General features: G+C 54.5%; 3 protein-coding genes and 2 long non-coding RNA genes across 9 annotated transcripts in view; 2 read left to right on the top strand and 3 right to left on the bottom strand.

The window, feature by feature from the left end:
* Positions 1-4297, top strand: part of LOC123386360 — a 5984-nt gene extending 1687 nt beyond the window's left edge. Inside the window, exons 3-4 of the long non-coding RNA XR_006600148.1 lie at positions 3298-3498; positions 4085-4297. This is a non-coding gene — a long non-coding RNA (uncharacterized LOC123386360). The remainder of the gene's footprint in view (positions 1-3297; positions 3499-4084) is intronic.
* An 8416-nt stretch (positions 4298-12713) lies between these two features.
* On the bottom strand, positions 12714-24800 carry SERPINA3 (serpin family A member 3). 4 transcript variants are annotated; one of them, XM_045060470.1, is made up of 5 exons: positions 24475-24800; positions 19408-20061; positions 17226-17499; positions 14919-15069; positions 12714-13129 (listed from the first exon to the last, which is right to left on the bottom strand). In XM_045060470.1, the coding sequence occupies exons 2-5, from the start codon at positions 20042-20044 to the stop codon at positions 12926-12928; spliced, it is 1266 nt and encodes a 421-aa protein (XP_044916405.1). In that variant the 5' UTR covers positions 20045-20061; positions 24475-24800; the 3' UTR covers positions 12714-12925. The 4 variants fall into 4 exon arrangements, with proteins under 4 accessions (XP_044916405.1, XP_044916403.1, XP_044916404.1 ...); XM_045060468.1 differs by lacking the exon at positions 24475-24800 and adding an exon at positions 22202-22548; XM_045060469.1 differs by lacking the exon at positions 24475-24800 and adding an exon at positions 21160-21775.
* A 6707-nt stretch (positions 24801-31507) lies between these two features.
* On the bottom strand, positions 31508-42103 carry SERPINA5 (serpin family A member 5). Of its 2 annotated transcripts, XM_006933079.4 has the most exons (6): positions 41961-42084; positions 37279-37377; positions 35245-35877; positions 33642-33912; positions 33133-33280; positions 31508-32602 (listed from the first exon to the last, which is right to left on the bottom strand). In XM_006933079.4, the coding sequence occupies exons 1-6, from the start codon at positions 41968-41970 to the stop codon at positions 32414-32416; spliced, it is 1350 nt and encodes a 449-aa protein (XP_006933141.1). In that variant the 5' UTR covers positions 41971-42084; the 3' UTR covers positions 31508-32413. The 2 variants fall into 2 exon arrangements, with proteins under 2 accessions (XP_006933141.1, XP_003987999.2); XM_003987950.5 differs by lacking the exon at positions 37279-37377 and having other exon boundaries at positions 41961-42103.
* A 60-nt stretch (positions 42104-42163) lies between these two features.
* On the top strand, positions 42164-43591 carry LOC109501202. Its single transcript, XR_002159161.3, has 2 exons — positions 42164-42430; positions 43414-43591. It is a non-coding gene; the product is annotated as an uncharacterized LOC109501202 (long non-coding RNA).
* A 5104-nt stretch (positions 43592-48695) lies between these two features.
* On the bottom strand, positions 48696-58699 carry SERPINA4 (serpin family A member 4). The gene is made up of 5 exons (XM_006933078.3): positions 58543-58699; positions 55837-56502; positions 50993-51266; positions 49996-50155; positions 48696-49228 (listed from the first exon to the last, which is right to left on the bottom strand). The coding sequence occupies exons 1-5, from the start codon at positions 58601-58603 to the stop codon at positions 49028-49030; spliced, it is 1362 nt and encodes a 453-aa protein (XP_006933140.2). The 5' UTR covers positions 58604-58699; the 3' UTR covers positions 48696-49027.
* Between the last annotated feature and the right edge of the window lie 9693 nt (positions 58700-68392).

The following is a 68392-nucleotide window of genomic DNA, read 5'->3' as shown; positions in this document are numbered from 1 at the left end:
GTAAAATCTGCTCAAACAATTATGAACCGGGGTGCTGTGATTTTAAGCTGCTTTGTAGCTGCCACTTCTTCTCTCTGGGGACAGTCACATGTTTGTCTGGAGACTTCACAGGCCAGGGCTGGGTTTTAACCAGAGCTCCCGAGACTGGCTCCTTATCCTAGGGTCCAGCCTTGGGGCTCCTGTAGACTGCCTTCCATGCTGCCTGCCCCTGTTGGGGATGATGAAGAAGCTGGTGACGTTCCTGGCATGGTCCATCTGGGGGGCACGGAGGAAGGGGTGGAGGGACTTCTGTTTCATCGTGGGGACCCGCACAGCTCTGTGCTCATCCACAAGAAAGTCCCTTGGGCTCACGGCATGTGGGTCAAAGGGTTGCATCCACCCGGCTGAGGGGAAGAGAAATACTGGTTCGCTCTTGGAAAGAGCCAAGAATGGGCTCAGGGGTCACCTTCTGGAAGCCCTTGTGAATGGGAATCCACACTCTGGACGCCAAGCCCAGCTTCGTAGCTCACTCCTGGCCTGTCCTTTAATACCCATGTGATGCTGGGGGTGCAGAGCCCTTGGTGGCCCTGAGCGGCTGTCTCCTTGCTTGTAAAATGCAGATACGTCTAATACAGCAGCATAATAGTTTCATGCTAGTATAATCCTACTGCTGGCATACTGTTGCCTCTCTGGTCTCCTCGACCTCTCTCAGAGGTGGTTAATATTTTTATTTATTTTTTAATGTTTATTTATTTTTGAGAGAGAGAGAGAGACATAGGGGAGGGGCAGAGAGAGAGGGAGACCCAGAATCGGAAGCAGGCTCCAGGCTCCGAGCCGTCAGCCCAGCGCCCAATGCGGGGCTCGAACTCAAGAACCGGGAGATCGTGACCTGAGCTGAAGTTGGACGCTCAACCGACTGAGCCGCCCAGGCGCCCCAGAAGTGGTTAATTTTTAAGAGAAAAGACATCGCTGTGATACACGCTGCTGGGAATGCCAGTGTGGCTCTCCTGCCTGGCTTTGAGATGCCAGGCGGGTTGCCTAACTTCCCACAGTTCTTCAAGTTTCTCATCTCTGAAGTGGACATAATGTCTACCTTGTCGGGCTGTGAAGAGAATTCCACGCAAATGACACATGCACTGGGCCTGGCATATACTTAGGGGTTTCATGCCTGGTGTGTGTGTGTGTGCGTGGGTGTGTGTGTGTGTGTGTGTAAACACGCTTACATATAACGTATGATAACTATGCCCAGATGTGTGTTTGAGTAATGCTTTATTGGATCAGGAAAATAACCTTTCTTCTTCTTCTTCTTCTTTTTTTTTTTAAATATAATTTATCGTCAAGTTGGCTAACATACAGTGTTATGTGTCCTCTTGGCTTCGGGCGTAGATTCCCGTGGTTCATCGCTTACATACAACAACCCAGTGCTCATCCCAACTGTGCTCCTCAGTGCCCATCACCCGTTTTCCCCTCTCCCCCGTCCCCCCATCAATCCTCAGTTTGTTCTCTGTATTTAAGAGTCTTTTATGGTTTGCCTTCCTCCCTCTCTGTTTGAAACTATGTTTTCTCCTCTCCCTCCCCCATGGTCTTCTGTTAAGTTTCTCAAGTTCCACATACGAGTGAAAACAGATGATATCTGTTTTTCTCTGCCTGACTTATTTCACTCAGCATAATACCCTCGAGTTCCATCCACGTTGTTGCAAATAGCAGGATTTCGCTCTTTCTCCTTGCCAAGTAGTATTCCGTGGTATGTATAAACCATATCTTCTTTATCCATTCATCAGTTGACGGACATTTGGGCTCTCTCCCTAATTTGGCTATTTTTTTTAATGTTTATTTATTTTTGAGAGACAGAGAGAGAGAGCATGAGCAGGGAAGGGGCAGAGAGAAAAAGAGGCACACATACACAGAATCTGAAGCAGGCTCCAGGCTCTGAGCCGTCAGCGCAGAACCCAACGCAGGACTTGAACTCATCAGCTGTGAGATCACGACCTGAGCTCAAGTCAGACACTTAACCGATGGAGCCACCCAGGAGCCGCTAATCTGGCTATTGTCGATAGCACTGCTATAAACACTGGGGTACATGTGCCCCTATGAACCAGCACTCCTGTATCCTTTGGATAAATCCTTAGTAGTGCGATTGCTGGGTCGTAGGGTAGGTCTATTTTTAATTTCTTGAGGAACCTCCACACTGTTTTCCAGAGCGGCTGCACCAGCTTGCATTCCCACCAACAATGCAAAAGGGCTCCTCTTTCTCCGCATCCTCGCCAACATCTGTTGTTGCCTGAGTTGCTCATGTTAGCCATTCTGACAGGTGTGAGGGGTATCTCATTGTGGTTTTGATTTGTATTTCGCTGATGATGAGTGATGCGGAGCATCTTTTCATGTGTCTTTTGGCCATCTGGATGTCTTCGGAAAAGGGTCTATTCATGTCTTCTGCCCGTTTCTTCACTGGATTATTTGTTTTTTGGGTGTTGAGTTTGATCAGTTCTTTACAGATTTTGGATACTAATCCTTTATCTGATATGTCATTTGCAAACATCTCCTCCCATTCTGTCGGTTGCTTTTTAGTTTTGTTGATGGTTTCTGTTGCCATGCAGAAGCTGATCTTGATGCGGTCCCAATAGTTCATTTTTGCTTTTATTTCCCTCGCCTTTAGAGACGTGTCGAGTAAGAAGTTGCTGCGGCCAAGGTCAAAGAGGTGGCTGCCTGTGTTCTCCTCTAGGGTTTTGATGGTTTCTTGTCTCACATTTAGGTCCTTCATCCATTTTGAGTTTATTTTTGTGAATGGTGTAAGCCAAGTGGTCCAGGTTCATTCTTCCGCATGTTGCTGTCCAGTTCTCCCAGCGCCAATTGTGAAAGAGACTGTCTTTTTTCCATTGGATATTCTTTCCTGCTTTGTCAAAGATGAGTTGGCCATACATTTGTGGGTCCAGTTCTGGGTCTCCATTCTATTCTATTGAGCTGTGTGTCTGCTTTTATGCCAATACTAGACTGTCTTGATGATTACAGATTTAACCTTTCTTCTTTAAAAAAAAAAAATACGCCTTGGGGCCCCTAAGTGGCTCAGTTGATTAAGCGTTCAACTGTAGATTTCAGCTCAGGTCATGATCTCGTGGTTTGTGAGTTCAAGCACCACGTTGGGCTCTGTGCTGGCAGTGTAGAGCCTGCTTGGGATTCTCTCTCTCTCTCTCTCTCTCTCTCTCTCTCTCTCTTCCCTTCTCCTGCTCTCTCTCTCTTTCAAAGTAAATAAAAATTTAAAAAAATCTGTCTTATCTGTAAAATGGGAATTTTAATCTCAGTCTTGTCTGCCTCCTCCAGGTGAGAAGTCAAGCGAGATCCTGGGAGGCAAGATCCCTCGAGACCCACAAAGCCCTGTACAGACATGAGGCGCTCTGGATTAACTTGCTGAATGAAGGGGTGTGATTGAGGAATGAGGCATACAATCCTCTTGGCTCTTTTGCAGAACATTAAGGACCTTCCTGCCCTGAGATTCTTCCTGCTCTAAGCCACTTGCCCAAGGTCAAGGAGCTAGTAAATGGTGGAGTCAGGAATTGAACCCAGAGCCTGGGGGTGGGGGGGGTGGAGTCAGGAGGAGATGAGAGGAACACCCAAGCAAACATCTGCCCCTGAGGCAATGATCCTGCTCCCCCCACGCTCACCCCTGGGTCCCGGAGGCGCCACAGATCTCAAGTCAGCTGAGTCTTCTCCAGCCGCTTCCTGTGGGTTGGGAGGGGGCCCCCTTGACCTTTGAGGGGGACCCTTTTGTCCCCTCCATCCCAACCCTCCTGCTTCCCGCTCACACACAGAGATTGGGTCTCATCCAACAGCTCAGAGCACTTCCTCCAGGTGACCCTTTTCAAATCCTGGTTCCACCATCTCCTGGAGTGTGACCCTGGGTGACTCACTTAGCCTGTCTGAGCCCCATTGCTCATCCCTGGTCTTGGACTAGCAGAACGCTCCTGAGGAGAGCAGGTGCAGGAAGCACCTCACGGTGCCGGGAGACAACCTGGCAACCCAGGCTGGGCTCAGGCTCTGCTTCTGTGTGGGAGAGAGCAACCTTGGTCAAGTCACTTTACCCCTTGGGGCCTCTGTCTGCTCTCTGCAGGGTGGAATTAAGAATCTCCTCGTCACAGCGCAATAGGAATTCGACGTGATTTTGCACCACACCGACCCAGCCCAGGACCCGGCACGGGGAGGGCCCCCAGAAGACTTGAGGCCTCCCTTCCTGCCAGACACTGTGCCCAGCACAGGAGCACAGATGCCCGAGTCTTAGTTCCTGCCTGCGGGGAGCTTGGGTTATAAAGTGCAGGGAGCTGAACTTTGTAGTGTTGTTTTTGGGTTTTGTTTTTTTTTTTTAATCGTAATAACCAGTTCTCCAGGAAAGCCAATAGAACGTTCCACTTTAACGCAGCACGAACAGAAACAATATATACTCAGCAGAAAGCGTATTTAATGACACTATTGCAACTCAAATGCCTTGTCCTTCCTGAGCTGCCTTGGTGGCAGGGATGGTTTATAAAGGTAGCCCGCCCACTGAGTGCAGAGACAGGGTTTACATGGGTTAAGATGTGTGAGCCAGGCTTAATTCTCCCCCAGATTTATTATTCCTTTACTTTTCCTGTGCTCATCCACTGCCTGGACATAAACACCCACACAGTCCCTTTTTATTGATTTCTTGGGGTCTTCAATTATTCTTCTTGATGTGCATTCAAGGGAAGATACAGCAGGGGTCTGGCATGAGGTTCGTCGCATTCATTCATTCATTCGTTCCGTTTTGAAGAATAAGTCACAGTCCTGCCCTCAGGGATTCTTTTGTTGCAGATTTTTGTCGCGGAAGAATTCAAACAAATACAAAAGGTCGAGAGAACGACATAAGGAAACTCACATACCTGTAGCAGCTTCAATTACGAGGCATATGAAGCCAGTATCATTTTTTCCTCACCCCCCAATCCCTTTTCTCCCTTGGATTGTTTCGAAGCAAATCCTATCCATCATTTCGTTTCACTTGTGAGATTAAAAAAAAAAAAAAAATCACAGCCACAGCAGTGTATCACACCTTTAAAAAAAAAAAAGGTGCTTACTTCCTTCACATCAAGCCATTGTTTCCCCTAACTGGTTCCTCAATATTTTCTTCTTCTTTTTTTTTTTTTTTTTTTTTTTTTTACAGTTGATGTGTTTGAATTCAGATCTCACACAGCCTTTAGTTAACGTGTCTCCAAGCCTCCTCTGTGTCTGGGGAGGTGAAACTCACATAACATGAAATTAACCATTGTAAAGCATACAATTCAGCCTCAGGTCCATCCACAATGCTGTGCATCCACCTTTTGCCGTCTAGTTGCAAACTATTTCAAGCACCCCCAACAGAGACCCCATACCTGTTAAGCAGTGCTCCTCCTTCTCCCCCGTCCCCAGCTCCCCAGCACCTGGCAACCACTCATCTGCTCTCCGTATCTATGCACTTGCCTAGGCTGGACGTTTTGTACAAATGCAATTACGTAATTCGTGACCTTCTGTGTCTGGCGTCTTTCACTTAGCATAATGTTTCCAAGGTTCCTCAGTGCTTTGGCACCCCACGTATGCCATTCCTCTTTGGGGCTGAGGTCCTGTTCCAGAGTGTCACCTCTATTTCACCGTCCCTCCCTTCCGTGAGTAATTGATCACTCAGTCCTATCAGTGATATTTCCAAAGTGTGTCTGACAATGTCCCTTTTCCTCCGTCACACACCCATCTCCTGCTCGGTCTACTGCCGCCTTTCACCTCACTTCCTTCTATCGCCTCCTCGCCGTGGAGGCAGAGAGCAGTGTAGAATTGTGCAAAGGAAGTATTTGCTCCAAGGAAGGGAGTGTATTGAAGCCAGAGGTCTCAGCGCCGATCACATCTCTGGCTCCCACATTTTCCCAGAGCTTCACACACAGATCGTGGAGGTTCGCGGAGCACTAGCCAGCCTCCCTGGATCACTCCGCACTCCAGAACTCAGTAGGGCTTAGGGACGAGGCCAGTCGTGAGCGGTTTTAGCTTTGGGACCCATGAGTCTGTGCAGTTACTCCTAAAACAGCTGGCTGGGTCCTTGTCTTGGAACACATGGGTGTGAACAGGCGGCTGTAATACACTCTGGGCGAGGAGAGTGTGTGCTGTGGGTCACGGCTGGGTGCGGCGTACCTGCTTTGCAAGTCCCAGGACATTTTGCTTTGCAAATTGCAATTGCAATGGCATTGCTTACTGGGGTTGACAACTCTGTCCGGAAGAAGCGTGCTCTGGGTGGCTGGGGGATTGATGGCCACCAGGAAGGGCCTGTTGGAACCCACCGTGGTCCACCGGGTCCTCCCTCCAGAGAACAAGCGACTCTTTTATTTTTAATTAATTAATCCTTTGAAAGAGTGAGCGAGCAGGGGAGAGGAGCAGGGGGAGAGAGAGAGAGAGAGAGAGAGAGAGAGAGAGAATCCTAAGCAGGCTCCACGCTCAGCCCGACCCGGAGCTCGATACCACGGCCCTGGGATCATGACCTGAGCCGAAATCAAGAGTCGGATGCTCAACCGACTGAGCCCCCAGGCGCCCTGAGGACGAGGGACTCTCGGTGCCCATGGCTGTAGCTGCTGCAGTGCCCTCCTCGGCCAGCTCAACCACAGCCTCGTGCATCTCCCTGGGGGCTGTGGAACATCCCACACCTGGGTGTCAGAGCGGGCTTCTGGTGGACAGTGGGGTGGCCGGGGAAGCCAGCCTGTGACCTGCGGGGGGTAGGGGAAGTGGCAGTAAGAGTCAGAGTGGTGGCAATAGCAGTCACTGATGGTCTCGTAGAGTAGATGCCCCCCCATCAGTTAGGTGCAGAGGCGGCGACAGTGACGTCGGGTAACGTGGCCCAGGCTGTGTGACTCTGAAGCGTCAATCCAAGAGTTGAGCTGACTCTGAAGCCAGCCTGGATAGCTGCGTGGTGGGAGGGAAGGTCCGAGAAGCTTGAGGGAGGAGAACAAGATGCGTGGAATCTGTAGGCATCCTCCCTCCACTCCCCCCCATTTCCCCATCCTTCCTCCTCCCCCACATTTCCCCAGTCCCCCATTTCCCCATCCTTCCCCCTCCCCCACATTTCCCATTCCCCCCATTTCCCCATCCTCCCCTCCCCCATTTCCCCCTCCCCCTCCCCCATTTCCCCATCCTCCCCCCTCCCCCACATTTCCCCATTCTCCCCATTTCCCCATACTCCCCTTCCCCCATTTCCCCCTCCTCCTCCCCCCATTTCCCCATCCTCCCCCTTCCCCCACAGTTCCCCATCTTCCCCTCTTCCCCACATTTCCCCGCCTCCTCCACATTTCCCCATCCTCCCCCCTCCCCCACATTTCCCCATCTTCCCTCTCCCCCACATTTCCCCATTCCCCCCATTTCCCCATCCTCCCCCCTCCTCCATTTCCCCATCCTCCCTTCCCCATATCCCCATCCTCCCCCCTCCCCCACATTTCCCTACTCCCCCCATTTCCCCATCCTCCCCTCCCCCATTTCCCCCTCCCCCTCCCCATTTCCCCATCCTTCCCCCTCCCGCACATTTCCCCATTCTCCCCATTTCCCCATCCTCCCCCTCCCCCATTTCCCCCTCCCCCTTTCCCCATCCTCCCCCCTCCCCCCATTTCCCCATCCTTCCCTCTCCCCCACATTTCCCCATTCCCCCCATTTCCCCATCCTCCCCACTCCCCCCATTTTCCCATCCTCCCCCTTCCCCCACAGTTCCCCATCTTCCCTTCTTCCCCACATTTCCCCGCCTCCTTCACATTTCCCCATCCTCCCCCCTCCCCCACATTTCCCCATCTTCCCTCTCCCCCACATTTCCCCATTCCCCCCCTTCCCCATCCTCCCCCCTCCCCCACATTTCCCCACTCCCCCCATTTCCCCATCCTCCCCCTTCCCCCACAGTTCCCCATCTTCCCCTCTTCCCCACATTTCCCCGCTTCCTCCACATTTCCCCATCCTCCCCCTTCCCCCACATTTCCCCATCTTCCCCTCTTCCCCACATTTCCCCGCTTCCTCCACATTTCCCCATCTTCCCCTCTTCCCCACATTTCCCCACTTCCTCCACATTTCCCCATCCTCCCCCTCCCCCACATTTCTCCACCCATAGATCTGTATAAAATGCTGGGCAAGCGTAAGCCTTTCACCAGTAGACAGATCATCCCACGTGCACGACTTCGCTGGACCATCGCCTCTTCAAACTCCAAGCACCATCTCGTTTCCAGACACCCCTTCTTTCCCCATCAGCCTCCCTGTCATTACTTCCTGTTCCTGCAGCTTGGAGGACAACAATCCTATCATACCAACGACTCTGGGTCATTATTTTCACATGGAATCACTTTGCCCGTGGTTCCCCCATCCCTGTAGGCAGGGCAGACTTTGACTCTGGTAGGATCCCGCAGTCCACCCCCTTTCGTCTGTGTCTGGACTCCCGAGATTCCCGGCAACCATGCACCTGCACAGGTCAGTGACGTGGGACCCAAGCCACCCTAATCACACCTACCAGAACCTGGAGATTCCCTGATGTCTCCTTGTCTCCCCCTCCCCAGACCTCTGGTTCATTTGCTTCCCCAAGATGGATTCAGTAGGGAACATTCCTCTCTGCAGCACAGGGGGAAGTAGGAGCCGTTTGAGGGGCGCTCCCTCACCTTTCCGCCAAGGTGCTTAGAGTCATGCTTTTGCCCTCTGTGTCTTCTCCCTAGAATGGCGTGCCACCCGTGGGTCCCAGGGCTCCCCCTCTTGTGCTTGGTGTCCCATCCAGCCCCCATTTCACCACGCACGACTAACTTCTTCTATTTTCTGTCTTCAAACTCGCATTCGGAATTTTCTTATTAAAACATGCTCAAGGAGCACCTGAGTGGCTCAGTTGACTGGACATCCAACTCTCGATTTCGGCTCAGGTCATGATCCCAGGATCCCAGGATCATGGGATCGAGCCCTGCCTTGAGCTCCAAGCTGACCATGGAGTCCTGTGTAAGTCTCTCTCCCTCTCTCCCTCTGCCCCTCACCCCTGCATTTGCTCTAATTAAAAAAAAAAAAACTTTTTTTTAAATTTTTTTTCAACGTTTATTTATTTTGGGGACAGAGAGAGACAGAGCATGAACGGGGGAGGGGCAGAGAGAGAGGGAGACACAGAATCGGAAACAGGTTCCAGGCTCTGAGCCATCAGCCCAGAGCCTGACGCGGGGCTCGAACTCACGGACCGCGAGATCATGACCTGGCTGAAGTCGGACGCTTAACCGACTGTGCCACCCAGGCGCCCCCCAAAAAAACTTTTAAAAAGGAAAAATAAGCATGCTCAAGACTCTCATTATTTAAAAAATGGAAAGACAATCCTCACGTTTTCTAAATGACTCTCAAGGTCCCCTCTTCCTTGCCTTTCGATGCCAAACAGCGGCGGAGCGATGTTGACGGTGTAGACTTCCCCCCCCCTCCCCCGACTGCTCGTCTGCCCAGCCCCCACCGCCACTTCCTGGTCTCACCCTCCCCCGTGGTTGTTCCTGCCAAAGTCGCCCGCGGACCAGTGTTGGGACGGTTCTAGAGGACGCTCTTCGCCCTGGGACTGCTCGGCCCGTTCCGTGCTGGCCATCCGTCTCTGCTGTGGCACCTTTATCCTTGGGCCTTCACGAGACCACCCTCCTTTGCGGCCTCCCTTGTGGTCTGCTTGATCCCTCAGACGTTGGCGTTCGGTTAAGGGCACCTCTGGGCTCTCGGCCCCGCGTGCGCTCCCTGAGATATCTGTCTCCGCTCACTGTCTCAGTCAACACGCCGACCGTGCCATCCGTCTCCTTCCCTCTTACCAAGCTCCAGATCTACACGGACGTCTCTTCTGACGTGACCCACGGGCACCTCCAGCTGCACGCGTCCGCATCTGAGCTCATCGCCTTCCTGCAGAAGAATGTTCTTTCTGTAATCCCGAGCGCCCAGAGCAGGGCATCGTTTCCAGCTTCCCGAGCTCCCGACCTAGCAACCTGGGTGTCAGCCTCGATCCTTTCCTGTCCTTTGCGCCATCAGCCACTAAGTCCTCGACATGGCACCTGCTGACATCTCTCCGGGCAGCCCCCGTTCTCTGCACGCTTCCCCAGGTCCGTAGCTCGGGCTACAACATCTGGCCATCCTGCTGCTCCTCTCCCGCCCCAGCCCGCCCCCAACCACGCATCCTCCCCTGTGCAGGCAGAGCGATGGCGCTGAGGCGTAACCTAGTCAGCGAGTCACCCGTTTGTGATAGGGCCTTGTTACCCACCACTCTTCGGACAGACTCCAAAAGCATTGTGGGTGACGTCAGTGAGATGGCCACATAAGATGCCCCTCGCTTGTATCTCTCTTTCGACAGCAAGACTTGGCCCCCTTCCGTGGACCGAATGCCCTTGGGGGGACTTTGGGGTCCTGCGCCATACCCTGAGGGGCCCGGGAGGCATCTCGCCCACCCGTGTGTCAGGTAACAGTCACGCCGACCTCGAGCCCTCTTGGCTGCGGTCTCGGAGTCCCTGGAGAGCGCTGACCTGGACCATCACCCACAGATGAGAGAGTCTTTGTGAACAGTCTAAGAGTCCAGTGGGAAAGCTCCAGAACATCCTTGGAGCAAAAAAGAAATCCCAGTTTGGATGCACCGGAGGCAGGAAGAGGGACGGTTTGACTCCTCTCCCAGGGCGGCACCGCTTGGTGCCTAGAGAGCCCTTGTCAGCCTGTGATTTCTCCCACGGGGCGAATGAGAGCTCAGGAGGGATCGCCTGGCTTCCCCACCTGCTGTCAAAGAGGCCAAAGTCCCATCTAGAGGACTGAGTCACAAGTGCGCAATCTGGGGGGAGAACAGTCAGGGCTTAGGATATGGGGCCTGCTCACCATCTCATCCCCTGGGTTCATTCATTCCCTGCTTCACTCCTCAGCCCTCCCCCCTGTCCCCTCCGCAGCTCTCCTCTTGGTCCTGGGGTGACAACTCAGGCCACTGTCCCTGCCCTTCTCTTCACAGTCCGTGGCACTCACTCTGGGGGGGGGGGGGGGCTCGTCCCCCTCAACGCTCCCTTGCCCATCCAGGGGACAGATCCTGACCGCTTGCTACGCCCCAGCCCAGATTTCTCTCCCAAACCTCTGAAGCGAATCCCTTGGCCGTCTCCTGCGAATCCACCCGTAACGTGACATCGGCTGTCATCACAGCCTGCGAACCGTCCCTGTTCTGTCTCTCTCTCCAGCCATGACCCACCTTTTGCCCTTGTCCCTTCAAAGCACCTGCCATGCCCAGCCCACACCCCTGTCCCAGGCCGCTAATCACTTCTCTGCACAGCAACCAGTGTCTGCGTTCTAGTGTGCAAACCTGCTCCCATCGGCTCCCTGTTTAAGCTCCTTTAAAGCTGTCTGCGGCTCTCAGAAACCATTCCAGAACCCTCGCTGAGCCGCCAGGCCCTCAGCAGTCCTGCCACAGCCCTCTCCCCTTAGAAGCCCCTCTGCTCACTGGTCCAAGCTGTCCCACAGCCTCCGGTTTCCTGAAAGTGCCTCCATCACCTTCCCCTGCCCAGAACACCCTCCTCTCTGTTCACTCAACCGCCTTCTACTCTTCCTCCGATTACAGCACAGGGGTCACCTCCTCCAGGAAGTCTTCTCTGACTTCCCTGAGTTCGGTGCTTTGCTCTTAGCTTCCAGAGCCTTGCTTCACCATCAGTCTTGCCCGGCAGATTCCAAGTCTGTGAGGGTCATCACTGTGAGAATCTTTTCTTCTTTGTTTATTTTATTTATTTTTTTTAATTTTAGATTGAAAGAGAGAGAGAGAGAGGGAGAGACCATGAGTTGGGGAGGGGCAGAGGGAGAGAGAGAGAGAATCTTTTTTTAAAATTTTTATTTTTTTAAGTTTATTTATTTATTTGGAGAGAGACAGAGAACGCATGGCCGGGGGAGGGGCAGAGAGAGAGAGAATCCCAAGCCGGCTCCACACTGCCAGCACAGAGCCTGACACGGGGCTTGAACTCACCAAACCGTGAGATCGCGACCCAAGCTGAAACCAAGAGTCGGACGCTTAACTGACTGAGCCACCCGGGCCCCCCATCACTGCGAGAATCTTCAAGGGCAGAATCTCTTTGTGGCTCGGAGCGGTCCTCTTGACATCTAGCAGGTTGGGATAATACCCCGCTGGCAATAATTCCTAGCCGTGTGGGCTTGGGGGAAATTACTGAGCCTCTCTGTTCCTCAGTTTCCTCATCTGTAAAATGGGGCTCAGAATCACCTATAGGTTTTAACTGCAGTTGTCCTTTTATGCCTCATTTGCTTGCTGAGGGTTTCATCTGTTGGAGAGGACTCAGGACTGGTGAGGCAGGCGAGGAACTCTGGCCGGGAACCTACAAAGCAGCTATTCTCCCTGGATTGGGCATGCTGGGGGAGCGCGGTGAAAGGAGGCATCCCGGAGGAGAGAAGGCCCGGGAGCCAGAGGTCCAGGGGCTATGCCAGATGTGGTCAGGGTTGGGGGTGGGGGTCCATGCGTAGACACATCTGGGCCCGGGGGAGGGAAAAAAAGCGAGACCGGAACCCGGGACAGGGGAGCCCACAGAAGAGGACCAGGCCGCAGGCTCTCCTCCCGTCCCGGGCCTGAGGTCCAGGTGGGCTTGGCCACGAGTGCCGCAAGCAGAGGGGCCCAGAGCCTGGGTGAGACTGAGCCCGGTGGAAGGTTCTGGAACTTGGCCCCTGGGCACAGGCAGCTGCAGGGCCGTGGAGTCAGGCAGATCAGGGTAGAAAGGCACAAGGAGAGAGTCCTGTCCGAGAAAGGTGGTTTATTGCTGTCTGGAGGCCTCAGAGCCTCCGATCAAAAAGTCCACAGGCTCCCTGTGCAGGTGGAAGCCACGAGGCAGAGTCACTGTCACCGTCTAAAGGATGAGCCAGGCAGGGCCTGGCATGTGGCTCCTTGGTGCGCAGAGGCCAGGCTGCGTCTGGAGGAGACCCGGGCGCCCGGCACCTCAGAGGGGGGGCCCTAGGCTTGATTGGGGTTGGCGACCTTGCCCCAAAAGAGGATGTCCTGGGTGTCTTTGCTGAGTACGGACAGCAGAAACGGTCTGTTGAAACTCACAGTGGTCAGTGGGCCAATTTTTCCAGACATCAACATAATTTTGCTTCCCGTGGCCGCCGCTGCTTCCGTGCCCACCTCGGTCACGTCGAGCACGGTCTTGTGGACCACCTGCGGGAACGCAAGACCGTCAGCCACCGCAGATGGGGTGGGCAAGAGGTGAACAGCCTGCTCGAGAGTCCCGAGGGGGCATCTACCCTGGCCTGTCATTGTGCTGCTCAGCCGGATCCGTTTGTTTGTTCCTCCCGACGATCCTGGCAGTGGTCTGGCACAGACCCAACGCACAGATGCACAAACTGAGGCTCAGGGTCATGGAGACGCAGAGGGAGGGCACCCTGATCTGAGTGCCTCTCTATCTGAGTCCAGGGACTGTGCTGCCCCCCAAAACCACTCCATATAATGTAGAGGGAGGGTCAAGGGTCATACGAGACATTTTTCTCGCAACCAACTTTCTGGCAGCTTCTCGGCCTTGAAGCAGCCGCCACAGACATCCCTGCAGACAGGAAGGGCCCCACTGGTTTTAGCACCTCTCCTGCTCCATCTGAAATGTCCTCGGGCCCCTTGGCGACTTTAGGTGTCATGGGGCTTCACATCCCTGGACCGCATGGGCCCCTCTGCACACGTCTCTCCATCACCGCACCCTTTGGAAAGTGGGGCGTGGAGGAGAGCGGAAGGCTCAGATGCCCCGCTTCATCTGGGGACCTTGTTTCCAGAAGCGTAGCACAAGGGTCCCTGTATTCTCCTTTCACACCCTTGGGGCATTTCCATCACCATTGCCCCGTGGCTGTGATTATCTAGTGCCTCTCCCCTCCTCTGCCGGGCACTGCACACTGGCCAAGAACCATCACCCCCATTTACAGATGAAAACTTGAGGGTTCCAGCACTGTAATCATTTGCCACTGTTGGCAGTAAAAGGTGGGGCACAGGGGGCGCCGGGGTGGCTCAGTCGGTTGAGCATCTGACTTCGGCTCAGGTCACGATCTCACGGTTCGTGAGTTCAAGCCCCGCCTTGGGCTCTGTGCTGACGGCTCGGAGCCCGGAGCCTGCTTCGGATGCTGTGTCTCCCTCTCTCTCTCTGCCCTGCCCCCGCTTGCACTCTGTCTCTCTCTGTCTCAAAAATAATATAAACATTAAAAAAACATTTTTTTTTAAAAGGTGGAGCACGGCTGGGGCGCCTGGGTGGCGCAGTCGGTTAAGCGTCCGACTTCAGCCAGGTCACGATCTCGCGGTCCGGGAGTTCGAGCCCCGCGTCGGGCTCTGGGCTGATGGCTCGGAGCCTGGAGCCTGTTTCCGATTCTGTGTCTCCCTCTCTCTCTGCCCCTCCCCCGTTCATGCTCTGTCTCTCTCTGTCCCCCAAAAAATAAATAAACGTTGAAAAAAAAATTAAAAAAAAAAAAAGGTGGAGCACGGGATGGGGTCCACCTCTCATTCCATCCCAGTGCTCCCCCACGCGTGGCTGCCATGTCATATTATATGGCAAGGGGAGGTGGGGACGGGCTTTCAACACGGTTGCAGCCCAGCTCTCCCGGGCTTGCGCAAATCCCGGGGAGGGGAGCCGGATAATGAGACATCCAGTGACTTATGCAAATTCAAGAGGACCCAAACGCCCACCCGGCCTTTACCATTCGAGCTCAGATATGGAGGATGAGTCACCTACAGTTTAAAATTTTTTTAACATTTATTTATTTTTGGGACAGAGAGAGACAGAGCATGAACGGGGGAGGGGCAGAGAGAGAGGGAGACACAGCATCGGAAACAGGCTCCAGGCTCTGAGCCATCAGCCCAGAGCCCGACGCGGGGCTCGAACTCCCAGACCGCGAGATCGTGACCTGGCTGAAGTCGGACGCTTCACCGACTGCGCCACCCAGGCGCCCCAGTCACCTACGGTTTAAAGACTCACCTGGGAAACTGCCAGGTTCCTCTCCCCCGTGATTCCCGACAGGTCGGCCTGGTTGGTGAAGACTTTCGTCACGCCCAGCTGGGGGAGTATGGCTTCCAGATTATAGCTGCTGGAGATGGAAAACTTGGGCAGGTACAGGTTGTCTATCCACCTGGGAAAAGAGAAAGTTTAAGGTGAACCTGCCTGACCCAATGCTCACCTTCTCCCGTCTCCCAGCGTGGTCTTCCCTGGTTTCCTTTCCAGCCACCTTGTTGGAAATAAGTACTCATTTCCTCAGTTTCTTCTTTTTTTAAGTTTATTTATGTATTTTGAGGGGGGAGGAGAGAGAGAGAGAGAGAGAGAGAGAGAATCCCAAGCAGGCTCCGCACTGTCAGGGCAGAGCCCAGCGCGGGGCTTGAACTCACGAACCGTGAGATTATGACGCGAGCCGAAATCCAGAGACGGACGCTTAACCGACTCGGCCACCCGGGCGCCCCTCTTTTCCTCAGTTTCTTGACCCCTTGTGCTGACTCTTCTTAATTCATTAATTATCCACGCACATCTGCGAGTGCCTACGTGTGCCAGGCAGGGGGCCAGGGCCGGGGCCGTGGCGGCACCCGTGCCTGCCCTGGTCCTCCCCCGCAAGCTTGCAGGACAGTGGGAAACACACGGTCTCCGACAGGGATTCCACAGAATGCTCCACGGGCACCAGGAAGGCTTCCTGTAGGAGGTGGCGTCAAGCCCGAGTCCTGAAGGGGAGGAAGGAGCTCGCTGGGTGGAGACGGGAGCAGGAGGCAGGTGGATGGACTTGTAGGAAGGCAGGACGGAGAGAGGATGCTTCACAGAGTGGAGGGAGGCCTTGGTGTTGGGGGTGAGCGGCCAGGGCTGGGGCTGGACATGAAGGGATTCTATTCGAGGGGATCCTGAAACGCGCAACCGAAGGCCCCCATCTTGGCTGTCTGGCGAGCTCCCCGAGGGCAGGGGCTTCTTCTGCTTCTGAGCGGAACTGGTGGGGAGTTCTGGGAGCAAAAGCTCCCCACCTTCACACTTCCCTCTGTCTGTTTACATCCCTCCAGGCTCTTGTCACCGCCTGTTTTTACAGTTGCCAGACGTGAGGAGGCTGCGTCTCCCATTGAACCTTGAGTCCCATGAGCAGGGAGGAGGATATCCATTCCACTCCAAATTCATTCATTCGTCCATCCAGGCATCCATTCATTGATTCACCCATTCCCAGCACCCATCATGGGCTGGGAATGTGCAGAGGCGTATATTTCCTCCGCGCTTTGTAAATTAGAGGCGTGTGATGAATATTCTACCCGTCGACACCCGATCATCAAGCCCCTGCCGTTTGCTGTTGGAGGAAGGAAGCGTTGCAACATGCAACGTGGGTGAGAGAGCGGGGTCCCTGTGTCGTGGGCCTTCCAGGGATCTGACCCGCGACTGCCGCCCCGTGTCCCCACCGCGGGGACCGGGCCCAGGACGCTCCTTGCCTTGCCTTGTCCCCTTGACTTTGGTCTTCCGCATTCCATGTCCCAGCCCGTCTCGACCCTCAGGTTGACCTGGCCCCTGACCACTTCTCACGCTTACTCCGGCACTGGGCTCCTAACAGGTCCTCCTGCCTCCATGCTTGTCCTCGACGGTCAGTTCTCCACTCAGCTTCCTGGGTGGTCTTTTCAAAACAGTACTCAGGTCACTCCCCCTTCGGCGCAGACCTTGCCATGACTCCGCATTGCACTCAGAGGAGGGAGAGTTGCGGTTTCCCCGGCGTCTGCATGGCCCTGCTTGACCAGAGCCATCCCGTGGGGCCCCCTGACTTCTCCTAACTCTCACTGCTCCAGCCTGTCTCGCCTCACCAATCCTCAGGCAGACCAGGCTTTGCACGGAGGCTCCGCACTGGCCGTTCCCTCTGCCAGGAATGCTTTTCCCTAACATACCCACAGGGCTCGGTCCCTCACGCCGGGTCATGCCGATGCTCAGATATCACCTGCTGGCGATCCTATGTCAAATCACTAACCACCTCCTGGTGGGTTCAGTGTTCCTAATCATTTTACCCTGCTCTATTCTCCACCCCCACACCTTCATTTCTTCAGGTCCAACATACTGAACAATTTACCTATTTAAAATTAGTGCCTGGCCCATCGTAGCTGCTCAATTAACCTATGCGATGGAGGAGTAAATGGGCCAAGGGCAAGGTAACCCCAAGCCCCACGTGTGCTGGGACCGGTTCTCCCCGCGCTGCAGCCCCGGCCGGGGACGTCAGGGGGGTCCCGCGCGCTGGGGACACGGGGAGTGGGGGAGAGCGACGGAGGAGGAGGGAGGGGCAGTCACCTCAGCCGCAGTGAGTGTCTCCACCCCCTCAGCGTCTCTGGTTGCAGCACGGCCTCCACGGCCTCCATCCTGCCCTGGTCGGGGAGAACAAAGAGCGCGCTGTCGTTGCTGGCGTACTGGAGCTCCACGACGGTGCAGGCCAGCCGCTCGTCCCGGAAGTAAGGCACCTCCACGTCCTCGAGGTCCATCATGGGCACCGTCACCCTCCTCCTCTTGCTCACGTGGAACTTCGCCTCGAACGTATTGTGGGGGTCGAAGGGCGTCTTCCATTTGGCTGAAGGTCAGAGGACTCCGTGAACACGGGGCTGCCGGGCCTCTACCCCTTCTCTGCCCGGGTTCCCCGGGGGCGCACCGCCAGGCACCCCACTGGCCTCTTAGGGGCGGCCCTGCCTGGGGGGGGGGGTGCCAAGCGGGCGGGCCGCCGGAGACGGGGGTGAGCCCCACAGGTCGGGACGGGGAAGGGGCCGTGGAACGAAGATCCGGTTCATTGTGGTGAGCGAGACACCTGCCGGAAGCCGGGACGAGCAGGTGCAAGAGAGACGGGGAGGGGTCAGGGAGAGAGGGGGGAGGGGCCCCGGAGCGCTGCCACCGGGGGAGGAATGGGAAACCCCTGACCCCCTGAAAGGGACGATGCTCGTAACCGCCAGTTGGCCACCCGGTCCTTGGCCTTGCCCGGAGGTCTGCGCACGCGCACAGCCTCGTCAAACGGGCTGAAAGGAGGGGCCAAGTGGGGACGTGAGGGCAGCGCGGAGGTCAGCCGAGGAGAGGGCACAGGTCTCTGTCCCCAGGAGGACTGGAGCACTCAGAAGGGTGGGTGGGAGCTCCTTTGCTGGGAAAGCGAGCCACCCCCTCCCCGCCCCCCCCCCCCCGGGGCCTGAGCTTCATTGATAGAGGCACCAGAGTGGGGGGTGGGGGGGAAGCCCACCGGCTGGCGTGTCCCTGGGAAGGAGAATTTGGAGGAGAAAATCCTTGGGCAGGCCAGGGTGGTAGGAGGGGAAAACACAGGAGGCACAAAGAACAGACAGGGCGCATCCGGCCCACATTCGTTTTATAGAGAAATCTGGTTCCGCGCCTTCACCTGCCGGGGCCGGGGACCCAGCCAGGGCCCCTCCTGCAGACTTGCCGTGTCTCCCCTCAGCTCTTGTCTCTCAGACACCTGATGGCTCCCTGCCTCCATGATCAGGCTTTGGGTCGCGTCTGTTTTTCGTCCCCATTGGGACTGCTGCTCCCCAAGGCTGACTCTGTTTGCACTCCGTCTCTCCCGAATCTATGGGCTGAGGTCTGTGTTTGCTGGGTTTCTACCCATGGGATGGGGCACTGGACCGACCAGAATCTGGGAAGGGGTCCCGGCTGGGATATTGCCCTCCCCCAAGGCGCTTCCCCAGAATGGCGACCCTGCTGGTACCACCCTCAAGATCATAGAGGATTGGGGGTGCCTGGGTGGCTCAGTCGGTTAAGCGGCCGGCTCTCATTTTCAGCTCGGGTCATGATCTCACGGTTCGTGAGGTCAAGCCCCGCGTCGGGCTCCACACTGACAGTGCAGAGCCTGCTTGGGATTCTCTCTCTCCCTCTCTCTCTGCCCCTCCCCTGCTCTGTGTCTCTCTGTCTCCCAAAATAAATACGTAAACTTAAAAGCTTATAGGGGAGCATAAGCTCCCCCGTTATTACAGAACCCTGGGTTGGCCAGGCTCCTGGCACACTGTCTTCCTGTGTTCATGGCCCCCAGACGGGCTGGGACTCCCAGAGGCTGAGTCCCTGGGCAGGACCCAGTCCAGGTCAGAACGGTCCCACTGGTGTGGCACTGGCAGAGGGCTTCTAGAGCATGTCCAAAGGCGTCTCTTCAGGGAAGAAGCTGAAGTTCCCACCCACCCAAGAGCGACTTGAAAGGGCAGCGCCTGCCTTCTGGTGAGCAGGCAAGTTTGACTCTGACTCAGTCCAAGGGTTACTGGGCCCGTCCCAGCGTCGTTTGGAAAACCTTAAGAGAAGACCATGCTTACAGGCAGGGAGGGACCTTGGTGCCGCGCCTCCTCCCCTCCGCCCACCCCGGACCAAGGGCACCTGCTGTGTGAGGGTTTCCCTAATAACACGGTTTGCTACACCAGGCCAGAGACGGCCCCGCCGGAGCAGAACTAACAGATCAGATCTGATCCGTTTCCTTCCACACCCCAAGCCGGGCACTCACCTTTAAGGAAGATGTAGTTCACCAGGACCATTGCTGTGTGCAGGTCAAGGTCCTTGACCAAGTCCACAATTTTCCCCTGGGTCCTATTCTTCACGAAGTCGTTGATAAGCTTCTCGGCGGCAGCCGAGTCCTGGAAGTCGGTGGAGAAGGCCTCGGAGGCGTAGAGCGCCCTGGCATCTTCCCTGAACTTCTTCAGCAGTTTCAGCCCCTCGCTGACAAATATGGCGTTGCCCACGCTCAGCTCTAGCTCGTCGCTGGGCCGGCTGAGGCTCTGCAGAAGGTGCCGGAAGCCCCGGTGGATTTCCGTGTCGGGGGTCTCCGTGAGGTTGAACTTGAGGCCTTCGAGGATCTCCGTGAGGGTGGTGCCGCGGGCCCCCAGGGAGAGGAAAGCCAAGGCGGTGGAGATGCTCAGCGGGGAGAAGATGACGTTCTTATTGGGGGTCTTTGAAACCAACCGCTTGTAGAGGCTGAAGGTGAAGGCGGTGTTGCTGGAGGCCAATCGGAGGCTGTCCAAGGGCGGCCCAGTGTGTTGCACCTCCTGGGTGGCTATCTCGGGGCCAAGCCTGCCCCCCAGGAGGCAGCGGACAGTGGGGCAGAGCCCAGCCACCAGGAGCCCCAAAGCCAAGAGGGGTGACATTCCAACTGCCCTCAACTCTGGAAAACAAAGCTCTTTTAAGTCTTGGGGGGCCCGATGGTGTCCCGACCGGCTCCCCCTGCCCCCCGTGTGGCCTGTGTTCTAGTCTCTGCCTCTGTTAGCTTTGTGAAGCTATGGAGGGGCCCGGCTCATAGCAGGTGCGCCTCCCCCCACACGCCACCCCCAACTCTGAAACTACCAGCTAAGCCAGAGCAACGATTCCACCGGGAGAAGGAATATGAAGGAAAGATCAGAGAGAGGCGGGGTTCAAAGCCGGTGACCACAGCGAGCAGGATTATGTTTGCTCAGTCCCAGAGTCCAGAGGAGAAAGGGGCAGCTTCTGAGACAGGGAGGGGGGCCGGGGAGGGGAGGAGAGGGAGGGGCGGCCGAGGAGGGGGTTGAACCCCTTTCCATCCAGAGGCCCGGAAACACCTTCAGACAAGCACCAGGGGCCGTGGCAGTTGAATCGCCTCAACACTTTGTTTACCCTTCGGCTGCTGCAACCGTTTCTTTGGAAGCGTTAAACAGCCCAACCCCTACCCCCCCCCTTCCCAAATTATTTCTGGAGAAAAAGAACTTTGTTTGGGCAAGTTAGCAGGCTGGCTCTGTTTCTGAGCAGCCCGTCCTCTCGGCTGCTGGACAGACACAGCCTGCCTGTCTGTCTGGCCGGGGACGCTGGAGGGGAGAGGAGACACGAAACAGCTCCCACCGAGACCGCGTGGCCTCTGCCCGGAGGGACCCCGTACAACAGTTCTGTCTGCGCCATGCGGTGAGGGCAGTGCCCTGTGCCAGACAAGGGGAGGCCCCTCGGGCCCCTCGGCGGAGTTGGGGCCCTGTCGGTCCCCTGTATGGGGGTGCCCAGCTGGCTAGAGTCAGAATCCAAGCGTATTGGAGGCAGAAAGGGCCACAGAAGCCCTCGTGGTACCCTTTGCAGGGGTGAAGACCCAGACCCAGAGAGAGGACTTGTCTTCAGAGGGCGTGGCATGCGGGGCCAGCGCCAGAGCCGTCCCTGGCTCCCTCCTGGCTCCCTCCCGCCTCCCAGGCTCCAGGCCAACGCCTAGAGCCACCCTAGAAAAGTGGGTTCCTTTGCTCCCAGCACGCACAGCGTCACGGATTACCTGCCTCTGAGCTGGATGTAGTCGGCGGATCCCAAAGCCACCCGCCCGGAGTGCTGGGTTTTCGTGGGTGCTGACACATTTATCCCTGCAGAGAACTCCTCCCCTCTCTTGGGAAATGTTGGCAGGGACACCCAACTGTTCCGTTTTGGAGTGGGATGGCCAAAGAATCATTTCTGGTAACCTGGGTTTATTAGGTCTACTGGAATAATCCAGTTATGGGAATGGTTCCTAACTTGTTCCTTTAAAAAAATAATAATAACACCCCCCCACACACACACACCACAAAAAACAACTTTCCTTTTTCACTGTTATCTTTTACGAAATATTCGTTGAGGAACATGTGAAAACCCAGAAAATACACAGAAGGGCATGGGAAAATACTCCCCCCCCCCCAAATTTCATCGCCCCGCTAACACTGTGCTGTATTTCTTTTATAAGGTCACTTTTCTTGGATAGGTGTAGGCATGTGATGTGAATCTTCATGTGCAAACTCAGATGTATATTTTTAAATGCAACACCCCGGGCGCCTGGGTGGCTCAGTCGGTTAAGCACCCGGTTCTTGATTTCGGCTCAGGTCGTGATGTCATGGTTCGGGGGTTCAAGCCCCGCGTCGGGCTCTGCACCGACAGCACGGAGCCTACTTGGGATCCTCTCTCTCTGTCCCTCCCCTGTTTGTGCTCTCTCTCTCTCTCTCAAAATAAATAAATAAACTTAAAGAAATGCAACACTCTTTTCTTGCTGGTAGATTGATTTGCGTTTTGAGGCACCCCTCCCCCACTCACAGATCGGGGGTGTTGGTCTGAGGACCCCGAGTGCGGGGGAGCACGTCCGTCTTTGGCAAGCTCCTCTTCATCCTGGGGTTCTGCCACCGAGAGCTGTTGGCATCTCGTGGTCTCCTCGGATCTCTCTCGAACCCCAGGCCTTTCTTGGGCTCGTGAGAAAACCTTCCCCTTGATCCCTCATGGTCCCAACCCTCCCTCCATGACAACCTCTGACAGACTATAGGGTTCCACGGAGCACGGTTGGGAAACCACGGGCTTACCGGTAAGGGTGCGGCTTTGGCGAGCCGTGAACCCGAGTCCTGAATGTAACCTCGCCAGCTGCGTGGCCTCAGGCAAGTGGGAATCCCTCAGGCTTAACCTCTGTGTCTCTAAAACGCTGAGAGCAGCATCTTCCTGACAGGGTGACATCAAGGGTAAGTGTCATGACATCGAGTGTCAGCTCCTTTAGGACCAGATTGTACCATGCTGTGCCCTGCTGGCCGTGAAGCACTGAGGTCGCTAAGAGTTCCGGCCCCATCGTCCCTGAGATGGTGACCTAGTGCCCTCTTAGGTTCCAAACACTTGCAGAACTGAATACATATTTTATTTTATTTTTTAATTTTTTTGAGGTTTATTTATTTTTGAGACAGAGGGAGACAGAGCACGAGCAGGGGAGGGGCAGAGAGAGAGAGGGAGACGCAGAATCCGAAGCCGGCTCCGGGCTCCGAGCCGTCAGCACAGAGCCCGACGCGGGGCTCGAACTCACGAACCGCGAGATCATGACCTGAGCCGAAGTCAGATAGGCCTAACTGACCAAACTACCCAGGCGCCCCTGTCCCTTTATCATGTTGAGTGTTGTCACTAAACCCTGGTCCAGAGAGGCGGATTTGGGGGAGAGGAAAAATTCTAGCATTTAATCTTGTGACTTGCCCAAGGACCCCTAGCTGTTAAGTGGTGCAGCTAGCAGAGGTTGGGCAAAACCACTCCAATGCCAGATCCAGCCCCTCTCTGCCTTCCCATGCTCCAAAAAAGAGAGAGAGAGAGAGAGAAAAAAAAGGGGAGCATTTCCATCCTTGAACATAGGAGGGAAGATGCCAATCACGGGAGACTAATTCTCACACGGGTGCTGGGGCCACTATTTTTAGAAGGCATCGCCTGTCTCTGGATCCGTGTCGGGAAGGCGGCCTCCTTTATGTGGGGCGGGGTCCCAGCTGGATGGGAGCTCTGTCCCTGTCTGTCACCACCTCCCACCTGTGGCCGCGGATGGGCATGTTTTTCGGACTTGAAATGGACCCTAGGGGGTCAGGGCCAAGGTCTCCAGGAGGCTACTTCCCAGGTTCAGGAAACCTGCAGGTACAGAGCAGAGACAGGCAGAGGCCAGAAGTGGTGCTAAGCTTTGGGGCCTGCACGGCTGTGCCTGTGGCACCTGCCTCCAAGGGGAAGATGTGGAAGTTGTATGTCGAGTGCTCAGCCCCAACGCTGGGGCTGGCGGGTGCTCCCTCTGTGGGACAGTCACCCTTCCCGTCCCCGCCACAAGCCGTCGGGACGGGATCGACTTGGGTCTTGCAGGCTCGGCCATTCTGATGCTGTTTACTGCCTTCTATAGTTACAGCCTTCGCAGCGTTGCTTCTGATTCCTGCCTTGGTGCAGGCGGTTAAAGAAAACCGTAGGAAAAAGAGTTGTGTCCCCACTTGGGCCGGGATTGCAGACGGAAAAGAGTATACTTCTGGGGCTCAACGGGCGCCGGGGCGGATGGCGGGAATCCGAGGGTGTCCCACCTCCGCAGAGCAGGGAGGGACCGATGCCAGTTCCTTCCAGCAGAGAGTCTCTTCCTGGAGGCTGGAGAGGCGGCGCTCCCGGGAAGGTCCCCGCTCGGCCAGGCCCCTCTGGCGTCACGGCTCTGTCACCACGTACTGGCTGGGTGACTCTGGGCTAGTTACTTCACCTCTCTGAACCTCCTTAAGTTGGTCATAGCTCCGGAAAGAATTCGCAGGAGGAACAAATGGAATACTGGCTCCCGTCCAAGCCGCAGAGCGGGTCCTGCCTTCTCCCTTCCAGGCGGAGGGGCCCCTGCTCTTGGCTGGAAAAGTACACACAGATGTCCTGCTGCTGCTCTCTGTCTGTGTTGGCGCTGACCCGGTCCTGTGCGGCTGGGGAGATGCTGGCTGCAGATCTCAGGCCCCTTTGCAAAATCCCTTCGGCACCACCGCCCTGGCTGTGCCCCCGCGAGTCCCCAGGCGCCCGCGGGGGTATTTGGCAGAGTAGGGAGAATGCCCGCCTCTGCTCTGCGAGCTGCTTGGTCATCTAATGCCCCTCCTGTCCCTTTGACGAGGGAGCCGCTTGCCATCATCGGCTCGCATTCCGGCCAGGCCCTCCCCGTGACGGGTGGCGGCTGAGAATTCCTGGTGAACAAGGACTCTGACGTCAGAGCAGCCCGGGCCCCGACTTACCACCCACACCCGTGATGCACACCAACCTTTCCGAGCCGCACACTCTCCCTCCCCCCCCCCACCCCCTCCGTGGCGAGTGGGGCAGGAAGGCCCTTCTCACGCACCTGTTCACTGTTTCCTGTCGGTCAGTCCTGCGCTTTTTATTAAGATGCCTCCATGAGAGCAGTTCCTCTGCCCGATTCTGGGGTCACAATACTCTGGTCACCCTAAAGATGTGTCCTCAAATCCTCTGATAACACTCCCTTCGAGAGCCAGAGTTTAATTACCCGGCCCTTGTGTCGGACTGGGGGAGTGACTTACTTATTTGTAACACCGAGAATGCGGCAGAGGGGGGAGGGTGTCGTTTCTGACAATGGGTCATAAAAAGACAGCGGCTTCTGTCTTGCATGCTCCGTCAGTCTGTCTGTGTCTCTCACATCCCCCACCCCACCCCCCCACCCCCCGCCACCATGGGATGCCGTGTCTATGCAGCCCTGCAAACAGATCCACTCCGAAGAGCAGAGAATGAATCCGGACGTCCAGCTCCAGCCCCTGTCCGGCCTTCAGGAACGGCAGCCCCTGGCCCGGGGCCGGACCACGAGCTCAGGAGGGACCGTGAGCCGGAACCTTCCAGCTCGGCCTCTCCCAGATTTCTGACCCTTAGAAACTGGGAGGTAGTACGTGGTTGTTCCCGGCCGTGAACTTTTAGGGTGATTTGCTATGCAGCCAAGATGAACCCCAGTCCACATCCTCGACCCACTGAGCTCTTAGGATCCAGGGAAGAGAGAGCAAACAGGGAAATCCGAATATTATATAAGGGAGCAGTTTCAGCTTCACGCTCCAGCCTGTGGCACAGGGCTGGTGCCCCAGTTAGCGGGAGTTCCTTCTCTCTCCCTATTTTCAGGTAAACGTACCCATTCCTCCTTGGCCCACAGAGGCCCAGGCGCCCACACACGCCTCCTGGGAAGGTTGGAGTACTCTATTTTCCATCTGAGGAGACTGAGGCACAGAGCGATGGAGTAGGTTCCAGGTCGCAGGGAGCCCACACTCCTGCCCTCTCCGAGACACCGAGCGCCCGTCCTGGCTGGCCCTGGCGGTACACCGACCCCAGCCTCCAGGCTTTGGCCGTGCTCTGTGCCAGCCCGTGGACAGGTCCGGGCATTCGATCTGGAAGACACGGCTGGCGGCCCGGCGGTGATAGGTTTCTGATTTCAGCGTCAAGGGCTGTGAAGGTGGCTGCAGGCTGCAGAGCTCCGTGGCTGAGGGGAGGCCCTCGCGCGCCCCCCCCCCCCCCCGCTTGCTCCCATGCCCCCCTCGGGCGGCCTTGTCTGGCCTCAGGCCCTCTCCCGGGCCACAGGGACATTCCATTCCCCTGGCAGGGGGTTGTCCGCCGGCCTGTTTCAGTCGCGTCCCTCACCTCGCACCTCTCACCTGGGGTGCCGTGGCTCTTTCCAAGTTTCCAGAGATTTCCGGTGAGCAGAATGCGGACACCAGTGCCTGCTTGGCGTCTCTCCTTAGTGACGTCTCACACGGATCACACCCTAAAAGGACCCCCCCCGCCCCGTCCCCGCCTCCCCACAGTCTTCCCACGTCCCAGTACAAGGGGCCTCTAGCTCCCCCGCTCAGCCAGGACCTGGGGCCATCCCCGTCCCCTCTTTCAGTCCCCTCCCCTGCTCTCTCTCTCTCTCTCTCTCTCTCTTAAATAAATAAATAAATAAACATTATAAAAAAGAATATGAGTCATTCAGGGCCCTCTCCTGCTTGGAGCCCTGCTGGCCTCCTTGTGGCCTCCCTGGTGCAGAAGCCCCCATGTGGTCTGGCCCTGCCCACCTCGCGGCTGGGACAGCAGACAGCGGGGGCCCGAAGCTCACTCCTGGAACACAGCTGTCCCTGCAGAACCCACAGCCCCCAGCTTGTACCAGAAGAAGGGAGGGTTTCGGCTTCCTTTACAAACAAGGGAACCTCCCAGAACGTTCTGTCTCGGGCTCCAGTCTGATGCAATCATGGGTGAGTCCGCACCTTTGTTACACTTCTGCCTGCACGTCGTGTGGCAAGAGGCCTCCCCTGGTCCTTCCTGGTGGAACCGACCCTCCTCTGACTCACCCAGATGTGTCCCCGCGCCTCTTCCCCTGCTATCCCTGCGACTGTCACTTCTCCCATCTCTGCCGTGAGACCGTTGGCTTCTGGCCAGTGGGGACGCACTTGCTGCTGGCTCCCTACAGATAGAGCTGAGAGTGAGCAAGCAAAAATGCCTCCAATCCCTCTGGGGCATACTTATCCTAAAAAGTGATTTATTACCTGGGGTTCTTATTAATCAGGGCATCCTGGATGTTATCAGCAGCCCCGCCTGCAGGGCGTGTAAAGGGGTGTCCCACCCAAGGAACAGAGAAGTCTCCGGCAGTGACCTGAGGACTTGCAGAGGCACAGAATCCTGTGGAACCAGCTGGCCATCCCCTCATTCATTCATCCGACGAGAGTCCACTCCGGGCCAAGCCCCGTGCCAGGCACTGGAGTGTAGAAATGATTCAGGGCCCTCACGGACCTCGTGGTCTATAAAGAGACCCAAACACACCGAAAGACAGTACCTGTATGGTGTGGAAGCTGTTAGAAGGAGGCATGGGGAGCTGGGATTCCAGGGCCGGGCTCGGGGGGCATCCGGAATGCTCCCCAGACAGGGACCTCTGGGCAGAATCCTGCAGAAGTGTTCTTCGAGCCGTTAGATGCCCAGCCCCAAACATTTCGATTCCTTGGGTGGAATCAGGAATATGAACTTTCAACCAGCTCCCCAAGTTATGTTTGAGAAACGCTTCTGCAGGGTCAAAGCTGCCTCCCTTGCCTGATTTGCTTCTAGCCTTCAAACAGCCTGGCCCCCGGGTGTCATTACAATCGTTTCCTCTGTGCAAGAGAGGCGTGGCCTTGCTGCGTGGGCCTTGCTTGCCCACGACCACCTTGCTCGGCACTTGTGGGAGCAGAGGCTCGGACCCACATGTCCCGACCCACCTCTCATACTCCTTCACCCCCCACTGCCCCCCTCCAGATCCACCTCCCCACCCCGGCCTGGGGCCCTTACCATCTGGGAAGGAATGAGACACGTGATCAAATCCACAGATGGTACCCGGCAGCCTCTGTGGGAGGCTGAGGGAGGAGCAGGGTCTCAGAGAAAAGACTCTGGGGGACCCCCACCCCCGACCCCCAGGCATAACCGTGAATGCTCAGCTCTCAGCATAATGGCGTTGGATCAGCCACTGCGCAGCCACCGCTCTCCAGCAGGCTGGGTGTGCACGTGCATGCGTGTGCACACGTGTGTGTTTGCGTGTGCGGACGTGTGCACAGACGGGTGTAGGTAGGAGTGTCTCCTTATCTGTACTCCGTGTGTCTCCGTGGAAAATCACGCTGGATTCTCCGAAGGGGTCCAAGGACCTGGAATTGGGGGTCTGTAGCTGTTGCTAACTTAGTGCCGCCTCCCTCCCACCTCGTTGCTTGTGGAAAGGTGGGAGATGGTCTGTTTCGGGGTGCGGTTCCGCGGAAAAGTGGAGAAGGGCACTGATGTCACCTGTTCGCCATCCCCAGTCCCTTGCAGCAGGTGACTCTCTGACTTTCTGTTAACTGAGATGAAACTTGCAGAGGGTGGAGAGCAGTGTCAGGCATGCGGCAGATGGCTTCCATGTGCTACCTGGTATTATCCCTGTCCCCCCCTCTCCGCCCCCCCCCCCCCCCCGCCGCCAGCACCTTGCACAGGGACACGGGTGTTGGTGGAGGCGCGAGACTCAGCTCTGTGAACAGGACACACTCTCCCACCTCTGGGTTGTTGTTCATAGTCCTTGCCACTTCCATCCTGCTTCTCCCTCGGATCTCGGCTTCGAGGCCACCACCTCGGAGCTCCCTCCGGACCCCCGGCTGCAGAAGGTCTCCCCAGCTGTCTCTCTAGGCGCCCGTTCTCTTCCGTAAGTGGCCTCCTGCTTCTGTCTTTACAACCCCGATCCCATTCCTATCCCTTCATCTTCTTTTCTTTTCTCGCTTCTTTCCTCTTTTCTCTTCTCTTTTCTTTGACTTTTTTCCTTTGCTTTTTTGTCACATTTTTCTAAAGAAAACAACTTTTTACGTTGAAATGACTTGAGATGCATGGAAAAGGTGTAAAAACGGTGCAGAGAGTTCCGGTGACAGAATCGTCTTGTGTAACCATGGCGTAGTCATCGACGCGAAGACGTGAACGTCGGTATGGTGCAGGTTTATTTGCATCTCACCAGTTTTTCCACTAATGCCCTTTTTTCTCTTCCCGGATCCCGTCCAGGAAACCGCATTACATGTAATTTCCACGTCTCCTCAGTCTCCCCTGGGCTGTGACAGTTCCCCGGGTGTCTCCGGCGGCTCGGGCTGCTGCTCAGAAGACCACAGACGGCGGCTTGTAAACAACAGAAATGTACTTCTCACACTTCTGGAGTCTGGAGGTCTGAGATCAGGGCCAGCGTGGTCAGATGAGAACCCTCTTCCCGGTCACAGGCTTCTGGGCGTGCCGTCCCACCGGAAGGAGTGAGGGAGCTCTCTGCGGTGTCTCTTATAAGGGCACAAACTGCTGGTCGCCTAGGTGGCTCAGTCAGTTAAGCATCTGACTCTTGATTTGGCTCACGGTTCATGGGATCGGACCCCGGGTGGGTCTCTGTGTTGGCAGTATGGAGCCTGCTTGGGATTCTCTCTCTCTTTCTCTCTCTCTCTCTCTCTCTGCCCCTTCCCATCTCTCTCTCATGCTCTCTCTCTCTCAAAGTAGATAAATAGATAAATAAACTTTAAAAATATACGTGTATATACAAATGCCATTCATGGGGGCTCCACCCTCATGATCTAATCACCTCCCAAGGGCCCCACCTTCAACCCCATCCAGTTGGGGGTTAGGGTTTTGACCACTTAGGGTAACGGGCGTCAGATCTCTCCACTGACCATGACTCCCCATCCCTCCCTGGGCTCTGTTTGTAGAAGCAAGTCGCTCAATCAAGCTCAGGTTCCTTCGCACCTAACACCAACGAACATGCATTGTTTACTCTTCTTTCCTATTTTATTCTTTGTTATTTTTTTTTATTTTATTGCCTGTCCACACAAGAATGGAGCCCCACCAGGGCAGGGACTTTTGTGGTGTTCTTCGCTTATTTGCAACACCCCGGACGGTTCCAGATACACAATGGGCATTCAGTAAACACCTGTGGACGAACAAATTGTCCTCGCCAGTTTACAATCCTATTTATCTGGTTGTGTACCTGGTTATGGCCAGAGCCCGCGTCTGCTGGATGCACCGCTGTGCCCTTGTACGGCTTCCATGCCCGAGTCCCCTTCAGCACCCACAAACAATGGCCTTTGGGTGAAAGAGCTAAGTAAGCGAGAATGGGATGGGCAGGGCTGCTCACTGGGTGGGAAGTGTTTCCTCTTGGAGCCCAAGGTCATTTTTCTGGTCTGAGTCTCTACAGAAGAGGTGGGGGAAGGAGTCCTCGGCTTAGCATGGTCTTCCACGTTCTGGTGGCAGGGGGGTCGCAAGGGGGAGGTCCCGAGAGTCCATGTGGCCGGAGGGGGGGGAATAAAAGTGCGTTGCCAAGAGCAAGACTGACTTGGCAATAGCTGCAGGAACTCAAAGGTAAGCGACTGTCACGGGGTACGTTGTGTCCCCCGCCAAGTTCATTTGTTGAGCTAGGCCCCAGCACCTCAGAATGTGGCTGTACTTGGAGGAAGGCCCTTTCAAGAGGGGACTGAGTTAAAGTGAGGTCGGTAGGGTGGGCTCCGATCCAGTCTGACCGGTGGAGGCCGCGAGACGGAGGAGGAGGTTAGTACACCGCGAGGGAGGACCATGTGAGGGCACAAAGAGAGGAGGCCATCTGCGAGCCCAGCCAAGGAGAGGGGCCTCAGGAGGAACCCGGATCTCAGACTCCAGCCTCCAGGACTGTGAGAACATTAATTTCTGCTGTTAAGCTGCCCTGGTCGTGGTACTTCGTTACGACGGCCCTGGCAGCCTAACACAGTGGCTAAGAAAGAGGGTCCCGAGGAGGACGGTCATGCCTGCTGCATGTGAGGTCCCGCAGACCCATTCATCCCCTTAGTTCACCAGACAGGATGGACGAAGCCAAGAGAAGAAAGGGCGGGCGGGGCTCCGGGGGCGCAGGTGTATGGGTGCGCGCGCGCCCCCTAGAGGGCTGAGTGGGGGCTTGCGCTTACCTGCCGGTGGGAGCCTGAGGGACACAAGGGGTTCAGGGGGCGCTCAGGGTGTGGCCCGGGTATTCAAACGACCCTGAAATCGGAACGAGAGAGAACAGGCACCAGCCTGGTGGTCCGGGTCCCTGGGGCACTGGTGGCGGCACTGGTGGCGACCGAAGTCCCGCGGTTCCCACACTCTGCAGCTCGCTCAACACCATTCCCCAGCCCTTCCCTCTGCTGGAGTCCCACCCCTGCGCCCAGCCTGCCGTCTGTTGCAGACCTACTTACTCCTCCAGACCAGCTCTGCACCACCTGTTCGGAGAGAGCTTTCCTGACCTCCCCCCCCCCTTACTCTGTCTCTCTCTGTCTCCCAGCTGCCATATCATTTGTTCAACGATCCCAGGATCGCAAGACAAATGGACTTACGTGGCCCGCAATGACGGTCAGTTGGGAGCTTCAGCAGTGACAGGCAGCGGCCCCAGAGCCCATCCCAACCTCACACACAGTACCTGTTTGGTGGCCATGTGCCCAGTGACCTTTAGACAACGCTGGACCTTGGCCTTACACTCATCAGCCAGGCAGGGCCTACCCTGACCTTGGACTGGCAGGGCAGACAGTGAGAGAAACGTCTGCCGGGGCAGAAAATGCATTTTGCAAGGGATAGGCACACAGGAGCGGGCGTGACCCCACGAGGAGGCCCAATCCTAAAGCGCTGTCCTGAGTTCGAAACACAGAGGCAGGTGAGCGCTCTGGGGCCAGCTGCAGCCATCTGTCCCGCCATAAGCCAACACCTGTGCCATCCAGGTCCCAGAGCCTGAGCTTCTCACCGTCCTGGGTCTCGGGGCAAACCTTATGTCCCGTCTACGAAATGGGTGCCCTGATACGCTGTGCAGGGCTGTCCAGGGATTCAGGAGCTCACACAGATGCAAAGTGTCCCCAGGGGCTAGTGTCTCCATTCCAGAGTTACTTCCGTCGGACATCCAGTGTTTGCAAAATGCTTTATTGTTATTGCTGACACTAAAACGCACTCTCAGTCACCAGTATCTTCAACTGATCCCTCTAGTATTTGCAACAGGCCTCCGTCCTCCCGCCCCCAGCCGACTCCAGGAGGTTGTGACTGAAGCCACAGGATGGTTTTGGTGCTGTGATGGGCCATTTCCACTGGCTTTTCTTCAATGACAAGTAGCACTTGAACGTCTTAAAATCCACCGTGACTGGCACGGAACACCCCAGCCTCCTTATATGGTGTCAAGGAGCCTTCAGCCCTTGAGCTGACCTTGCGTTGTGTATATGGGGGAAATAGAGGCCCAGAGAGGGACACTATTAGCCTTATGTCCCACAGCTGGTTAGCTGGGACAGAAGCCCCATTCCGGACTCCCATTTCAGTGTTCTTTCCAGCAGATAAATGCAACCACGCACGGGAAGCATGATGGATTTTAAACCGTGATGAGGTGATAGCCCGTATTACTAGCAGGTGGAGGACTGGGCTTGGAAATACGTTTCTTGGTAGAGATGTGAACCGCAGCAATCCCACAGAGCTTTGCGGCACCGGGCTGGGCGTCAGGTGCCTGGGCTGTGGGCGCCTCTCTATCGCTAACATGCTGTGTGACCTTGGGCAAGTCAACCAGCCTCTCTGGGCCTCAGTGCTAGACTCCGCTGATGAAGGGCGAGGGCAAGACCGAACGTTCTTCTTCAAGGCACCCCCACGCCTTGCGGTTGTGTGAGAAGAAGCAAATCATCAGCATATCAGTGCTATTATCGTTATTACTTGTAAAAACTTCAGTAGTCAAGGAAACGGAACCTGTGTGGATCAGCTCCCAGCGGATAGATGCCACAGAGCCTTCACCTGCCACCACGGAGGCCTGTGGCCTTTCAGGGGAAACACCCACCTCAGGGGTGGGCCACTTTGCCAAGGAAGAGAATGTTCGTGAAGTTCTCTACAATGAGCATGATAAAGGGCCTGTTGAGGATGACCTTGGGAGAGCTAACTGGGGCCGACCTGAACATGAAGACGGTCTCTGTGGCTGCAGCCGCTTTGGTCCCCGACTCGTCCACCTCCACCACGGCCTTGTGCACCATCTGCGGAGGAGACATCGGGTGTCACCGAGCCACCGGGGCTGGAAGATACCATCACGGGAGCCCGCAGAGCTTCTGCCTGTGGCGTCACCGTCAGAGTCTCCGTGCGGCTGCGCCCCAAAGCAGGCAGCACACGGGACGATTGTGTGGCTAGGATCTGTGCCTGGCGGTGACTGCACATTGGGCCTCCAATTTTATGTAGAGAAAAGAGGCTCAGAGAGGTCACGCAATTGTTGGAGGTCACACAGCTAGTGAGTGAAGGAGGTAGCACCTGATTCTTAGTTTTGATGGCTTCATTGGGGGGCTCCTTCCCCTAAGACCCATTGCAAACAGGATAAGACACAAAGGGTACCTTTGCTTCTTGAAGGGAAGAGAGGAGAGTGAAAGAGAGAGGGAAAATATGGAATGGAATGGAATGGAATGGAATGGGAGGGGTGGAGTGGAGTAGAAAGGAATAGAATAGAATAGAATAGAATAGAATAGAATAGAACAGAAATCTCTGAAAACAGGGGCTCAGGAGGTTCTGAGCTCACCTCAGACACCTGGATGTTGGAGTGGTTGGTGATGCCAGTCAGGTCAGCATGGGAGGTGAAGACGTCATTGATGCCCAGCTTGGGGAGGACTTTCTCCAGCTGGTAGGAGCCCTCAATGGAGAGCTTGGGAAGGTAGAGCTCAAGCTGCCTGGAAAGAGGAGAGGAACTTTCCTAGACTCTTCCAGAGCATCGGCTCACTGAGCTCATATCCCCGCCATCTCCCCTCGGCTTCATAATGACCCTTCAGCCCCCCATCTAGAGCCCCCCCCACTCTGCACTGGGACCTGGGCTGCCCCCAGAGTTCCCCGCCCACTCCGATGGCACCCTCGGGACACAGGGCATCCTGCCCTGCTCCCCCCAGCCCTGCCAGGGCCCCGGAGGCTAAGACTTCACGTTGTTTCCCTGGGCTTTGAGGCAGCCCCTGGGCTGGGAGGAGTCCTTCCCACTCCCCCCCGTGTCTCTGTGGCCATGTGCAGGGTCAGGCTGGCCCCACGTCATCTGAGGAATACCTCTTTGTGGACATCTTGAGCCACGTCCTCAATGTCTTCTCATTCAGTCCATTCTCCAGCCGCCCCATCCTGCCCTGGCTGGGGAGAACGAACAGGGCGGTGGCGTCCCCTTGGTAGGGAACCCCCACCACCCGGCAGGAGAGGCTCCGGTCCAGGAAGTAGTAATACAGGTCTTTGTGCTTCATCATGGGCACCTGCACCACCGTCTCCGAAGTCACGTGGAAGTCCTGCTTATGAGTGTTTTTGTGGTCGAAGCTCGTCTCCCACTTAGCTAAATATTAACATGGAAAAAAGGGAGCAATTCTCAGCCACAGATGAAAAACACAGAGACAGCAAACGCCTCCCTCGAACAGACCTCACCCTCCTCGGCGAAGTCTCCTCGGTGGCGGTGACCGCCGAACCCTGGGGAAAGAAAGGCTCGCCTTTCTAGAACTTTGGAGACATGCCTGAACTTTCTGTAGGGCTTTTCCTTCTGCGTGTGCAGAGCCAGGAGGCTGGTTTCCATGTCTTCGGAGGCCCTCAACCGCTAAGGTTGTTTGTTTGATTCTCTGATGTTACTCGAGGTCAAACATCCAAGGGAAGAGGGTAAAAAATATGGACGTCTGACAAAGTGACACTCTGTCTGGCTGAGTTTTTCTGTTCTCCGCTCTTTTCCCGTTTGTGGATTTTGATCTAAGTGTGGGAGGGAGGTTTGTAAGGTTCCTGGAAATACATGATTCTTCCTACTGAGAAGCCTTCACGCATAGTTACTGCTCTGTCTGATTCCTGCACTCTTGCGTCAACGGGATACAAGTAGTTGCTTCCATCTTCTTCATAGTCATCAAATACGGAACCCACCCCGGTGCCCCACTCGGCCTCTGTCACACCTGTCCCCTGCAGCCTGGTGTCATAGACAGAGCCCTGCACTAGGGGACAAGAAATCTTGGAATCCCAGCTGGGTGTTCGCCATCCGTGCTCATCGGAAGAGGGGAGGTGTTTAACAGGGTAACTAGTTTCCTCTTTCCTCTCTCCCTCCCCTCCCCTCCTCTACCCACTCCTGCCTTCCCACCCTCAGCCAGACCCCATACAGGCACCGAGGGGCTCAGCGTGTAGAAGGAGAAGCAGACGTGAGCACCGAGTGGGGGAGGGGTGTCCCCGAGAAATGTCAGGGAGGGACCAGCTGTTATGGAAGCGGGGAGAAGACTCTCCAAAGGGACAGGTGCTTGTTGAGAGATTTCTCCGGCCGAGGGAATGGCCCCGAGGAGGACGCTCCCCAAGGGAAGGTATTCCAAGCCCCCCCAAGACCCACGGTCCTGCCCTCAATAGCAGTATGGTGGCCACGGCGATCTCATGCTTTAGAACCCATGTGGATGTTATGGACCAGGGCCCATGGACAGGACCCAGCACTTCCTCAGCGGAGGAAACAGCGGCCTGGTGTAGCTGACATCACCTTACACCATAAAAAGATGCTTGGCTTCCCCTCTCCTGCTTGTTGGCCTCACTCTGTCAGCAGGCGCCAGAAGGGACTAAATCTACGCCCACTCCTGTATGTGCGGGAACGGGGTGCTCTCTTGACCAAAGCAGCAGAAAAGAGAGAGTTGAGGCTCGAGCGCAGGGGTCTTACCTTTAAAGAAAATGTAATTCACCATAACCATGACCTCAGTGCTATCCAGGTCCTTAACTAAGTCCACAATCTTGCCTTCAGTTTGTTTTGACACGTAGTCGTTGATCTGCTTCTGGGCCCCTGCGGGGTCCCCAAAGTGGGCGGGGAAAGTGTCTGCCAGGTACAGAGTCCTCACGGCACTCAGGAAGGCGTCCTGGACGGGCACCGTGGGGCTGATGAACAGAGCGTTGCCAAGGTTCAGCCGGAGGCCCTTTCTGGGCCGGGCGAGCTCCCCCAGCAGCTGGCGGAAGGAGTTGTGGAGCCCCTGCTCCGAGCCCGCCTGGGGACCGAGGCCCAGGCCTTCTAGAATCTGTGCCTTCGTGTCGGACCGGGCCCCCAGGGACAGCATGGCCAGGGACGCGGAGATGCTTAGAGGGGAGAAGAAGATGTTCTGGTCGGGGGCAGCTGTAGCCAAGGCCCGGTAGAGGTCGAAGGCAAAGTCCCCGCTCATGGGGGCCACCGTGCTGACCACGGGAGCCTCCTTGACCCTCTTCTTTGTCTCCCGGGAGCCGTGGCGGTGCAGGGTGGCCCCGGGCGGGCTGAGGAACATCAGGCAGAAGAGGAGGCAGAGCGGCATTGTGGCTGAGCCCCGTCCTGAAAGGGAAAGTGGGAAGGTGTCCTCGGAGAGGAGACCGGGGGAGGCGGGTAAGGCCGGTACCCCAGAGATGTCACCACCCAGCGCACAGCATCCATGGAGACGATGAGCCCGTGAGGTTGGGAGCGAGGGTTTAAGAAGAGCCACAGGGGCTCGAGGGCAGAGACCGGGGGATGTGAGGGCCTCATGGCGGGAGAGGAAGGAGAAGGCGGAGGGTGCAGCCCCGAGGTGGGGGCTGGCCACTGGGGCGAGAATGCTCTCATCCGCACCAGGGTGCGCGTTACGGGGAGGGGGGGACGTGGGGCTGGACGGCGTTCCTTGTTCTGCCTGATCAGCATCTCTGAGAGGGCCACGGCAAGAGACGCCTGCTTCCAAAGTGGCCTGTGACTGTCACTCCAATCCCCTGGGGGTAGCATTTGCAAGGCCTCATGGTCCTTCCGTGAACTCAGACCAACTACGCCCCACGGACCCCTCAGAACTGCTGGATTTATCCCTGTTTGCTCAGCAAATGGACATCGAACATCATGGCCGGCAGGGGCCAGGCTCCAGAGGCTCATTCGTGACCACTCGGATGCCAATCAGCCCCTTTTCTCCTTCCCCCCCGGGGGTTGCTCTAGGACCCTGCGGCCAGCCTTGCTCCTCATCAGAGCCCCTCCCCCGCTCCCTCCACCCCACCCCCCTGTGAGGAAATCCTGCCCTCTTAATGTGAGCACCCAGACTCCCCCCCTATTCTGTGATGGCCGAATTGTGTTCCCCACACTCCTGGGTTGAGGTCTTAACCCCCAGCACCTCAGGACGTGACTGTATTTGGGGAAAGTGCCTTTAAACAGGTAATTAAGTCAAAATGATGTCTGTGGCCGGGCCTTGATCCCATCTGACTGGGGTCCGATGAGAAGAAGAGATGGGAACACAGCTTCACACGCACACGCACGGAGGGAAGGCCGCGGGAGGACACAGGGAGGACACCGCCATCTGCAAGTCGAGGAGACGGGCCTCAGAAGGAACCAGCCTCTCCGGCACCTTGACCTGACTTCGGGCCTCCAGGCAGTGAGACAGGAACCTTCTGTTCTGTGGTGCTTTGTTGTGGCGGCCCAGCCGACACCTATCTCCTTCCTTCCGTCCCCCAGACGAGGACGCCCTCGTTTCTTGTGTCTCCTCCGCCCCCTACGTGGGCCCTGGCGGGTCTTCAGTCCCTCCTCCCCCTTTCCTCCCTCTGGTCCATCTACCTAGACCCCTCCTCTCCAACCAGGAGTGCTTCCTGTGCCCCAGAGGCCTCCCGAAGCCCCCTGTGTTCATAGTCCCCTGCAGCCCAGCCTCCTGGGCTCAAGTCTCAGCCCGGCTGCTTCTTGTGAGTGTGGTTTGGAGCAAGTCACCTACGGCCCCGTGCCACTGTCCCTCACCTGTACAATGGAGGTGATGACGTGAACCCGTGTCGGCCGTGGCTGGGGGCTTTAAGGACTCGACATGCCTGAAGTGTCGCAGCAGGGCCCCGCGCGGACCTGGTGCAGTAGAGTGCGAGCTGTGGCTGTGGCAGCTTCCAGCCACCCCCCCACCAGAGGTCCCCATTTCCTCTGCTGTGCGCGTGGGGTACGCGCCCCCAACGCTCTCGCGCCGGCCTGCCTGACCGCTGACGGCAGCCTTCCTCCGGGGTGAGAACTCCCTCCAGCTGGGTCTTCTCCCCCCTTGGACACCATGTCATCAGGTCCCCAGCCTCAGGGCCCTGCCGGAGTCCCGTGACCCACGCAAACCCAACCCCCAAAGGGCCCCAAACATCTGCATTGGACATCGCGTGCAAAGTGGCCTGCTGAGGTGGTGGCCGGGGCGCCGGTGAGCTTGGGCCAGGCGGACCTGGGCGGCCGTTGTCTTTGAGCGAAGCCCAGCGACTTGAGCAGGCCGCGCTCGCCAACCCTGGCCTCCAAATTGCCCCTGAGCTCATAAAGGAACCCCTTTTAGAATGTTCCGTCCGCGGAAGCTGCGGCCACCCAGGACCAAAGAGAGCAGCCTTTGGTTCCTCGACCAGAGCCATTCTGCAGATGGGTAATCTTAAGCCCAGAGAGCTTGAGTCACTGGCTGATAGTGGCAAAGCGTGGGCCCAGACCCGGTGCTGATGCTCAAGGCCGATGCTCTAAACCGCCACACCATTTGGTTTCCCCACATCCCTGCCCCCCCCCCCTTCTGTGTCACAGCCTCTCTGTGTCACAGTCCTTGTCTTCCCGGCCTCAGCAGCCACCACTATAGCTGCTAATCTGCAGATAATTAAGAAACAGGGTCCGGGCTTCCCAGGCTGACACTCCCTTATTGTTTACACGCTGAGAATGCCAGTCTTTCAAGGACACGGGTGGTTTAATCTCGGGGCCCTTTAAAACAGTCTGTTCTGCAGCACAATATGATCCCTCCTGCAAAGTGTTAGAACCATCACCGTAGCGAGATCCTGGTGGACAAGATACGCAGCTCTCCTCCCCCTTATTATCAAAGATTAACCCCGAGCTCATGATCACCCTAAAAGAAAGGCCTTCAAAGAATAGTTGCAGGCACAGAGGGAGTTTCCTGCTTGGGTGGGGCCTAGAGGCAGTTGACTCCCGCAGGAGAGTTCTGGCCTCCTGTCCCTCAGCCTGCCTGGTGGCCTTGGACCAGTCGCATCCCCTCTCTGGGCCTCAGTTTCTTTACAAACAACTCAAGGTCTGTCAGTTGCTGTGGCCGGTAACCCTTCTTCCCTCCACTGCCCCCCACGAACACCAGAGGTCTAGGCCTGATGGGCCAGAGCCCACAGAGTCTCCCTGGGGAGTGGGGTCTCTCTGGAGGGGACCCCAGCCTCACTCACTCTCCTCCAGGCTGCTGGTGGGGACCTAGAAACCTCTCTCCATTTGGGCCCGCTCTTATCTTTTGTTAAAGCCAGTATTTAGAAAGGCCACTCTACAAATATCACTACATTCAACCGTCAACAAAAGTGAACATTATGGGCACCGTTTCACAGATGACTAAACTGAGGCTTAGCAAAATGGACTAGCTCGTGCCAGCCGGTGAGTGATGATGGAACCAGGATTCGAATCCAGATTCCTGTGTCTGGTGGATCCACTGCCTCTTGTCTTCCTTTCGTGGCTCTAAGAAGTAACAGCTCTCGGGGGCGCCTGGGTGGCTCGGTCGGTTAAGCGTCCGACTTCGGCTCAGGTCACGATCTCACGGTCCGTGAGTTCGAGCCCCGCATGAGGCTCTGGGCTGACGGCTCAGAGCCTGGAGCCTGTTTCAGATTCTGTGTCTCCCTCTCTCTGACCCTCCCCTGTTCATGCTCTGTCTCTCTCTGTCTCAAAAATAAATAAACGTTAAAAAAAAATTAAAAAAAAAAAAAAAAAGTAACAGCTCTCCTCTTCTCCTGTAGCTCATGGTGAGTTTCCCGGGGTCTCTCGCACGCCGTTCACCTGTATTAGCTCATTTCTACGCCTCCACAGCAACACGGAGTCGGTATCATTCTCATCATTGGTACAGAAGAGGAAACAGAGGGTCAGAGAGATCGCTTCCGAGAAAGTGGAGGCCTCGGGGTGCTCATTTCATGTTTCTTACGTTTAAGCCCAGGCTGTGCCATCCCGCTGCTGGGCCTCTGGTGGAAATGACAGAGTTGACAGAGTTTCATGCCAACCTGGACCCGGGGGTGAGTCTGCCTCGGGTCCTGGGAGCCTGGCTCTTGGGAGACCAGCTCTCAGCCGGGAGACCGGAGCCGGGCCTGGCCGACCCCCTCCTGATGCCAGTGTTTCTGCAGAAATGCCCCACGGGTCCGAGGGAGGGGGGCAGATCAATCAAGTCCATCTGGCATCCCGGGCCAAAGTGACTTGAGCCGGCTGGGGAGGGCAGGGGGTGGGCGGGTGCTGAGGAAGTCCTCCCATGGAGCCCACCGTCCAGGGATTCGAAATCTGTTGCATTTACTCCAAAGGTTAGGCAACAAAGTCCTACCGGGTCAACTTTGGACTCTGCGGTGGGAGGTGTGGCTGAGGAGGTCTGTCCGCTGAAAAGGGAGATGTACGACTGAGGGCCCAGGCAGGGAGGGAAAGACAAAACCCCAGGCTCCCCTGGATGCTTAAGGACCGGACGCCGGGGAGCTTCCTGGGAGCAGTGACCTAGGGAACTTTCTTCACCTCCCTCCCCGTCCCCAGACCACCTGCAAGGCTTGTCGGTTTCTAGCTCCAGAACGGGTCTCACGCCTGCCTGCCTCTCCCAGTTTTCCCTGCCACGTCCTTATAGAAAACCTTCCGCCTTTCACCCCGACCACCCCACACCTCCTCCTGCCCCCAGACCCATTCTACACACGGCATCTGAAGGATTCTCCCTCAGTCCCCGACTGGGTCTCAGCGCCCTGCCGCCTAGGGGTGCCATTGCCAGCCTCCGTGTGTGGGGCAGGACCTAGCCGATCCGTGCGATCACGACCGGGCCCCGTGTGGTCTGGTTCCACCCGGCTCTCCCCAGCCTCAGCCTGATCTGCTCTGTCCTTGCTCACGTGTGTCCTCCGGGTACAGTTCTCAGCTCAGTAGACAAGCCCCGTCACAGTCCTGAGCCTTTGCACGCCGTGCTGTCCCCTGGAACCCTCTGTCAGCCTCCCTGACCACGGCCAGCTTCTCCCTGGGCCTCAGGCCCCTGCTTGAATGCCACTTCTGGGTGATGCCGTGGCCCTGCCTGGCCCTCCCTCTGCAGTAGCATTCTCTTATCACGGCCCCTCCGTTTCACTCACTGCTCCATCAGCGATGGAAATGCAACCCCACATCGTGCCTTCTTGTGTCCCGGCCTCTCTCCCCGACTCGAACATGCGCTCCTAACAGACAGGACCCGCATCGACACCTGCTCTCACCGTGAGATTGGCAGTCAGCGATGGTGCTCAGACACCTTTGTGGAAGGAATGAATGAATGAATGAAGTCCTTCCCTGTGGCTCAGAGGTTTTAGAACACACGCTGGATGCGGAGCTGGGCTGGGCACCCAGGGCTGAGCCCTCCTGGCCCCAGGGCTAACTCTGCCAGGTGACCTTGAACACCTCCCACCCTGCTGTTCACCTTCTGTTTCCTTTTTCTTTTTTTAAGACCATCTTCCTGAGGCGCGACTGCCATACGAGAAGCCACTCCTATTTACCCTGCACACCTGCGAAACCACCGTCACCACAAACACCCACCACGTCCTGACCCCCCACCCCCCGCCCCACCCACCACCTTATTCTTCATGCTGCGGCTTCTTGATCAGTGAACGGGGACGTTGGTCAGGGGTGCATCGTCCCCTTTTATGGTTACATCTCTTGCCAAGGGCCCCGTCCTTAGAAACACTGAAAATCACACTCCTTTTGTGTCTACGTGTTGCCTATTTCACCAACAGCCAAACGGCGTCTGGCCCTCGAGGAGCCACTGTGGTCATTCTGGGAGGCAGCCCTCCGGGCAGGGTGGCCCCAACTGGGGGAAACAGGCAAACGGGTACGTGATCGCTTCTCGTGATTGCTAAAGGTCCGAGATTGCAGGCACAGAAAACAAGAGAGACAAGCGACGGCCTCCGGGGAACCCGCCTGTGTGCCACATACCCTGTCCCCACTATGTCATTTCTGAGTTTGTCTGCCTCGGCGCTGTTGGCATTAGAGGCCGGGGTATTCTTTGTCGTGGGGGCTGTCCCGTGCCCTGTAAGGGGTTTAGCAGCGCCCCCGGCCTCTACTCTACTTGCTAGATGCCAACACAGCCCTCTCTCCTGTTGTGCCAACTAAACATGTGTCCAGATGTTGCCAGACGTGCCCTGGGGACAAAGGCACTCCCGGGTGAGAGCTACCGTATCACTGGACCCTCATGGTCGCCACGCAGAAGATGTGATCATTTGCATCTCACCTACAAGGAAACTGAGGCGCAGCCAGATTTAGAGTCGTGCCCGAGTTCACACAGCTGGGAGAGGGGCACACAGGCCCTGGCTCCTTCCCCCCGCCACTGGGGGAATTTTCCTGTTCACTCTGGGACAGCACCAGAGCTTTGAAGCCCTCCAAATCCCATAACCCTAGCCTCCTGTCCTCGCCGTTCCACGCACACCCTCACGCCCCCGGGCCCTCTGTCTGCCCACGGCATCTGTACTCACCCTGTCCCATGGCCGAGCGTGCACACGGCGCAGGTGACAGTCCCTCACATTCAGTGTAAAGCAGAGAGCCTATGGGGCAGGAACCAGCATTTGTCGCTGACCACAGTCGGGCTCTGACTCCGCCCCCCCTTGGCCCAGCCCTGTCCTGTCCCGTGGGTATTCTAGCCAACAGGCAGGCTGCAGGGACAGCCACCTGAGCTCTGACCCGGGCTCGCTTCCCCACCGGCCCCACACAGACCCCCGTTTGCTTGCAGTGGCACAGGGTCCCCAGGGGAGCGACCCGCTGCTGGCATTCCAGACACAGGGAAAGGGACACCCTCTGGCAAACATCCCTTTCTCCGGGCTGATTCCTCTGTCTCCTGCAGCCACTTAGCTCTACATCGGGGGGAGTGTGGTGTGAGCCTAAGGTCCCCACAGTCCCCCACGTGCTTGCCGGATTCCTGGGCAGTGTTTACCAGATCCGTCCAACGGTGAGAGTCTGGTGGGACCCAGAGGGGCTGACCATGTCACAACGGTCCCCTCTCTGCACTAACAACTGCATCGAGGCTCGAAAAGATGAGTGGACTTTTCAGAATCAAGCATCAAATTAGGGACAAAGTGGGTCCGAGGGCCCAGGTCGCCAACTTCAAAGTCAGGGCTCTTACAAAAGGGCCGTATCTAGGATTTCCGTGGGCTCATCTGGACTGCCCTTTTCGACCTTGAAACTGGGGCTCTGAAACACAGCCCCACCCTTTCAAGAGCATTTCCAAGATGCTGGGGCAGGTGCTGGCTCAACCCTTATTTCATTCCCAAGGTCCCCATGGCTGCGGTTTCCTAATACCGAAGAGTCCCGGGTATGGCCACCACCCAGAAGTTTTGTGGGTGAACTGGGGTGTGGAGCTGGCAGAGGAGACAGGGTGGCGGGGGTGGGAGGGGGCAGGTATCGCCTAGGGACGCCATCTTGGTGTTCGGCAAGCAAGGGTCCCTCTACAACCTCTGTGACCAGGAGGGGACTGAGCTTGGCCTCAATCTGGAGATAAACACAGTCACTACCAGACGTCAAGCACTTTCTTTGGGCTCAGCACCTTCCCCACGTGCAGGAAGGTGGGTACCAGCACCCCCATCAAATCACTGAGGAGACAGAAGCAGAGAGAGGTTAGGCAATCAGCCCACAGGCACACAGCTAAGGAGAAGCGTTAGCAAGGGGGAAGCTTGGTGTCGTCTGTCCCTAGGCCATGTGACCTAGCGAAAGTCTTTCCTTTCATAACCTAGAGATTCCTAAACTATGTTCTGCAGGGTGGGAATCATGTGAACACCTGTGCCGGGATGGATACCGTGTCCCGCAAAGACATCCCCGTCCTGATACCCAGGACCTGTGAATGTCGCCTCCTGTGACTAAAGGGACTTTGAAATGGGGTGGGGTGGGGAGGAGACTGTCACAGATTACCCAGGTGGGCCCTAACTGCAATCACAGGGGTCCAGAATCAGAAGGCGGCGACGTGATCACGGAAACAGGAGAGAAGGCTGCGACGTGGGGCCATGGGCCAGGGACCCTCAGAAGAAAGCCCTGCTGACTTCTCGATGTTGACCCAGCAAGACCCATTTTGGACCTCCAGAACTGTCAGCGAATAAATGCTTGTCATTTTAAGCCACTAAATTTGTAATAATTGATTACAGCAGCGACAGGATCCTGGTACAACCCATACCCCCAAATGGGCTCCAGCTGGAAGCATTGGGGAAAGATGGGGTTAACCAAGACAGGAAGGACTTCTCCAGCTGCTCATAGACACGTCCCATGTATCGCTTTCTAAGCCTATATTGTAAGGAATCTCTTGAGAATCTGGGGAAAGTCTGTGGCAGCCCCTGATTCTCCTTGCCACTCGGGAAGGGGGCAGAGGCCGGGTAAGTTCCGAAGAGAAAGGTTTGGGGGGGACGCTGGTCTCAGGGCACGATGCCCCGTGCGTTAGCCTGCTAATTAGGCTGCCATAACAAAATACCATAGACTGGGAGCTTCAACGGCACACATTTATTTTCTCCCTTTTCTGGAGGCTCAAAGTCCAAGATCAAGGTGACATCCCATGCGGTTGCTGGCGAGATCTCCCTTCCTGGCTTGCAAATGGCACCTTCTCACCTTGTGCTCACATGGGCTCTTTGTGCATAAGAGGGAGACAGGTGGTTCTGGTGTCTCTGCCTCTTCTTGTAAGGACATCATTCCTGTGAGATTAAGACCCAACCTGTATGACCTCATGGAACTTTAATTAACTTCCCTAAAGGCCCCATAGTCACATTGGGGGTTAGGGCTTCAACATGTGAATTTGGGGGGGGGCACACTTAAGTTCATAACAGCCACAGTGAGAGGGTAGAAGGGGCCAGTGACCAGAATATGGGAATTTAAAGACCCGTGTTGTTGGTGATACATTTATTTTTTGACTAACACCAAAAGTGACAGAGAACGCCATCCCCAACAGGTGAGTTTCACGCAGGGCAGAGGTGGGTTCTGCTCGGCCCAGCCCGCTGAGTGTAACAATGTTGAGGAGAAATGTCTTTCAATAAACAGGAGCCTTGGGGTGCCTGGGTGGCTCAGTCAGTTAAGCGGCCAACTTTGGCTCAGGTCACGATCTCACAGCCCGTGGGTTCGGGCCCCGCGTTGGGCTCTGTGCTGATGGCTCAGAGCCTGGAGCCTGCTTTGGATTCTGTGACTCCCTCTCTCTCTTCTCCTCCCTTGCTCATGTTCTGTCTCTCTGTCTCTCAAAAAATAATAAATAAACATTAAAAAAATAAGAAAAAATAAATAAATGGGGGTCTTTACTGACCTACCCTCCTGGACCCCAACACTGTCAGCCCACTTTACCAGTTCAGGTGACCCGCCGGCTCTGGCTGTGACTGTGTTCTAGAGGATAGGAGAGGACAGGGTTGTGACAAAAGATGAAATGTGATAGTAGTTAACAGTCGTGGAGTGCCAGAGGTGTGTGCTTTACGTGTAGTAACTCATCCAGTGCTCAAGATGGGCTTCTGCGTTAGGTAATGTCTCCATTATACAGGTAGGGGAACTGAGGCTCAGAATAGCCTATGTCGGGAACGTTTGGCTGGCTCAGTGGGTTAAGTGTCTGACTCTTGATTTTGGCTCAGGTGATGATCTCATGGTTTGTGGGTTCGAGCCCCACATCGGGCTCTGTGCTGACAGCTCGGAGCCTGGAGCCTGCTTGGGATTCTCTCTCCTTCTCTCTCTGCCCCTTCCCTGCTTGTGCTCTTGTTGTCTCAAAATAGATAAACTTAAAAAACATTTAAATAAATTAAAAAAAAAGAATAGCCCATGTCACGTACTGTTATGGGTTAAACTGTGCCCCCCCCCAAATTGAAATCCTAACCACCCCCCACCACAGAAGCTGACCTTTTTTAAATATATGCTCACTGCATATAATTAGTTAAGATGAAATCAGGCTGAAGTAGAGAGGACCCTTAATCCCATATGACCAGTGTCCTTATAAAAAGGGGAGGGGCGCCTGGGTGGCTCAGTCAGTTAAGCATCCGACTTTGGCTCAGGTCATAATCTCGTGGTTCATGGGTTCGAGCCCTGCTTAGGGCTCTGTGCTGACAGCTCAGAGCCTGGAGCCTGCTTCGGATTCTGTGTCTCCCTCGCTCTCTGCCCCTCCCCCGCTCTCTCTGTCTCTCTCAAAAATAAATAAACATTTTTTGAAAAATAAAATAAAATAAAATAAAATAAAATAAAATAAAAATGGGAAATGTGGACACAGACACAGCCACAGAGAGAATGCTACAGTTTGCCAGCAAACCACCAGAAGCTAGGAGGGAGGCCCGGAACATTCTCCCTCACGGCCCTCAGAAAAGACAACCCTCCCAACACCTTGATCTCAGACTTTCAGCCTCCGGACTGTGGGATGATACATTTCTGTTGGTTAAACCGCTCAGTGGGTGGTGCTTTGTTCTTCCGGCCCCAACAAACTAACACACTCAGTCACGGGTGGCGGTCAGGTTCGAACCCAGGCATTCCGGCTCCAAAGTCTAGGTTTTGTACGTGCGTGTTCTGTGGCCTCTTGATAAGTCCTGGAAACACGTGTCCCCGTGCCCTCCTCACTGCAGGTGCTCAGAGCATGGGAGCTATTGGCCTTAAATCACCGCTTCTCAGAAAAGGACTCCCCCGCCTTCCCAGGCAGCCAGGGATGGGGTTGGCGCCTTCCTGCCACAGCGGGTCAGAGCCGGGGGTCCCAGGTCTGCATCTTCAGGGCATCCCGTGTCCATTCTCCGCTCTCTGCTGCTACAGCGGCTGTGGGGTCTGTGCCCATTTACGGGTGGGGTGTGGAATCTGAGAGCCAGACAGGTGACGTGCCCGCCCCACAGCACAGGGCTGGTGGGAAAGCTGGGACCGCACCCCTCCAAGCTCCAGTCCAGATCTCACGCGCCTCCTCTGCCCCTGGGGAGATGCCCCAGTTCCCGGGCCAGTGGCCAATCCCCGCTTCATGACTATTTGTTGAATGACAGAGCGAATAACCAAAAGAACCCATGTTGCATCTCCCAAGGGGTGTCACGAGGGCTACACAGATCAGGGACCCCATAGGAGGGCAGCAAAGGAGACGAGAAGGAGGCCCAGGCACCGCTCTGGGGGCGGAGGGGGGATTAGGTGTCCTGCATGGAGTCTTTTTATGTATCGGTTTAAGGTTCCAAAAGGGCATTTCGAAATCTGAGGAGTTGGAATAATAAATATTTACCCAATCAATTCCAGGGATGTGTCAGGGGGTGGTGATGCAGAGCAAACAGCTTGGGGACCTTGCTCAGGGCATAGCCTTTTTCATTCATTCATTCATTCATTCATTCCCCAAATATCATTTGAGCCTCAGCCACATGCCAGACCATACGATCAGCTCTGGGGCCAGGCTCTGGGGTAAGTGCAGGAAATTCAGGATGAACAGGGCCCTGCCTCCAAGATGTTCTGTCTAATCGAGGCCAGGGGAGCAGAGATGAGTCAGCCAACCACATTTGATGGGAGAATGGCCATCTGCCTTGCAGAGGGCGTGAGGCATTTGTAGGAGGTTCTGGAAGATTCTCAGAGATGAGGGAGGGGGAGCTCTGGGCCATGGGGGCCTACAGGAGCAAAGGCCCAGGGTGCAAACTATGGACAACCTGGGGAAACAGCAAGTTTCCTTGGCTCAAGTCACTAGGCACATGAGTGCAGGAGGAGGGACCGAGGCAGGAAAGGCAGAGGGGGGAAGAAGAGCAGGTAGGAGACTTTGAGCCTTAGTTTGAAGGCAATAGGGAGCCACTGAGTGCTCCTGAGTCGGGGAGGGGCAGGCTTCATCAGAATATGGCGGCGTCCCTCTCAAGGCTGATCTGAGGGCGACCGCTCCCCTTCCCTCCCCTTCATCCCACTGAGCCTCCCCCTTCGCACACCACCCAGGGAGCACCGGCCCCAGTAACCCCAGGCCTCGGGCTTCCCTCATCTGAGGGGCTTCAATCCGCCCACCCACCTGCTTCTATAGGGGCAGAGTTGGGAGTGTCAGGCTGGGCCGGGCTTCATTTCTTGCCTGACTATTAAAAAACAGAATTCAACTTCCCGACAGGTGCAGGGGGACATGGGCCAATATCTTCAGTAACATGCGTGCCTTTCAGCCAATCAACCCAAGGGATGGATGGGAGGGTCTACATTCCTCCCGGCAGTGGGGGGCCCGGGGTCTTGCAACATTTCCGGGTCCCTGTCCACGTAGCTCGGGGCTGGTGTGACAGGCACCTCATTTGGGATCTTTCTTTTATCAGGGTTGTCCTGGGGCTGTCCTGTCCAGCCCAGGGCTGTATTTGAGAGGTGAGGGGGAGAGAACCCCGAAGTCTTCCCTTCCCACCTTCTCTCGCTTCCTTTTGCAACGGCTTCCTCCACCATAAAGAAGCGGTCTGTCTCTTGCTCTGAGTATTGGTTTCCTGGTTTCCCACAACGAGCCTATTCTGTCCTTGTAGCATTATTTGGGCCAGGGACCACATCATACAAACCCTGCAATGTTGCGGCCCTTGATCAATCATCAGTGCTGGAGGTGGCCCTCAGCCTGTCTCTTCAGTCACCAGTGGCACCCTCCTGCCTCCGACGCACTGGCCGACAAGAAAATCCACAGGGCCCTGCCTAGGGAAGTGCATCTACCCCAAATCACCGAGGTTTGGGACCAACACATCCAGGTTCTGTCGGCCCCCCTCCTCCTGGGGGAGGGAGAGAGGTTGATTCTCTAAGGCTCTGGATGGACCCTGCTCAGAGAATTCAGCCCACACACCACGGATGTCTGAGCTGGACCACCTGGGTCAGCCCGTATTACCCAGCTGGGGAAACTGAGACCCAAGAAGGGAAGCATTTGGTGGAAGCCCTGGAGCACATCAGTAGAAGATGGAGATAGCGACACAGGCGCCCGGGCTCCAATCGCACACTCTGTCTTCTTCTTCAGTGCGTCCGTGACCATGGCCATTGATCCTGGGGGACTGGGCACATCTCCACAGACAAAGGAGGGGGCAGTGCCTTTTGCCCCCAGGTGGCTACCCGCCTTGCTGGGCTTTCCTCATTAGGTCCCTGTGGCAGCCGCCTTGACTGGTGTTCTCCCAGCCGAGGCCCTCCCGAGCCCCCGCTCTGAAACCAGGCGCCCACCCTGCCCAGGACGGCTGGCTGCCCACATTGCTTCTCCCTTGCATACACTGGAACTTGGAACATCTCACTCCCATGTCTGGGACCAGATATGCCAGGGCCATGCAGGGCAAACCCTGAAGGGATGGAAAACGAGGATGCGTTTATTGAGTATCTACTACGTGCAAGGCACCAAACCAGGTTCCTCATAGCCATCGTTTTGTTTAATCCCTTCAACCACCTGGCGGGGTGTCTCCCACTCTCCCGGGTGGTGCTTGAAGCAGTCAGGCGACCTGCCTGAGGTCATACCGTCCCGAGGAGCTAGGTGTCCGGGTCACATGTCGCTCTCCTTCGCCAACAGCTTCTGCCCCGGACTCTTAGGATCTTCCGAATCCCTTGCTCCAACGCAGAGCTGCTCACACCAAGCCCCCCAGGCCACATCCTCCGGCTTGTAACTGAACAGCCGGCCCTGGGAAGGCTATGGTTTCGTGGGGTTGACAACCTTGCCCAGAAAGAGGATGCTCTGGGTATCGGTGGAAAAGATCACCACAAGGAAGGGCCGGTTGAACCAGAGGACTCCGCGACTGCGACGGGCAGACAGAAAGGTGGCGAAGCTGCCAGTGGCCGCTGCAGCCTGGGTGCCAGCCTCATCCACCTCCAGAATGGCTTTGTGGAAACTCTGGGAAGGAAATCACAAGTGTTTACCTCCAAGAGAACATGAGCCAGGACTCAGGGAAGCCCGGAAGAACCAGAGGTCGCTGAAGATCAGCACCGCAGTTCACTGCTAGCCAAGCCACTTGTTGGGGCTATCACAGCAAGAATGTCTACACTGGGTGGGTTGTTGAGTTGGACGCCCTCTTATTTACGGAAATAATTATTTCTTTCAGCAACTGAACACTTACTACGTGCCCTGGGGCACTTTTTAAATCCTCATAACCACCCTAAAAGGTTGATGCATTATGGCTGGTTGATAGATGACGAACATAAGTCCAGACACTAGATAGCCCTTGACTGCTGTAAGGGAAGGAACCGGAATTCAACTCTGCAACTCAAGGCTCTACCTTATAATGCACTTTTGTCTTCCTCACCGAAGTCCTAGGTCTCTTTCTCTCGTCAAAGGAATCTCTGATACACACACCCAACCCAGCCTGGTCTGTCATCCTTTCTCTGTTTCTTTCACTTTGTCACTCTCCATTGTCGTGATCTATGGAGCCCACTTGGCCGCGAGAGCTCCCTGAGGACAAGGATTGGGTGGACACCGTATCCCCAGAGCCAAGCACCATGCCAGCATGTGGTGGGTTGGTTCCTGGAAACCCGTGCCTGTGGATGGTTGAATGACTCTCAGCCTCTGGTGGCAGAGGGAACACCCATCACCTAGAAGCTTCCAAGGGGCAGACGTTCCCCACTGCGTCTCCAGGCATCAGTGACCACCGATGACTTACTTACCTTGGACACCTGCAGCTTTCGCTCTTCAGTGATGCCGGACAAGTCAGCCTGCTGTGAGAACACGTCCACAAAGCCCAACATGGGCAAAATCTGATCTAAATTATAGGAGCCAGAAATGGAGAACTTGGGGAAATGCAACTCGAGCTTCCTGTAATTGTACCTGGAGGAGATACGGGGTTAAAACTCTGGACTCAGAAACAAGCGAGGGACCCCAGCGCACTGTACTCGCCTTGCCTGCACCCTCTAGCTGGCCCCACTCCATCTGACTTCTGCTGCCACAAACACCATTTGCTCAGTGCTCCCAGGGGCTTACAGCCAGGCTCCTTTGCTTCCAGGGCCTGCTGTCTGCAGGACCTCCTCCCTTGGGAGCTCGTCTTCAGCGGAGATTGTTTTCCATGGGCATGCCAGGTGCCCAGGGAGATGCAAGTCTCCCTGTGTGGCATTTTTGCCTTTGCCTGTGTTGGAGTCCTGTGGTTTTCACTTATTTGGGACCAGACGATTTCTTTGGCTAGAATTCCTCTATCCCATGAGCTGTGCGAATTTGCCGTCCACATGTGGCCTTGGGTTGAGGCCTTTTTCTTATACGTGGATGGAAACTTTTCCCACTCGTAGCCCCAGAGTGATATAAAGCTTCCTGGCTACTTCCTTAGATGGGCAGATGGAGTTTTCTTAAGTCCCTCTGTCCCAGTCATCTTGACCAGAGGTCTACGCATTCACTGCACAGGGGCAGACCCTCAGAGAGCCAAGGTCACATCACCCAGATCTTGTGCTATATGAGGGCTGCATCTAGAACCAGGACTCGTAACTCCTAGTCTGGTTCCCTTTTCACTGATAGGGGCAAAATCTTATCTCAGATGTGAGAGTTCATTATTTGAGGAAACCCATGGAAAGTCTTAAAGCAAATAAGAATTCCTTTGTAATTTGGCAATCACCCCCCTTTTGGGCATTGGCTTCCATCAGAAGGGTCCCCTGGAAAGGCAGTGCTGCAGAAGATTACCTCTTCTGAAGCAAGCTCATCCACCTTTTTAGTATCTCTGGAGTCAAGACTTCCTCCACCTGCTTCATTTTCCCTCGGTTAGGAAGGATGAAAAGGGCCATCGCGTTTCCTTTGTAATCCATCCGCAGGACTGAGCAGGGCAAGTATTTGTCATGAAGATACCAGTGGTCCTCTGTGTCCTGCAGCATCATAGGCACCTTGACTACTGTATTCTCATCAACGTAGAAGTCTTGGGGAGTGGTCAACGAGAGAACGAATGGTTTCTCCCACAGAGCTGAAAGGAAGAAGGGAAGAAGGTACAAAGCACCTGTGGACCAACAAGCCAACCGTCCAGCCAGAAAATGCCTCTCCAACAGTCGCGGAGACCCCACCTTAATGTTTTATCACGGTGTATCATTTAGACCATTCAAAGCCGGACCTGCCTAAGACACGGATCTCTCAGGGCTCATTTAGATTCTAAAATATGAGATACAAAGGGTATCAGCTAGGTTGTTTCCTGTCTTCGCCATTGAATTTACATGGCGGCGCTTAAATTTTTTTGCCAACCTGATGTTTATGTAATGGTAGCTCATTACGGCTTTGTAGTGCACTTTCTTGGTTAAAAATGAAGTTGAACAACCTTTTGCATGTTTACTGACCTGTTGACCATTTGTATGTTTACTGACCTGTTGACATAAAAAAAGTCCTTTTTTTTTTTTTTTTTTTTTTTTTTTTTGCATCAGTGCCAGATCATGTTTTTTTCCCTGTATTTGTGGAGGACTGTTTCTTAGTGATTTGTAGGAGTTCTTTCTGAACATTAGTTGTGTATCAATCGTGTGAGTTGCAAATACTTTCTCTCACTCTCTGCTTTGTCTTTTCACTCTCATGATGGTGGGTTTTGATGATTGAAATTTTTTTTTAAGTTTATTTATTGGTTTTTGAGAGAAAGACGGAGGGAGAGAGAGAGAGAGAGAGAGCCTGGGGCAGAGAGAGAGAGGGAAACAGAGAATCCCAAGCAGGCTCTGTGCTGTCAGTGCAGAGCCCGACATGGGGATAGAACTCACGAACCGTGAGATCATGACCATAACCAAAACCAAAAGTCAGATACTTGACTGAGCCATCCAGGCGCTTTGGTATTGAAATTCTTTAATGAAGTGAACATATGAGTCTTTTCCTTTGTGACTAGGTCTTCTGTGTCTTGTTTAGGACAACTTTCCCTCCATATGTATTATATACATATAACCTCCATATATGTTATAGAGAGAGAATAGGTCTTATATGCTAGAAGCTTTAGTCTTTCCTTTTACAAAAAGCACTCTACTCCACTTGGAAGGAATACTTATGATTGATAGAAGGGAGGGGCCTAAACCCATCTGTTTCCCCCTGTGGGGACCTAGTTGTCACAGTGTCATTTTTTTGTAACCCGCTTTCCCCAGTGCTCTATCACAGTGGTGAGGGGGGGATGCCAACATTGACAAATATCAAATGCCCAGGTATCTATCCACAGGGCCATTTCTGGGCTCTATTCTGGCCTCACCCTTCTGTGGAATTGGTCTATTTGTACCACCAAGTCTAAATTAATACAGATTTATGATGAGTTGGGCTCTCTGGCAGCCAAGTTTTCCCATCGTAGCTATTCATGGCCTTTTGCTTTTCTCATATACATTTTAGACTCGGCTTGTTAACTGCCACCAAAAAAACACAAAAAAGAAAAAAACAAACAAAAAAAAAAACCCAAGAAAACCTGTTAAGATTTTGATTGGGATTACATTAAATATTTAGATTTATTCATGGGAAAATCCACATCTTTACCATATTGTCTTCCTTACCATGACTATGATATATCGATGTTTTTTATTTATTTTATTTTTTTAATGTTTACTTATTTTTGAGAGACAGAGAGCAAGTAGGGGAGGGGCAGAGAGAGAGAGAGAGAGAGAGAGAGACAGAAAGAGACACAGAATCCAAAGCAAGTTCCAGGCTCTGAGCTGTCAGCCCAGAGCCTGACGTGGGGCTTGAATTCACAGACCACGAGATCATGACCTGAGCCGAAGTTGGACGTTTAACGGACTGAACCACCCAGGCAGCCCAATGTATCAGTGTTTTTTAAAGTTGAAGTCTGCCTGGGGCGCCTGGGTGGCGCAGTCAGTTAAGCGTCCGACTTCAGCCAGGTCACGATCTCGCGGTCCGTGAGTTCGAGCCCCGCGTCAGGCTCTGGGCTGATGGCTCGGAGCCTGGAGCCTGTTTCCGATTCTGTGTCTCCCTCTCACTCTGCCCCTACCCCGTTCATGCTCTGTCTCTCTCTGTCCCAAAAAAATAAATAAAAAACGTTGAAAAAAAAATTAAAAAAAAAAATTTAAAGTTGAAGTCTGCCTTAACATCTCTCAAGAGAATCTTAGCTACAGAGTACTTGTGCATCTTTTGTTTTCTTCTAGGTGCTTTTCGCTTTTGAAGATAAGCCACCATTTTTCCATTCTCTTACCATGTGACCTACAGCGAGGCCCGGGCTACATTCGTGTCCCTAAAGTGTAGGGCAGATGTGTCAGTGGGCAGGATGTCTCTATCTCCCTTCTGTTTCTGGAGAACCCCTCTTTCTCATGCCAACCAGCCTGAGCTAGGTTTCTTTCAGATGAGAGCACCTCCATTATCTGTGATCAGAGCTTTGGGTGGGTCGATGGTGTGTATTATACATTTAAATTATATTTCAAAGGGAATGGCATCAGTAGACTATTGTGCAGGCATTAGGTTAGATCTAAATAAAGTCTTAAATAGCATAAAACTACACACACACACACACACACACACACGAACGCATGCAAAACCTGGTGAAATCTGAGTTAGTTCTATAGATTGCACCAATGTCATTTTCCTGGTTTTGTTACCGTACTACAAGTTATATAACACGTGATGTAGGATAGCCTGCGTGGAGGGTGCATGAGATCTCTCTGTACTACTTTTGCACCGTCCTGTAAGTTTGTGGTTATTGCAGAATTAAAAAGGTTTTTAAAAACGTTTTCGATGGTAGGTGACACATTCCCTGTGTAAAATGCAAGTGATAACAAATCTGGCTGGATCGTTAGCCTGGCTGGGGCTGTTTCCCAGAATTTGCTCTCTGTAGAGTCTGGGTTCAAGGTGGTCACAAGTGTGAGATGGGGAGGTAGACATGGGGCAGGCACCACACTCTGAAGATCTTCGCAGGAAGATGGAATGATGGGCAGACCTAGCGGAGCCCTGTGTGCCCCGGCTCGTCCGTGCCGTCCTCCAGGTTCATCGTCCAACAGTAGCCCTCCTGACCAATGGTGTCCCCAAGCCACCACCAGGTGCCCAGTGTGGGCTTCTCCACAAGTTCCCCTTACACAGACCCACTGGGGTGGCCGAAAGCACCTGGAGTATAGTATAGATCCCCGATAAGCTCCAAAATTGCACCTGCCCCCAGGACTTCACTCTGCCCCTCCCACCCTTGCTTCCTCCAGACCTTCACGTCCCCACAGTTATGCAAGGTCCAACTCCTATAGCAACCTCCTTTCCCTTATCACTTATGATGGCTTTGCTTCTCTGATGGAACACTGATGGTACACACAGCATGAAGCTGTCCTCATGCTGTGATTTCAACAGTTAACATATGTGTGTGAGTGGACGCCTGGAATGAATTCAGTGAAAACATTAACATTTTGGGTTGTCTCAGTGTGGTAGGATTAGGGGAAATTTCTTTTTTCTTTTTAAGTTTATTTATTTTGGGAGAGACGGCAGGGGGGAACGAGCAGGGAAAGGGCAGAGACAGAAGGGGAGAGAGAGGATCCCAAGCAGGCTCCACACTGTCAGCGCAGAGCCCCACACGGGGCTCGAACTCACGAACCCTGAGATCATGACCTGAGTGGAAACCAAGAGTCAGATGCTTAAACGACTGAGCCACCCAGGTGCCCCTGGGCAATTTCTATTTCCTTTTATACCCTTATGTGTTTTTAAGGATCTTCAAAATGAGTATAATCATTAGATTAATTACAATTACTGTAATTATTTATCGAGTATATATAATGGTCAGGGGTCACCAAACTTCTTTTGCAAAGGGTCAGAAAGAAAGTAAATATTTTAGGCTCTGTAGCAACTGCTTATCTCTGTGGCTGTGTGAAAACAGCCCAGGGACAATGCACAAATGAGTGGGCGTGGCTGGGTGCCAATAAAACTTTATTAACAAACACAGGAAACCCATCAGATGTGGCCGGGGACTGTAATTTGCCTATCTCTTTAGGCCCTCTTCTAAGGAGGACACAAATATGTGCCATGATTTGATCCTCAAAACAGAACTTCGAGGGTGCCTGGGTGGCTCAGTCGGTTAACTGACTTCGGCTCAGGTCACGATCTCATGGTTTCATGAGTTTGAGCCCTGCCAACGGGCTCTGTGCTGACATCTTGGAGCCTAGATCCTGCTTCGGATTCTGTGTCTCCCTCTCTCTCTGCCTCTGCCCCACTCCTTCTCTGTCTCTGTCTCTCAAAATTAAATAAACATTAAAAAAATAAAACCAGAACTTTGAAGGAGGTATTCTTCAGCAACCACCTCCCTGTTTACACTGTTGATAAGTGGCAGTCCTTCGTCGTGAATCCAGAAGTTCAACTTGTACATTTCATACATTACCATTACTAAAAAAAATAAATAAATAAGGAAACGTATCTAAAGATAGGAGGGTACGGAAACCTCTAAACTACACGATCTTAAATATCTGATGCTCTCACATGAATCTTCTAAGGGTTGCTTAGCCCTATCTGGCCCCATCCATCCACTTTCTCTCTTTTTTTTAAACATTTAATCCATCCGTAAATCAGGGGGAGAGGGGAGATACAGGACCCACCGATGAACTGACTCTTACCTTTGAAGTAAATGTAATTCACCAGCACCATCGCGATGTCTGTGCTCAGGTCGCTGACCAAATCCACAATCTTCCCTTGAGTTTCCTCCTTGACATGGTCATTGATCAGCTGGGCGGTACCCACAGAGTCGTGGAAGTTGGTGAGGAATAATTTGGAGTCATAGAAGGCCACACTGTCATTTAGAAATCCCGGAAGGATGGGCAGCTCCTGGCTCAGGAACAGGGCGCTGCCCATGTGCATCTCCAGCCTGTCTCCCGGGAGGTGGAGGGCGTGCAGGAGGTGCCGGAAGCCCTGGTGGATGTCCGACTCAGACACCTCCGTGAGGTTGAAGCCCAGACCCTCGAGGATCTGGGTCTGGCTGTGTGAGCGGGCGCCCAGGGACAGCATGGCGTAGGAGGCAGAGATGCTCAGCGGGGAAAAGAAGATGTTGCTCCCAGGGCTTTGGGAAGCCATCAGGTGGTAGAAGTGGAGAGCAAAGACTGTATTTCCCGGGGCAATCTTGAGGCTGGGGGAGCCCTCACCTGTGCTTGGAGCTTCCGGATGGGGGCTGCCCATGTGACCCTGGCTGTTGTGTTCAGGGAGGAGCTGGCCGTGAGATGCGACCAGCAGTCCAGCCAGAAGGAAGAGCAGGTGGCTGGCAAGATGCATCTTCTGCGCTGTCAGGGCTATAGGAGGAAAGAGAGTGCCCAGGCAATGCCCCAGCAGAAGCCCCAGCCCTACTGAGAAGTCGGGGAAGGGCAGGGCCCCCGGGTGACAAGTGACAGGGTCAAGTCTGGTAGATGGGCCTATGGCAGCCTGGCAAACACCCAGCCCCTTCCCAGTATGTGGTGAAGATGATATTCTGTGGGTTAACCAAGCACGTTCCTTGTGCCCACCGCCTCCTGGCACTTCCTGTCCCGGTGAGCTTTGTAAAGCACTGGCCTCCATTCTTATTGCCAAGACTCGCCAAATGACTGAATGAGGTCATTTACCTAACTGGTAAATATCTGAGCTAGAGCATGAGGCTCCAGACTCAGCCTGGGGCTCCTTTTGCCATTTGAGCTAATTTCCTCAGCCCAGTGACCCACTGCACCGAGGATGCGAATCACCAAAGCGTTAGCCTCAACTCTACAAACATCCATGGTGTGCTTTACGGTTTGCAAAATCACTTTAATGCCATTTTGTCTGACCCTCTTACCCAGGTAGAGGTCAGTAGAACTGGCATTCTTATCTTCACTCCAGACAGATAAGATCACTGATGTTCAAAAAACTGATTCGCCTGGGGTGCCTGGATGGCTCAGTCAGTTATGCGTCCGACTGTTGATATGGGCTCAGGTCATGATCTCATGGGTGTGAGATCGAGTCTCGAGTCGGGCTCTGCACTGAGCGTGGAGCCTGTTTAAAATTATGTCTCCCTCCCCAGCTCTCTCTCTCTCTCTCTCTCTGTCCCTCAAAAAACAAAACAAAAAAAACCACAAAACAAAAACAAACAAAAAACACACAAAAACAAAACAAAACAAACAAAAAAAATGCAAAAAAAACAAACAAAAATAAACAAACAAAAACCAAAAACCAAAGCAAAACAAAACAAAAAAACCTGAATTGCCTGAAGTTCTGGGAAAAGGATTGGTCTCTTCTCCTAATCAACTTAACCTACCCAAACAAGGGTGCTCGATTTTCTCCACTAAATCTGCTGGGCCGCGTCGGATAGCCTCACCGTTATTACCTGGTTCTCAGCCCCGAATCCAGTTGCCAGCCCTAACCTGGGTCTGGCCTTCCAAGACCGCACCCCCCAACCATTCAATCTTTCCACATACCCGGCAGCCTCTTCCCTCTACCTCCTAGTCTCCCCACTGCTACGATCCTCACTCAGACCTCCAGCATCACTCACTCAGACCAGGGGCCAGACTGCGGGCCATGTTGCAGCTCCCCAACTTGGCTGTGCCGGCTAGAAAGCAGCCACCCACACACCCACAAGGCAGCCTAGTGTGGGGCTGGGTTCCGGTGGAGCTTTATTCATGGACGGTGAAATGTGAATTTCATATATTTTACATGTGTCACAAAATATCGTCCTCCTTTTGATTTTTTTTCAACCATCGACAGATTTTATATTTATATTTATATTGTATCTTGGTATTATACCTTGCATTCCTAGCTCAGGGGCAATGCAAAAACAGGCAGGGGGCCAGACTTGACCCACAGGGCCTCATTCGCGGAGCCCTGACCTAGACCGTTGTGGCTTTCCAACTGGTCTTTCTACCCTGATTTCCACCCAGGAGTTGCGGTGGTCACTTCAAACATACAGTGGGTCACTTCACTCATCTACCTAACACCCGTCCCCATAGCATGGCCTCCTACCAAGCTCTAACACCTTCTCCTATCCTAACTTTCAGATGTATACTTCTCTCTGGCTTTGCAGTGAGTTACCCAGAATTTCCCTCTGGCAGGAACGCTCCAAAAGCACCTGCGTCGGGAGCCAGGAGACCCGTGCGGCCTCGTGGGAGGCTGTTTCTGGCCCTCAGCCCCAGTTTCCCCACCGGTATAATGAGGAGGGTTGTGTAGTGAGGTGTGGGGGTCGTTCCAGCCCTAGGGTGTGTCACTTCTAGGTCTCTCCGTGTCTCAGCACCGGAAGCCTTATGTCCCAGAGCCCCCAGTCCTGGGCAGACTAGAATGGTTGGTCACCCTCCCTTCTGAGTCTCAGATGCAGCCCTCAGCGAGTTACTCACGGTCGGTCCTGGTGTGGCCCCCCGGGCTGCTGTCTGAGAGCCAGAGGAAGCCCAGGAACATAGCCTGGGTCTATCAAGCCCAGGAACATTGGCAAAATCCCTCGGCACCCCCGGCACCACCTACCACCTTCCCGATTAGGTAATTATTAATGAACAGGTCCGTGGGTGCAGTGTGGAGTCTCAACACAGGGAATCTTCACTGAAGGTTGGCCCATCCCCTCCCAAGAGAACCCCCTTCCCTCCGGGCAGGGGGCGGGGGGTAGCTCCAACAGAATTTAGCCCTTGCTGTTTGCATCATGCACCAAGGTTTGCTTGGCACATGCTAAGGCCCCGGGGTCCCCTTAGTGGATGTGGTCTTCACAGGGCCGCTCACTGGCCATGTGAACTTAAGCACATCTATTCCCTTCTCTGGGTTTGTCATGCTCTCCCATCCGCCCCCCCCCCCACCTCCTGCAAAATGAAGAAGTCGGTCAGACCAGGGGCAGCAGACCCCAGTGCCTTCACGAACTTGATAAGGCTGCTTTCAGGGTGATGTGATGTGAGACTGGAGAGAGTTAGATCTCTGCAGCCATGAAAATAAATCCGGGGACCTGGGTCCTGCCCCGGCCCCCCAATATACAATCCTGGACTATGCGATTGCTGAGGAACCTCCCAGCTTTAAAGCTACAGGGTTTGGGGCGCCTGGGTGGCGCAGTCGGTTAAGCATCCGACTTCAGCCAGGTCACGATCTCGCGGTCCGGGAGTTCGAGCCCCGCGTCAGGCTCTGGGCTGATGGCTCAGAGCCTGGAGCCTGTTTCCGATTCTGTGTCTCCCTCTCTCTCTGCCCCTCCCCCGTTCATGCTCTGTCTCTCTCTGTCCCAAAAATAAATAAATGTTGAAAAAAAGAAATTTAAAGCTACAGGGTTCTGTGATGGAACCCTCCGAGACGCCACATGTTGACCTTTAAGGAGAGTGCGGCCCAGGGGCAAGGGTGGCATGGGGTGGGAGCAAACCCCTCCTTGGGCCAGGACTCCAATTGCACATTTTTCTTTTTCATTATGGATCTCGAAGCTGCTTTATTTCCAGCAAGCAGTGAGCCTCAACACCCTTGGACCATTTTGGGGCAATTGAATGTGTAAAGGACGTGTGGCTGTTTCTTAAGCCCACTGGGGAAGGAAGCAATATGGCCACTGATATTCTGAATGGGGTGCCCTTGACATTCAGGCTTCCCCCAGGAAGCTTTTCTGAATGTGTCCAGGTCCTCGGGGGCTTTAACTTGAGTGGAATATATGCCATTGAGTAACAAGATGGGGCTGGGAGTCCTGATCTGGGCAGACCACAGAGGGGTAGAGTGGGTTCACGCACAGGCTTGGACCCAGCTGCCCTGAGGTTCAGGGGCATGTCCAAGTTCACACGACAGAAGTGCGTCAACACCAGGGCAACAGAGGAACTTGCCGTGCCGATAAAGTTCACTTGCTTCCTCCTCTCTCACCACACACGTGCACGTGCCCCCCCCCGAGGGACTATCCTTATCCCATTTTGCAGATAAGGAAATGAAAGCCCAGAGAAGTTGCTAGCTCAGATTCCAGAGTTAGACTGAAGCCCGCGTTCTTCCTCTGTTTGGACAAACCTGCCTTGCTTCTAGAATAGCCAGTCCAGTTTTGCTCTCCACTGAGACGCACGGGCTAGAACACGTGCGCGCAGTAGGTGCTCCATCGAGGCTCGCTGAGTCAGATGAAGGAAGGAAAGATGGTTGTCGGTTCGTGAGGGTGAAAAAACATTATTCCCTTTCCAGAGTCAACCGTTTGGGTCTTGCTTCCTTAGCCTGGTTTCTGCACTGAGTCAGAGCCCCAAGCGGTGGATTACAGCTGGAGAGACAGGTGGCCTGACCCCGCTGGGAGCGCGTGGAGACTGCCCTTTGGTTCCTGGACCTGCCCCTGCCCCCGGCTCTGAGGTCAGACAGGCGGCTGTTGCCGCTGAGCTGGTTAACCCTGGATAAGTCGCTCCACCTCTCTGGAGCTCGCTTTCCTCGCCTGTCAAAGGAGGAGCCGTCGCTGAGTGGAAAGGCAGACGTGAGGGGACCCACACCATCGATGTGCTGCACACCGGTCGGGCTCAACGGAGCTCCCTTCTTCCCTGACCGCTTCTTGCAGTGGTGACAAAAGCAGGGACTGTGGGGGGCTCAATCCCGGCCCCACTGCCCGCTAAGTTACTTCCTTTGCTTCTCATCTGTAAGCTGAGGGCAATAATTGCTCCAGATCTCGCGGTTGTCATGAGAGGTCGGTAAATTCATGTCTGCAAAGTGTTTACAGTAAGTTATGGCAATAGTAAGGGTTATCCCTAAATGTGCAAATATGGCTAAATCAGTCTTTTTTTATATAAATTAAAAAATTTTAATGTTTATTTTTGAGACAGAGACAGACAGAGTGTGAGCGGGGAGGGGCAGAGAGAGAGGGAGACACAGAGTCCGAAGCAGGCTCCAGGCTCTGAGCTGTCAGCACAGAGCCCGACGCGGGGCTCAAACTCATGAACTGTGAAATCATGACCTGAGCCAAAGTCGAACGCTTAACTGACCGAGCCACCCAGGTGCCCCAATGTTTATTTCTTTTTTTTTTTAATGCTTATGTATTTTTGAGACAAGAGAGACAGAGCATGAACAGGGGAGGGGCAGAGAGAGAGGGAGACACAGAATCTGAAACAGGCTCCAGGCTCCGAGCTGTCAGCACAGAGCCCAACGCGGGGCTTGAACTCACGGACCGTGATATCATCACCTGAGCCGAGGTCGGAAGCTTAACCCACTGGGCCACCCAGGCGCCCCCGCTACATCAGTCTTTTTAAACATTTTTTGCATTGTGGTCCTGACAGAGTATCTGGAGAAAGCCTTGGACTCTCCCTAAAATATGCACATGCTTGCAAATTTTACAGTTTAGGGAGTTTCTTGAATCGCTCATCGTCCTTGTGGTCCCTGTGTGCCAGGGTTGCTGTTTTCTCCCACAGAAAACATCCTGCGTCAGGGAAAGATGGAAAGGACCTTCAGATCCTTAAAGGAGTCACCCCCGAGGGCACGGAGGATGGGGACTGAGGCCGGCAACCCTGGCGGCAGACCGGGCTCGGCCACAAGCTCAGAGCTCACTCCCGCCCAGTATCTGACTGCTTGCTGTCCTCAGGCCTCTGGGTGGGCTTACGGAGTGTGAAAACCTTGCACGTCATATCCTGGAATGCCAGGAGTTTCACATTAACCATCCGTGAGGCCCCAAAGAGCAACAGATCGTGTCACAGTGAGATTTGTATCTCTGTATGAGAACAAGACTGGCTTAGAGAAGATGCCTCGTGGAAGTGTATGAACAAGCAAACGAATGAATGAATGGACAGCCATAGGGGCAGGGGTGAGGCTGTCGAGGGGAGGCTACTTTCCCAGCATCTTGAGCAGCAGCCTGAGCTGTACATGATCATGAGGCTCACTCCCTGGGGACCCTCCCGCTGTCACTTTGCAGCTTGAGACCCAGTCCTCTGTGGATGTCCTGGTTTCCCAATCCAGCACGGGTGTGGACCGCTTAAGCTGTCCTTGCCTCCTAACCACCCCCAAGCCCTTTCGCATTCTCTGGACTCGAGGGGAAGCCAGGATATTGTCCTTCAAAAGGCTGTCATCGTTTTTAAGTTGATTGTCAATGTAATATGGAGGCTATGAAAAATCTGGGAACGTACAAAGTCTAAAGAAGAAAATAAAATCATTGGTAAGCCTGTCATTCAGCTATAGCTAGATTGGATTTATTTATTTCCAGTCTTTTTTTTTTTTAATTTTTTTTTCAACGTTTATTTATTTTTTGGGACAGAGAGAGACAGAGCATGAACAGGGGAGGGGCAGAGAGAGAGGGAGACACAGAATCGGAAACAGGCTCCAGGCTCCGAGCCATCAGCCCAGAGCCCGACGCGGGGCTCGAACTCACGGACCGCGAGATCGTGACCTGGCTGAAGTCGGACGCTTAACCGACTGCGCCACCCAGGCGCCCCTCCAGTCTTTTTTTTTTTTTAAAAAAATGGGTATAGGCACATACAGAATGTCAACAATGAGGCCCTTCCAGTCTTGGTTTTGACAGAAGCACGAAGATAATGAATGTTACAGTCCAGAGGACCCCCCGCCTTGCAAAAATTTCACAAAAAAGGTGGCTGAGCACTGGTCTCTTGACTCTTAAATGCTTTCCTGGCAGGAAGGAGGATTTAGAAGCGGGGAGAAGGTGGAGAATTACAGAGAGAAGGGAGGGGAGCGGGGGGACGGCCTCCCCTGGGACCCTGTCGAGAATGACGGGCTCATGGTCCCAGGGCCAACATGGTTACATTCTGGTGAGGGTCCCCCTCCTGATTCACAGCTGGTGCCTCTTGGCCCTGCCCTCACATGATGAAGGGCAACAGATTTCTCTGAAGCCTCATTTTTTAAAAATGTTTATTTATGGGGCACCTGGGTGGTTCGGTCGGTTAAGCATCCGACTTCGGCTCAGGTCAGGATCTCACGGTCTGTGAGTTCGAGCCCCGCATCGGGCTCTGTGCTAACAGCTTGGAGCCTGGAGCCTGTTTCAGATTCTGTGTCTCCCTCTCTCTCTGCCCCTCCCCTGTTCATGCTCTGTCTCAAAAATAAAATAAATTTTTATTTTTTTTTATTTAAAAAAAATAAATTTTTGCTCTGTCTCAAAAATAAATAAACGTTAAAAAAAATTTTAAATGTTTATTTATTTCTGAGAGAGAGAGTGAGACAAAGTGTGAGCGGGGGAGGGCCAGAGAGAGGGAGACACAGAATCGGAAGCAGGCTCCAGGCTCTGAGCCATCAGCCCAGAGCCTGACGCGGGGCTCGAACTCACAGACCTCGAGATCATGACCTGAGCCAAAGTCGGACACCCAACTGACTGAGCCACCCAGGCGCCCCTCTGAAACCTCACTTTTAAGCACACTGATCCCATTCGTAAGGGCGCCACCCTCCTGACCTAATCACCTCCCAAAGATCTCACCTCCTAAGACCATTGTCTTTGGGAGCTAAGATTTCAACCCGTGAATTTGGGTGGGTGGGGTGGGGGGGAGTCACAAACATTCAGACCACAGAAAGGACCTTTAAGGGGGGCACTCATAAAACACAAGGCGTACCCCTGTTAGGGGGCCCCGGTGGATGGACACCTGCTGCCTGTCTGGAAAATGTGGAAGGTGCAGGCGGGCTGCCCAGACTTCCTGCGGACTCACCGCATCTATTTCCCTGTCCTCCTCTGACCCACCACCTCGTGCCTGGCTTTGAGATATGTGGGTACACATGCATGGGGGTCACGTATTGTAGGGTAACAAACCACCCCAGATGTAGAGCAGCAGCCGTTGAAACCACAGCATCTCATGTCCCCCAAAGACACTCTGGGCTCTTTGGAAACCGGGACAGGATTTTATTGATTTTTCCCTCTGCGTCTGTCGCCTTCCCTCTAACGTTCAATGCTCAGCCCAGGGAACATCCCTGGGAAGAGCATCCCTCTTCCTAGGGATCCCACGAAGTGCGCTTTCTCCCATCAACTGGGAGATTGAGTGGAGGCCAGGAGGAATTAAGTATCTCGCTTAGGGTCACGCAGCTAGTACATGGGAGAGCTGGGGTTTGAACCCGAGGATATCTGGTTCCAAAGCCCAAGACCGTAGCCTCCACTTTCTTTCTTTTTTTTTTAATGTAAATTAATATTTATTTATTTATTTTAGAGAGAGTGTGTGTGTGTGTGTGAACAGGGGAGGGGCAGAGAGATTGGAAGAGAGAGAATCACAAGCAGGTTCCGTGTTCAATGCAGAGCCCAACGCGGGGCTCCATCTCATGACCCTGAGATCATGACCCGAACTGATATCAAAAGTCGGATGCTTAACCGACTGAGCCACCCAGGAGCCCCCGCACCTTCCACTCTGGCCTCTATTAAAACGAGATGGTTTAATCTCAGCCCACAACACCCCCCACTTTCCCCTCCAAAGGAACAGGGCTTTCTTTACCCAGGGGATGCTGGGAGTGAGAGCCTCTGAGGGTGAGATTGTGTGCGAACCTGGCCCTGCTACTTCCTGAAGCCACACTCAAGGTCACAGGCAGGATGGAGACAGCTGCCCACATAGGCTGCTGGGAAACTGACCGATTCGCTGCTTTTTGCCCAAGACCAACATTCCTCAAAATATGGGTTCGGGTCCTCCATGAGCGGGTGCTTGTTAAAAGCAAAGAACCACAGGCTTTCCCTCAAGTTTCCTGAATCAGAGTCATGGGGCTGGCATAGGTAGGTGGAGGAATTGCGTTTTAAGGAGCTCCCCCAAGAAGTCTTGCAAAAAATCACCCTCTGCCCGGAAGCAAGGGCTTTGCGGGGGCCCGGTTCCCGCAGTTTGCCGTTCGACCACCAGAGGGCGCGCCACCACTTCTTAATCGCAGTGGCGTCTCCAGGGTCAGGCATTCCTGTAACCCTCTACTCCCGGGGCTTTGGGTGACAAAGGGGAGGTTTGTGTTTAAGACAGTACAGCGGACCCTCCGCTCTCACGAAAGAGCTTTAAAGCTAGCTCATCCAGCCAAACACCTCCTCTTGCAGAAAGGGATGCAACTTGCCCAAAGCAAGTAAATGACAGAACTGGGCTCAGAAAACAAGGCGCACCTCTGCGCCCACCACCCCAGGCTCCCTTCCCCTCGGAGCTCAGGCTTGCTCGGGGCTGGAAGAGAAACAGAAACACCCACGGGTCCTTGCATTCATCCATCCATTCACTTGCTCAGTCGTTCCAGCTGTTTACTGAGCTCCATCGTTAGGAGCAACATCACTCTGTCCTCCTTTGAGGGGGCTGTAGCCACCCCACAATATGGGGTTCCGAAGGGGAAGTTCAGGAGTTAGCATTGACCGTATGGGGATTTGCTCTCGCCAGGGGCAGCGAGGGGAGGTTAGGAGGGGTTTCCCGAGGAACGGACACTTGGGCCAAGAGCGGATGAGGAGGTGCCAAGCGAAAGCAGGGGGGTGCCGCGCGGAACACGGTTCCAGAAAGGGGAACAGCATGTGCGATGTCTTGCAGAAGAAGGGAGCGTGGAATGAGGGCAGATGCAAAGATGCCGGTGTGCCCCGGGGGGGTCAGGACATGAAAGGCAGGCTGGTGGGAAAGGACAGGGACGGGTAGGAATCGGGGACTCGCAGGTGCATAAGATACAACCTCGATCCCAGGGGCCAGGAGACAAGGTCTGACCAGGAGCAGGCACTAACAGGAGACGGCCCCGGGCAAGGTCACAAGCCACAGAGCAAGGGATTGGAAGGGGGACACGGGGGGGGGGGCAGGCTTCATGGAGGAGATGACATTTGGGTGGATCCCCGTTTGGTTTGATTTAAGGGCTTTTGGCTCCTTTCTCTGACTTCACAGTGTGCAGCTGTCATTCTAGCCATGAGGATTTTCTGTCTGATCCTGAGCAGATTATTCCAGAAGGTAGAAATCATTCTGAACGGAGAGGGAAGGGAGGGCATGAGGGTTTCTTGTTTTCAAGGGCCAGCTGGGTCCTCCAAACTCTGTCTCTCTCCCCACCATGGCTCCAGCCCCCCAGGCTTTTCTACAAGCACCGTTCTCTACAGCTCAGAGCAACGTTTAGGCTTTGAGGCACCTGCCCATGAACCTCTTCATCCCTCAGCTCAGAGATCTCTGGATCTCAGCACTTTAGGGCCGAGGAAATGGGGAAATGAGAAGGAATGGGTTTTATAAATGATTGGGCAGATGTAGAGGATTGACAGCAGGCTCTTGTAATAGAGGCTGACTCCATTTTTTTGTGACTTCTACAATATTATTATTATTATTATTATTATTATTATTTTGCCATAGCCTGATATCCATAGGGGTTTTTTTCTCCTTTTTATTTATATTCAAGTTAGTTAACATACTGTGCAGTCTTGCCCTCAGGAATAGAACCCAGTGATTCATCTCTTACATATAACACCCAGTGCTCGTCCCCAAAAGTGCCCTCCTTAATGCCCCTCGTGCATTTAGCCCATCCCCCTGCCCACTTCCGCCTCCAGCAACCCTGATGTTTGGCTGCTGGTGGCCATTAAGCCTCACCCCGCCCTCGCCCTTCTGCCCCCTTCCGGGTGAGTTGATGGAAAAGCCCATTGGTTTGCCTGGGAACCCTCACCCAGCTCACCCACCAACCACCGTCAAAACCCCAAGCCCAGCCTTCAGTCTTGCTTTCTCAAGCCACTTCTGGACCATCTTGGGAGCCTGCTTACCCCAGAAAGTCTCATTGTGTGAGTGGTAACCTTTCTATGCCCCCAGTGTGTACGTGTCGTGTCATCATTCAACGTCCATACCAAATTTTAGTTGGGGGAGGTGTGTTAGGGGCCGAACCGTGTGTCCCCCACCCCGTCACATGTTGAAGTCCCAACTCCCCCTCCAGTGCCCAGAATGTAACTTTTTGAGACAGGGTCTTAAAAGAGCTAATTAAGTTAATATGAGGTCATTAGGACGGGCCCTAATCCAATGCGAGTGGTGTCCCTATAAGAAGAGGAGATCAGAACACAGACGTGCTCAGGGGGAGAACGCGGTGTGAACATACAGCAAGAAGACGGCCATCTACAAGCCAAGGGGAGGGACCTTGAGTAACCGTGTTCCTCACGGCCCTCAGAAAGAACCCACACCGTTGACCCCGGGGCAACAACCCCCTTCTCTAGGGTTTTCCCCCAACACACGGGAAGGTCCTCGGTGCCTCTGCCCCTCAGGCTGAGACCGATGACGTAACTGAGCGAAAGGCAACAAGTCCCTCCTATGTTTTGGTTGCTCCACGTGATGTTGGATTCCATGAGGTTCTCTGACAGCCTTGCAATCCTTTGTTTATGAAACCCAAAGTGTCCTAAGTCCCGTGGCAACCAACAGGGGCGTAACTAGCACAGTTGTTAACACACTTTACAAATAAAGAGGTGATATTCTCTTAAGTTGGGCTGACATTCTCTGTCAATTTTGTCCTTAGCGTAAGTGTGTTCAATAAGCCCATCCTTTATTGCTTAGCCATCATCTGGCTCGTGTGCCGTGTGAATAATCACACTCGTCAAGGTAGTAGCCTAGGGTGGGGCGCTACCCCATGTGCCCGGAGCGTAACAATCTGGGTTCTTCAGGCAGGGCCTGCGACGGGACCAGTCCCTGTGGTGAATTCAATATGGCGTCAAAGTCTTTCCTGGTCCTCCCATCCGGAAGTGGAGGCTGCCTCTCCTCCTGAGTCAGGGATTTCCTTGGGACTTGTCTTAAGATGGAGGGAAAAGTGGTGCTTTGTAAACTCCCGAGGGCGAGCCTTGACACTGGCAGCTTCTGCTTTCACATGCTAGAACGTTCCTTCTTGGAAACCAGCTACCATGTGAGACTCCCTGGGACCACCATGTTGTCAGGAAGCCCAAGCCAACCAGTGGAGACAGAGGTCACAGGACGGAGGCTCCAGACATGCAGATGACCCTTCCGGCCCAGCCCAGACAGGGTCTGAGGGCATCCGAGTGAATGACCCCGGCCAGCACCACATAGAGCAGAAGACCCTCGCTGGCTGACCACTGCCTGAACTCCCAGCCCACTGAACACGGCGCAGATCAAGTGATTGTTGTTTTCAGCCACTGAGGTTTGGGGTCGTTGGTGATGTGGACAGTGGATGTTCCAAACAGTCCCAGACTTAAGAGTTTTCTTTTATTATTTATTATTTATTAAGTGTATGTATTTATTTTGAGAGAGAGACAGAGCCAGCAGGGGAGCGGAAGAGAGGGAGAGGGAGAGGGAGAGAGAGAATCCCACGCAGGCTCCACACTGTCAGCCCGACAGAGCCCGGTGCGGGGCTCGAACTCACGAACCGTGAGATCATGACCCGAGCCGAAGCCAAGAGTCAGATGCCTAA

This window comes from Felis catus, chromosome B3 (assembly GCF_018350175.1).
Source record: "Felis catus isolate Fca126 chromosome B3, F.catus_Fca126_mat1.0, whole genome shotgun sequence".
Taxonomy (NCBI): Eukaryota; Metazoa; Chordata; class Mammalia; order Carnivora; family Felidae; genus Felis; species Felis catus.
Note: the sequence above shows the minus strand (reverse complement) of the source record. Positions and strands in the feature narration are given on the sequence as shown.

Bases quoted from the DNA above. Each gene is read 5' to 3' on its own strand.
- SERPINA3 (XM_045060468.1), bottom strand. From the start codon at position 22,349: ATGTCACCCTGTCAGGAAGATGCTGCTCTCAGCGTTTTAGAGACACAG. The intron at 20,062-22,201 runs GTAAGCCCGTGG...TTTGTTTTCCAG, and splicing joins CCAAAGCCGCACCCTTACCG to AGTTGAGGGCAGTTGGAATG. The intron at 15,070-17,225 runs GTGACTGCCCCT...CTCTTTTCCCAG, and splicing joins AGACACTCACTGCGGCTGAG to GTGGATAGACAACCTGTACC.
- SERPINA5 (XM_006933079.4), bottom strand. The intron at 35,878-37,278 runs GTGAGGGACAGT...TTTCCCTTTCAG, and splicing joins TCATCACCTCCATTGTACAG to GACGGGGCTCAGCCACAATG. The intron at 33,913-35,244 runs GTAAGACCCCTG...GTTAATATTTAG, and splicing joins GAATTACATTTTCTTTAAAG to CTAAGTGGGAGACGAGCTTC.
- SERPINA4 (XM_006933078.3), bottom strand. From the start codon at position 58,603: ATGTTCCTGGGCTTCCTCTGGCTCTCAGACAGCAGCCCGGGGGGCCAC. The intron at 56,503-58,542 runs GTGAGTAACTCG...TTCCTCCTATAG, and splicing joins GGGCCACACCAGGACCGACC to CCCTGACAGCGCAGAAGATG. The intron at 49,229-49,995 runs GTAAGTAAGTCA...TTTCCTTCCCAG, and splicing joins GAAAGCTGCAGGTGTCCAAG to AGTTTCCACAAAGCCATTCT.